Source organism: Pipistrellus hanaki, assembly GCF_964339955.1.
Source record: "Pipistrellus hanaki genome assembly, chromosome: 12".
Classification (NCBI taxonomy): domain Eukaryota; kingdom Metazoa; phylum Chordata; class Mammalia; order Chiroptera; family Vespertilionidae; genus Pipistrellus; species Pipistrellus hanaki.
In genome coordinates, this window is record NC_140514.1 from 42675664 (window position 1) to 42747752 (window position 72089).

General features: G+C 37.1%; 1 pseudogene across 1 annotated transcript; it reads right to left on the reverse strand.

Moving 5' to 3' along the window:
• Positions 1-15504: 15504 nt before the first annotated feature.
• On the reverse strand, positions 15505-38916 carry LOC311631152 (COP9 signalosome complex subunit 5-like; annotated as a pseudogene). Its single transcript has 3 exons — positions 38586-38916; positions 21026-21195; positions 15505-16329 (listed from the first exon to the last, which is right to left on the reverse strand). The product of its transcript is annotated as a COP9 signalosome complex subunit 5-like (transcript).
• Between the last annotated feature and the right edge of the window lie 33173 nt (positions 38917-72089).

Genomic DNA, 72089 nt, shown 5'->3' on the forward strand with positions numbered 1-72089 from the left:
GCTCATTTTAAGACAAACTTCATACAGTGGGCATTTCTGCTGGGCTACATCCCCCTTTTCTGCTCTCATGGCCCATAGGTAACTCCACATTCTAACCTATTAAGTAAGATAAGGGCAGGGCCCTATTCCATAGTATTTTCCCAATGGATGGTATCTAGAGACTGCTATCTATAATAATAAAAGTGTAATATGCTAATGAGACCCAAAGTCCCTCTGGATGAAGCCAGGGCTGCAAGGGAAGCCTGGGCCCGGGTGCCAGAAGGAAGCCATTGCTGGCAGCCAGGGGAAGGAAGGCCTACTCTTTCAAGAATTTCATGCATCAGGCCTCTAGTATATATATATATACCGGTAGTATTATAGCCTCAGCCTCTGCCTCACCCCAGGCCTTCACCACACTATTGACTGTGTCCATGGGATTTGCATATCATAGATTTTCTTAATACTAGAAAAAATATTTGTGATTTATTACACAGCTGGGAGATAGAGGTAAAACTGTAGTTGTGTGAGTGAGATAAGGCTTCATTACTTCTTCCTAGTAAGTATATTGAGATTGATTAAAATTGTAGCATAACCGAAACTAGTTTGGCGTAAAATATGGAGTTTTGTGAGTGAAAATTAATGTTGTCAAATAAACAATGTTAAAGAATTGGAAAATAAAAAGGCAACAAAGATCTTAGCATTGAATTACACTATTTGTTCTTCAAATTTTACCTTGTGTATTTGTGATACCTTCTCAATTCAAATATATAGTTCAAATCTTAAGAAACTATAAAATCATCATTTATTTTGTATCATATAGGTGTGTCTAATTACTTCCAATGATAGCAACTTAAATAATTGCCAGTAAAGATTAAACTAGTATAACAGTATTCACACACAAATGTTTAGCAAAGTTTCTATGTGCTTTATGATTTCAGATAAGAGCAAAATGTAGAGGGAAGAAGAAAATAAACTTCTACCAAGTGGCATATGGTCTGTATTTTTCTATTTAATAACTGTTATCAAAATCTGTTATCATCCCTTTTATTTTTGTAATGGTGAAATAAACATTCATCTTCATTAGATTATTTATTTCAAACACATCCCTAGCTACTAGCAGAACTGGAAACTAAATTAAGATCATATAACTTTATCTCTAGTATTTGTTTTCTTTACCACAATGTGTCAGAGAAAAATGTTTCATTTCATATCAAGACAGCAAGTGGATCATGTATGTTTGATTCTTTTCCTTTTCATATTCTCATAGACACAACAAAAGTTGTTGGAAAGCATGAGACTTGGTTGGAAAGCTTGTAAGGAGCACATTCTGATAAAAGGGAAGTGTGTAAAAGGCCACCTGCCCTGTTTATCAGAATTCCAATTTAGGGGAGATTAGGGGAGTGTCGAAGGTGGCACCCCATATTATTCTTTGACCTTTCCAAGTAAGTGTATGGATATGCAGACCTCTGGGTGTTTACTGGAATCCTTATGCTTATTCCTGGATGTCCTTGTCTAGAGGACAATGTAAACACAGTAATCCTAAGATTACTCACCCTGCTAATTGTATCTAAAGATCAAAATTCCAATAAAAGGCTAGTGAGGCAGGCAATGGAGACTGCTCTGGCTACTAAAGCCAGGGGCCCCTTAGCCCTCTCTTTCACGGTGAAACTGTGTCTGAGTAATCTGTTCATCCGTCCTTCAGGGGCTACTGGTCAGCTCCAGCAAAAGGTGACACTTTGGGGACTTAGAACCAAAATGTAAAGTCAAGAGAAAAAAGTGTTATCAAATAAGAAACAGGAATTTTCACTAGGTATATTAAAAATGGGACCCAAGTGAGAAAAGTGGTGATTATGGCCACAAGTTATAAAAGCTAGCATTTCTGTGTATGAGTGTATATCAAAACATTTATTTGTTTAGATGTCTTGAGTGGTAGATATGTTGTTTTATCATCATTCTCTATTTTCTGTTTTTGGGGGTTTGGGTTCATTTTCAACTTCAGGTGCCATGCACTATATATTGAATAACTTAATCAATTATTCAATTAATAAAGAGTTTCTGATATTTGGTGAAAAATTAATTAGTTATATTAGAATTCACCTAATTTCCAGAGCTATTAAGAATGCATACATTTGGCAAAACATGTTCATACAAGCTAAATATTTTAATTTAGCATTTAGAAGAACGACAAAAGCAAGCAATATTAGAAAAAAGGAGGGTTAATAAAAGCAATAGTTTTTGCTGATTGGTTTCACAAAATGTTGTAGTAACAAAAGCAGATGTAATGCATAAAGACAGTCTTATGTATGTCTTCAGACACTAACTACATGGAATTTATCTTATGAGTGGGCAGGAGAGTACATATTAATGGATACCAGTGTGACACTTTTCCTGCCCCACTTGTAACAACACTCAAGTGAGACCTGAATGGCTCCCTAGTGCTTGAATTTATATTCTTCTCAGAGGCATTCGATATTGTATTTCACTACAAAGAGCTAAAAACATTGCAATCATTATTTATAAATCTTTTAGAAAAATGCATTTTCTTAGCAGCAACTATGGCAACAAGGATCTCAAAATGACACTAAAAACGAATTGAGCTCAGTTGCAATGGGTAATGCATGCAGGATTTATATTTTACCACCATCTATATTTTAAAAGTGGAAAAATCAAAACAAACATTCACCAGATAAAATCACTTTCTACATTCAACCCCATGTTATGTTTAAATAACATTTAAATGTGGAAGTATAAAGTACAGTAACTTAATAGTCATAAAACCTTTATAAACATAAAATGACTCCAGGTGATCAATATCATCTTATTTCTAGGGTACAATCCACTTCACATCGTTTCAATAAAACAAATATTTCAGCCATAGTGCTTATATTACTGTCACTCGTTATAAATTTAATAAAGCATTTTCAGAATTGAAGAATGGTCATCCTTTCCAAGTGTTTAATTTAAAGCAAACATTATTTACTTTGACATTAGAGTACCCTCTTATATTACGTTAGACACAGACAGTTTATTTCTTAGCAATTATTTCCCCTTATATTAAGAAAAAACAGAAAAGTTTTGCTATTTATAGTTTTTCTTACTAAGATACATATTTTTTATAAAATGTAAAGCCTACATTATTTTAGGAGTTAAGAGTCCTTAGGTCGATCTAGTACTTACAGGCCCATGTTAGGAGATATAAGTAACTTCCTCCTCCCAGTAATAATACTGACAAAGTATTCTATCCAATTACAGGACTTGACCATCACTATATTAGTTTGGTAGGACTATCATAAAAAAAAAAAAAGTACCACAGCCTGCCTGCCTGCCTCAGTGGCTGAGCATCAGACTGTGAACCAGGGGTCACAGTTCAATTCCAGGTCAGGACACATGCCTAGTAGGGGGCATGCAGGAGGCAGCTGATCAATGATTGTCTCATCACAGATGTTTCTATCTCTCTCTCCCTCCCCCTTCTTCTCTGAAATCAATAAAAACATATTGAAAAAAGAAAGTACCACAGATTGTATAGCTTAAACCACGGAAACTTATTTTGCAGCAGTTCTGGAGGTAAGAGCAAGGTCTAGGCAGGGTTGCTTCCTTGGGAAGATTGGGAGGGAAGAAACCATTCCAGGCCTCCTTTTGTTTCATTAGTGTCCCAATAATTCCATAAGGGACATATGCACAGGTGACCTAGGGTGTCTCAACCAGAAATCTGACACGTACAACCCTAAGTACTTAATTAATAATCCACTGAGCATAAATTACACAGAAGACAAACATGCAATGCACGAATCACTCACGGTTTATTTACCAGAGTCCCGGTGGGTTCCAGAATCCTAGGCAGGCCACCCGGGGATCCATACTGACAGACACACACATGGTTTATGGAGGACTTTGCAGCTGCAGCCAGGTTTGAGTTGAGGCCTCTCATGATGGCTCACGGTCCGAGGCTCATGGTTTGGGGCTTGTAGCTCGGCCAGAGCTTTGACTGGTGCAGACAGGGAAAGTGCAGAGAGACCCTCTGTGGAGGAGCAGAAGGAATGTCTCTGATCTTCTGTGAAGCTTGCTCTTTTTATGTGTCTTCAGTGCTCAGAGGTGTCTTCAGTGTGTCTTATCAGTGGGTCCCAGGAGCCTTGCTATCTGGTCTTATATATGGGATACAGATCACTTTATCTATTTCCTACATACAGGCCACTCAAGGATGCTTATCAGTTTGTTTACATTACATTCCATACCTTCAGATATCACACTTCAATTCCACACTTTAATACTTATTCTATATTATATCAATATTTATCCTTATTACTATTACTATAACAATTAGATGCAACCTGGAATCAGCTCAGAAGAGTGAGTTCTCTATCCACCCCCAATCCTCACCACAGCTCCATTAGGTAATAAGTGGACATTCTCTGTTAGTATTCTAGCATTAGTTGTTTTCTAGTTTGTTTTTGCTACATGTCTCTTCTGCAACTATATGGTATTTATATTTTAATATTTTGGGTGGCATAAAGAGACAACAGAAGTTCCATTCTACCTTTGACTGTTAAGACAATCCTCTTTCATATGAATTTTACATCATCCTAATAAATCAAAGGAATAGACAGTTTGACTTACCAAGTTCTATAAAATGTTTGCTAAAGTGTAATAAAACTAATTATTTGACTTACAGAGATTTTTCTATAGTTTCCACAGTTTATTTTACAGCTGAGGTGAAGGCCTTCTGGTTAGGGACTTTGTCTCTGAAATGAGAATTGGGGTAAAGAGAAAAGTACAGGCAGACTTCAGAAGGTTGATCTTAGGGACACTCTTCATGTATGCAGTGGCCTATGTTTCTGTCTCCCTTTCTGCCCCTGGAAACTCAGGAAGTAAGCCTGCCTATTATTTGGTTTATTTAAACCCAGGGTCTCTTCTTCTACAAAGCCTGGCTGCGAATTTTTCAGAAGCCTCTAGATGCTCTCTCTGAAGTCAGTCATGCTATGGATTTTTGCCTTAATTAAAAAGTTCAAATAATATTAATTAAAAATAAATTAATGATAATATAATGAGAGAAGCTTTCTACTCAGTGTTTCTACTGCTCTTAGTTAATCAAGTTTAACTTCTCCAGATTATAGACAATTAGAGGCCAGGTGCACAAAATTCATCATGGGGGGGTGGGGGGGGTGGGGAGAGTAGTGTGTCCCTCAGCCCAGCCTTCACCTTCTCCAATCTGGGACCCCTCAAGGGATGTCCAACTGCCCATTTAGGCTCGATCTTCCCAGCGACCCAAGCAGAGGCCCTGGTATCTGGGATTTATTTATCTTCTATAATTGAAACATTGTATCCTTGAGCAGAGGCCAGGGCAGGCCAGGAAGCTTGGCTTCCTCCATTGCCAGGGAAAACCCAAGCCTCCTGCTCTCTCCAGCTTCATGGCTGCCACCATTTTTGTTGGGATTTATTTATCTTCTATAATTAAAATTTGGAGACTTTAGTGGAGGCTAGGGTCATGGGTTTGATTCCAGGACAAGGGCAAGTGCTTCCCACTCTGGTTCAGAGTGCATGGGGAAGGCAACCAATCAAGGTCTCTCTCCTTTCTCTCTCTCTCTCTGTCTCTCTCTCTCTCTTTCTATCTCTCCCTCTCTATCTCACTCTCGCTCTCATTCTAGCTCTCGCTCTCACTCTTTCTCTCTCTCTCTCCCTCTCCCTCCCTCCTCCCCTCCTCCCTTCTTTTCTATGAAAGTAATGGAAAAAACATCCTTAGGTGAGGATTAAAAAGAAAGAAAGAAATTAATCAGTCATTGACAATAATGTCAACTAGCATTCTGTGTGGATCTATTATCAAATAAAGGCAATCTAATTAATATAGATACCTGATTCTGAAATTATCTCATATGAAAACCTCTAAATGAACTTTTTAAATAAATTCCGCATCTAGTTTCAGACTTACTACATCACCACCTCAAATAGCAGAATCCACAACAGACATTTTCTTAATATTCTAGAAGCAATTTTTATGCAAAGCCAGAGTTGAAAACACTATGATAGTTGGTAAACCAAAATCATGAACTAATAATGCATAGGCCAATCGCCTCCACAAATTAATCTCATGACATTTACAACTGACTAATTAATTTTGTATTCATTAGAAAGTGTCCTACTGCTATTTTAACAAAAGGAAATAACTAGAATAAAAGCAATGCCAATTTTATATTCATTTTCCAACAACCAAAAATAAATTATGCCAGCACTTTAATTTATTACCCTGCCTTACTACTAATTGTAATTCTAATCTAATAATGATAAACAAGTTTATTGATTAATGTCTCTGAGAAGAACCACCTAACAATATAGAGGATGACATGTATAAATGTTTACATAAAACATTGTACAAAGAAATCTTCATGCAATGTACAAAAATGTTCTCCTTCTAGTGAGATAGAGATTTCCAATCTGGTTAAAGTGAAAATTGAGAAACAGATATAGGAATAACAATTAAAATTGAATATAACATTTTACATGGTTGTTTTTTTGTTTGTTTGGTTGTTTGTTTGTTTGTTTTTTGCAGCAATGCATACCAGTTTTGTTGAGAAGAAATTAAAATGCACAGGTTTTCCCTGGCCAGTGTGGCTCAGTTGACTGAGCATTGTCCTGGAAAATGCTAATACAATTCCTGGCCAGGGCACATGCCCAGGTTGCAGGCTGGGTCTCCTTTTGGGGTGTATGTAGGAGATAGCCCATATTTTTTTCTCTCTCTCCCTCTTTTCTCTCCCTCAAACACACACATACACACACACACACACACACACACACACACACAATATATATATATTAATAACAAAGAAAAATGCACAGGTTCTTCTTACTTGCCATTAGTGGCCTGGTGCATGAAATTCATGCAAATTAAAAGGGAATTAATTAGAGGAAATATTTTAATATTGCTATTTGTCCTTTCTCTATTATAGAAGTGTCAGAGTTGAGAGAAAATTAGTAAAATATATATATATGAAAATCTCCCTCCTGTAAGAGTCTGGGGCACACCATGGGACCCAGACTCAAGTCCACATCCACCTCTGCATCTCAAAAATCACGAAATACCCCAACCCTGATAGCCTTCCCCCTGTCAAGCCCCATAGGGCTGGGGACGCAGCCTCAGGTCTCCTCACCTGGTGCCGGGTAGGGGGCACAGCCTGAGGTCCCCGGTCAGGTCAAGCCCTGCAGGGTAAGGGGCACAGCAAGTCCCTTATCAGCCCTGCCCCCCGGGGGGGTGAGAGGGGAGAGGAGAGTGGTGAGGGCCATAGCCTAAGTCCCTCATCAAGCACCATTGGACTGTGGGGGGTGGGGGGTACGGCCTCAGTTCCCCCGGTGGGAAGGCACAAAAATCATGTGCATATTAGTTCTTTGTTATATAGGATATTATGTGTGTGTTTGTGTGTGTGTGTGTGTGTGTGTTTGTGTGTATGAATGCATATATGCATATTTCACTATGTTCACTTTGTGTGTTTGCTCTCACAATATTTTCTTCATTACCACAATATGAGTGGTGGAAGATAATCAACTTCAGCTTTAAGACAATTCACAGAGGATTCCTGAGGTAAACAATTTACTTCAAAATTCAGTCTCATGACTGTAAGAACTGGGAGATTATTTCATTTTCTTTGCCAGCAGAATATTTGGTACTTTTCACCTTCTATTTCTAAAATCAAGTGCAGAAAAAATAAATGCCTCTTTAAGCAAAACTAACACATTATCCATTGTAAAATACTCTAAGACTAAAAGGGGGTAAGAAATCTAGAGGAGTGTATCCATTATAACACTTTGAAAAGAAACAATTTGCCCTTTCAAAGAAAACATGTTGACAGATATATGGAAACATAGCAAGGCATTGTCACCAAGTGGGAGGAGTTGATGTGAGATGATTTTTTAAAGTTTATTTGAAGCCCATGTTGTCTAATAGAACACATATAAAAAGTCATCTAGAAAATGTGGAGTTACTTTACATCTAACTTTTAGAAAGCATTATTCATAAGTCATTTTCTCCCATCAGAACTGTTATCACAGCTAAGACAACTTACTAATCTTTTGCTGCTAATATTTAGGCAACAAATATATAAATATATATATTTTATTTGGTTTGATTCCTAAGATATTTTTATATGGAAAGCAAGGGGAAAACACTACTTAACTATTTAGCATTACAAACAAGGATTGTGGCTGAGTTCTATCAAAGATTAATTGAATAATGTCCATAATAAGTGGATCAATTCTTCATTTGTAAAATACAGTTGATAATAAATAGCATATAGGGTTGCAGCAAAGAATGAATTATAACAACTATCCATGCCACTTAATACAATGTCTAGCACAAAGGAAGCATTCAATATTTGGTAGGTTACTTCAGCTGCATGTCAATCAGATGCATACACTATGCATGCAGATCATTTATTGATTAGTTACAACTTTCTTTATAAATACATTTTTATTGATCTCAGAGAGGAAGGAAGAGAGAAAGAGAGAGAAAAATATCCACAATGAGAGAGAATCATGGATCGGCTGCCTCCTGCAAGTCCCCCACTGGGGATCGAGCCCACAATCCGGGCATATGCCCTTGACCAGAATCAAACTTGGAACCTTTCAGTTCAAAGGTTCTCTATCCTCTGAGCCAAACCAACTAGGGCTAGTTACTACTTTCTTATCTTCACCCAAAAACATGCTTCTATTGATGTTAGAGAGAGGAAGAGAGAGGGAAAGAGAAAGAGAAACATCTATGTGAGAGTGAAACATTCATCAGTTGCCTCCAGCAAGCACATTGACCTGGGAAAAACTGCAACCTAGAATTGTGCTTTGACTGGGAATTGAACCTGCAACCTTTTGGTGTACTGGGCCATGCTCCAACCAACTGAGTCACATCAGCCAGGGCTAGTTATGACTTCTTATAAAAGGACCCGAGGTGTGTATTTATATGCAGATTCACATGTTCATTTCATGCTTATTATCATTATCATCATCTATTTGATTAGGATATCAACTTGAATTTGACAGTACCCTGTGCCTTCATAATTAAAAACAGCAGCACAGACTAAATTAAGAGAATGAAAATCCAGTTGTAATAAGTGGAAAGGCACCTCCAATGATGCTAAACAAATAAGATGTTCCTGTCCCCCTCCCCCACCCTTTCAGTAGGTAACAAAGCCATACAGTGTTTCTTTTAAAGCTACTTATACTTTTCCGTGTGTCTAGGTTACTAGTATAAATATAAACCTACTACAAAAAAAACACACTTTGTACATTTTCAATATACTCTGAAACAGACACTTCACGACATTATAAGATTGCTTTTTTATTTAACTTTGTAATTTAATCTGGTTTGAAGAAAAAGTATCTTTTTTTATGCTTCCAAATTTTATGAACACTGAGTGTGGAGAATTTCTAATTTTTTAAAAAAATATGTTTTTATTGATTTTAGAGAGAAATCGAAATATCCGTGATGAAGAGAGAATCATGGAACAGCTGCCTTCTGCATGTCTCCTACTTGGGACTGAGCCCACAACCTGAGCAAGTGCCATGACTAGGAGTTGAACAGTGACTTTCTGGTTCTTGTGTTGACTTTAACCACTGAAAGACATCGGCCAGGCAAGAATTTCTGTGTGTGTTTTTTTTTAATTTTTATCATAAAGTAATTAAATTTGAAAACTGTAACACCATGGCTAAAGAAATAAATCACTTCTTGCTAAAATATTTTAAGGAAAGATTACCAATATAAAATATTATCAAAAATGTTTAATAAAAGAAAAGGCATTTCATAAAGTTTTACCTTGAATGGTGTATGTCCTATGTTATGTTTATGTCATGTCACAAGACTATATTAAATAGTAATTATTTCTAATAAAATGTAATATTGCACAAATTACCAGAGTCATTCTTTTTGTTAAACACAACTTTAGAAAAAATAAGAAAGCTATTGCTAGAACTATCACATTAATATCCTTCTGAGATTTGAAATATAATTGCAGTCACTTTTCTTCTGCCCCATGAGATATAAGAAGGATGCAGGAGGCAGCTGGCTATTCATTCATGTAATTATATTTCTCCCTATGTTTAAATTGTTGGGCAGAATTTTTGCTAAGAGAAATGAAAATGAATAGACCCCATTCTCTTCAGATTGAATGTGGTTATTCTTGGACCACAGGGAGCTTAAAATGCAGGGTAGGAATGGCATATTGTGTGTCTGTGACCTTTACTCAAAACTTATCTGCAACACGGATAAGCTAAGAAATCGCAAGAAATACAGTTAAGACATTGCTTAGCAACACACACACACACACACACACAAAAAAAAAAAAAAAAAAAAAAGAAAGAAAGAAAGAAAAAAAAAGAAAGAAAGAAAGAAAGAAAGAAAAAGAAAAGAAAAAGAAAGCAAGAAGCAAGCAATGGAAGGCTCACCTGAAATGAGATCAGGTAAAATCAGTTAAAAGCTCTTTGAGACATAGTTTCTCCACTTCTAAGTCATCTAGGCAGAAAAAGAGAGCTAAGCAGAAACGGGCTTATTCCCATACATCAAAGAAGCAACAGAGGAACAGATATAAATAACAAGATACTTTTCTAGTCATCACTGCAGACTCACATCGGGGCAGTAAAAGTTCCATCAGAAATACTCAAAAATGATTTCCGAATTTACAGCATGAAAATATAAATGTAATGCAAAAATAAAGAACTGTGTCCCAATACTATTCAGTTTGATTCAGTGGCATCATAAAAAAACTTTTCTAGTTCTCTTTATTTATTTCAAAAAATAGTAGCTAGACCTAATCTTTTTTTTTTTTTTTTAATATATTTTATTGATTTTGTACAGAGAGGAAGGGAGAGAGATAGAGAGTTAGAAACATCTATGAGAGAGAGTAATCGATCAGCTGCCTCTTGCACACCCCCTACCGGGGATGTGCCTGCAACCAAGGTACATGCCCTTGACCGGAATCGAACCTGGGACCTTTCAGTCCCCAAGCCGACGCTCTATCCATGGAGCCAAACCGGTTTCGGCTAGACCTAATCTTTATTTTAAATTTTAGGTTTACATTAAATATAAGCATATGTTTACATTTTAAATCACTGAATCTGATTATTCAAATGTTGATTTTTTTCAAAAATGGCTCTCAATAGCATTAAGAGTGGGACTCAAGCTGTCTTCTGAACCAGCTGTGATATAAGGGCTAGGATGTAAATGAATGCCTTTCTGACTCCAAATCTTCTTAAGATGGAACACTAAATCTTATTAAAATGATGTCTCTTAAGGTAACTATATAATATACCAAGAATTACACAGTCTAAATCAACCAGTCTTTTAATTAATTTACTGTGGATCAATTTTTCATATAAAAAACTCATGGCATGTACATATATGAAATGAGGTAGCATTTTAATGCACACCAAACTCTGAGAACATTGGACCATATTAAGTCAGGTTGGAAAGAAAAAGATAACAGTCAATTCTTTGAGATTACTACTTAATTATTAGTTTTGTTTTTGTTTTTGTGTGTGGAGGTAACATTGGCTAATAACATATAAGTTTCAGGTATACACCATCAATGTTGCTGAGCACAAAAAGTCTAGTTTCCATCAATTCCTGTTCTGGGTATTTATCCAAAGAATATGAAAATGTTACAGAATAGCGAGAAGCTAGAAACATTCCAAGGGACACGGAGACAAGAAAATTAAACAAGGCCAAACAGTTTGGCAGCTGACAGGCGGCTTGTAAATAGCAAGCCCTTATCTCTCCCCAAACAAAGACACTTGTGAGCAAATGGTTAATGTCTCTCCAAAGGCGGGGGAGGAAAGCCAGCAGTCTCTGGCCTTGGCAACATAAAATCGCCAGGTGCTTCTCCCAAATTCTGGGATAGCCACAACAAAGTAAAAGGGGGGACACTGAAAAGGAAATCTGTACCCAGTTGTTCAGCAGAGGAGTTTTAGCATCTATAGGCAGAAAAGTACATAAGGGAGACACCCCCTCCCGACTCCCTCCTCAGATCGGCCTAAAGAGCCCATCCTCTTTTAATGTTGGATGATAGATTTGCTTCCCTTGCGCCTTTAATAAATTTGCATGTTTTAATTTCTTAACAAATTACTTTATTAATAAATTTGCTTTCACACAATGCAGTTATCTGGAGTCACTCCTTTGAATTAATTCATAGGAGGAGAGAAGAACTGAGGAAGGACGGCCCTCTCCCTCTGACTCAGGAGGCTGTGTGATAAGGCTTTCCCTAAGGTTTTGTGTGCCTGTAAGCACAATACGAACTTGAGAAGTTATATGTGCCCATATAGTTATAGCAGCATTCTTCATAATAGCCACAATATGAAAATGACCTAAGTGTCTACTGATGGATAAATGGACTAACAAGATGTGGTATACATAAATAATGGAATACTATTCAGCCATAGAAAGGTGAAATATTGTCTTTTGTGACAACATGGGTGGATGTTAAGGCTGTCAATTATTGTTTTCAAACCCAACACTAGGTAAGTCAAGCCCAATGTAACACCAATTGTCTAGTTTTTATTTTGACTTACACATGACTTAGGCTGTTGTTTTTTTACCTCTTGTCAAATTTCTTATATTTTTACACTTCAAATGCAAACCTTGTATAGTGCATAACATTTAAATTGCAAATGATTTGAGACTCTTGAGCTCATTTAAAAGTGTGCTGCTACTTAATTTAAATTGTCAAAACATTCAAATACTAATCACACATACAGTTTTTCCAACTTTACGCATTTTAAAGACAAAGTTTCAATACAAGCAGTAGCTAAAATAATTGATTTTAAAACAAACTTTTTTTGTAGTAAACTTCCTTCTCAACCTTGCTCTTCGTTTATTAAAACTGGTGCCTGAGAATAGTTCCAAGGTTTATATACATTATGCTGAATGAAGTGCTTTAGGCACTAGCAATTTCAGTGTTTAATATTCAACAGGCAGTCCTAAAAGTCAATGCACACTTTAAAATTTTCATTTTCGGTGCTATTGCTGAGCTCTTAAAATCATTGCTTTGTTATGCTACTAAAAGTTGCCAGGATGGCTTTTTCGTATGATACCTTCCATTTAAAGTAAAATAAAAAAGACCAATGCTGTATTTTTCTGAAAATTGTACAAATTTACATGCTTAAATAGCCTGTACATTCTGTTTCTAAAAATATACCTATCAAATCATCGCCACTGTTTCAATGCAGCTTATTCTGAAAGATAAACCAAAATAATAACATGTGCATATATTTGTGCATATTAATGGATCACATTATTTTTAAGTCGATCTTTTCCTTAAACGTAACCATGTGTTAGGAGCATGGGTACACACCTACATCTTCCTACATCTTCTTCTTAATGAATGCATCATAACCTATTTATTCTATCCTAGATATATATATTCAATTATTCAATATCTGATTCTACATGTAAGATAAATTACTGTAGTTAAAATTGCTAAGATAAAGTAATGATTTTTCTAGAAGAATTTTTAACATTGATTGTCTTTGTGATATCTTAACTGACAACAGAATCAAATGCTCTAGCCTTTGGCATCCTGCAATGTCTGATGGGTCCCTCAGCAATGACCGGTTACAGAAACAAGACCTCCCCTCAGGATGGTGTGCAACCTGCTTGCAACAGTTCCACTGCCGTTTACTATGGCTTTCAGATATTGCTGATCACCCTGTGTTACAAAACCTTAAGCTGGATGGTTTCCATTAACTCACACCTGCGGCACTGGGAGACTACATATCCCCAAACGGTATGCAAATGTGGTATCACTAGGATTTAAATGACTATTCCGCTTTTGCAGCTGATAAATCCTTAATATCTCTTTCCTATCCTCCCCAAAGCCGTTAACCTGAGGCCAATTAGGGATAAATATACTGCAATTTTCTGTGATGCAGTTACCTTTCAAAGTTGAGAAACAACTTTACTTGGAGAAGAGTTCAGTACATGTGAAAAAATATCAAAATAAAGTCTTTTTTTTAATTCCTCCATTAGATTATAAAATGATGAAATTGAAAAAAAAGTGACATGAAAAAATCAAATATCAGCAATGAACTGCAACTGATGAAATGAAATTCATAATCATTTGTAAAGTAAAGAACTACCTGTCATTTCAAATACCTTTTCTAAAATAGAGGCTATATCTGCTTGTATATATTTTGGTAGTCTACTTTTAGTTCTATAATCTTATAAAAGCAAATATAAATTGGCTAGGGACAAAACTAGAAATTTGCTCTGAAATATTAATTACTGATTTTTTTCTTCTCAGCTCTGCTTCTTATTATATTTATCTATCTAGTATCCCAGATGTCATATATAAACATTTAAAAATATATTTTATTGATTTTGTACAGAGAGAAAGGGAGAGAGATAGAGAGTTAGAAACATCGATGAGAGAGAGTCATCGATCAGCTGCCTCCTACACACCCCCTACTGGGGATATGCCTGCAACCAAGGTACATGCCCTTGACCGGAATTGAACCCGGGACCTTTCAGTCCCCAAGCCGACGCTCTATCCATTGAGCCAACCCGGTCTCGCCATATATAAACATTTATTAAGAAATTTGAAATAGACTTTTCTGTTTATGACATAATGTTTATGATTTGTCTTTGCTTTTAAAATTCAATTATTCAATGTTATATACTTTGAGTGCCAGATTATTATGACTTCTGAACGCATAATAATCTGGCCACTCAGTACTTCTCTTGAGTACCTCATTTATTTGATATCAAAGATAGTATAAATCATGCACTTGATCAGTTTTACCCTTTGCACTGGCTAGCTGATAGAAAGCTCATGGCAAATAGATGGCTGATCTCCAGCAAAAGTCTAGAATACTTTTGCTACCCATTTGAGATACTGAGTGGCCAGATTATTATGCATTCAAGATCACAATAATCTGGACATTCAATCATTCAATATATATTGTAACAGAGTGCACAATATATTCTGTAACAGAGTGCACATGTTTTATATACATAAAACATGTGCACTCTGTTACAGACACACACACATGTAACTTGGCATTTTATTTTCTTCTTTATAGGGAAAATGTTAAAAAATAATATTGATAATGAAATTGTTCCTGTGAAATGGGATGTTGCTTTTATTGTTAATAAAATACAATACAAATTCATGTGTAAGAGGTCCATAGGTTAAAGTATTATACTAAATAAAAATGGAAAGACACCAGCATGCCCCTGTCTCATTTTTAGTCCCAGTATAGTAAGAACCATTTAAACTCCATATGTGTGCTTTTTGGTTTCTTGTTGTTTTTATTTTAAAGAGTTTTATTACAGGATGTTAATGTTCAGGACACTTCAGAGCACCTAATACCACTTCTAATCATATTTTTTGGTAGCTGGTTTAGAAGTGCTCCTTGAGATTGTTTTCATATTGGTTTTAAGGCAAAAGTACTACTTAGTGATTGTTTAAGAGGTGTTAACTTGATTAAATGGTTTATCCTTAAAAAGCTAAAACTCCAATCCATGGGTAGGTTCTAAGGTAACTGTACAGCGTCTCAGGTAGCTTATGCAAGTCTGTCTTCTGACTTTGGGTCCTGTGTTTCTAAACACAGTGTGAAACTCCCTCATCCCAGCTGGGCTTCTATTTTAACTTTTCAGACAAATGAAAGGCCTGGTGATGGGCTTGTTTGCATTAGGAAGCAAGTTAGAGGAGCTCAGCATGTTCACCCAGTATTTATTCCAGAAAAGCCCAAGCAATTTTCAAACCAAAGAGGACTCAAAATATGAGCCTTCTTAGTAAGGCATAATATTGCTGGCAGTGTACACCAAAGTCTTCTATTTTATTAAGTGAGATAGTCTGGGACTCAAAAGGTCCTTCATCGGAAAGTTGTAGCCTTTTGGGTGTGAATTAAAGGCTCCAAGATTCACTTTCCTTGCAGATTCTGTTCTTGTTGGGTCCATGGCCACTGTTAGGAATGGCTCCTGGAACTGCTGACTGAGCATCTGAGTATTGACATGGATCCCAGAAAGCCAGCAGCCATAGTAAGAGGCGGGGAGAGGGGGCGCATGAAACCAGCCGATTGCCTTTCCAAGGCAGCCAACCTCTTTGGTGGTTTCTACATACTTTGCCATGTACTCACATGCAGCTGCCTGAGCATTTACTCAGGTTTCAGCGCCCTCTACAGGCAAAGAAAAACAGTCCACAAAGATCATCATTTCACCATCCATCTTCCCCAGCATCTGCCATCATTTCCAAATTGCTTCCTGATCTGATGGGCATCACCATTTTCAGTCCAGTCAATGCTGAGATTTTGCTTTTTCTTGTTGTATTTGTAGATTTCATAGAGGTGCTTGGCTTCCTGCATGTTGTTGGTTAATTCCCATGTTTTCTAAGCAATACCACTTCAGATGCCACCATTGCTAGTAACTGGAGAAGCTTTGGCTTCCATGATCAAGATGCTACCTTACCTCACCAGGTGTTTGGGTGAGGGGAGCGTGGGCTTTGAAATGTCAGAACCACAGGTACAAACTCATAAAGCTTCATATTGATACGGAATTTTTGGATTGGAAAACAGATTCTTTGTCCCCTGGAATCTAAGAATGAATCCACGGACTGAAAGTGGTATAGCAAAGGTGGTTATTTATTGAAGAATAAGTATAGACTTGCACATGGGGAGAGGGAAAGAGTCCCACAGAATGGACTCCCAAGTAGGGAGGGGGAAAAGGGTCCCCCTGAGGTTTTTTTTTTGTTTTTTTTGTTTTTTCCCTATGTCTTATAAAGGCTGCCAATCCTGATGCCTTGATATCCCATCTGGTTGGTCACTATTCCCTTAGATTGGTTACCATAGTAACTCCTGAGCTCAAAGGTTGAATCTCCTTCCCAATTGTTCCCTATCCCCTCTGAGCTTTTTTCTCCTCCTTCTGAATGAAGGACTTTCTTCTCTTTATTTAGTAAATATAGACTTTTTGAGGTTCCCAGCTCCCTCATTCTATGGAAATGTACTGGTTGCAGCTTTTTCAGTTTCCCCATTCTATGTAAATGTGCCTTCTGCTGCTCTGCATCCCTGTGCTTCCTTGATGGTCCCCTTAATTTATAAAATTTCCTAAATCTGTCCTATTTTATCCCTAAAAATTCCTGTTTTAATATATATATTATTGATTTCAGAGAAGAAGGGAGAGGGAGAGACAGATAGAAACATCAATAATGAGAGCAAATCATTGATCATCTGCCTCTTGCACACCCCTTTCTGGGGATCCAGCCCGTAACCCAGGCATGTGCCCTGACTGGAAATCCAATCATGACCTCCTGGTTTATAAGTCAAAGCTCAATCACTGAACCACACCTGCCCAGCTTAATTCAGTTTTGATTATTAAATTGATTACTTTTCTAATACTACCTAATAAAGGAGTGATATTCAAATTAACCCATAAGCCACACCCACCAGCTAATCAGGAGTGAGTATGCAAATTAACCCCAACCAAGATGACTTTGGCTTTGGAATAAGCAGGAGGAAGGCTTGGGTTTCCCTGGTGATGGAGGAAGCCAAGCTTTCCACACTCCCTGGTGGGCCCAGGCCTCCACTCAAGGCCACAAAGTTTCAATTATAGAAGATAAATAAATCCCAACATAAATAGTGGCAGCCATGGAGCTGAAAAGAACAAGAGACTAGGGTTGCCTCCAGCAATGGAGGAAGCCAAGCTTTCCACCTGCCATGGCCTCTGCTTAAGGCTACAAAGTTTCAATTATAGAAGATAAATATATCCCAGACACCAGGGTCTCCATTTGGTTTGCTGGGCAGTGTGGCCAGCCTGCAAACCACCACAGTCCAAGCCACCCCACACCCCAAGGGAACCTCCACCCAGATCTGCAATACACTTCAGGGCAAACCAGATGGCCTCAACCCATGCACCAGTCCTCTACCCTACCTAATAAAAGAGTAATATAAAGATTGACCATCACTCCAACATACAAGATGGCTGCCCCATGTAGTTAAAGAACCTGCCCCTATGTGGACACAAGATGGCCAGCAGGCGAGGGCAGTTGGGAGGGACCAGGGCTGCAAGGGATGGTAGTTGGGGACAATTAAGCCTGCAGGGGAGGGCAGTTAAGGGTGACCAGGCCAGCAGAGGAGGAAAATTGGGGGTGATCAGGCCTGCAGGGCAGGACAGTTAGGGGTGACCAGTTGTGGAGACAAGTCCTGTAGGGGAGAGCAGTTGCAGGGGGTGGAGGGGGCGGGGACCAGGCCTGCAGGGGAGAACAGTTAGGGGTGACCAGGCTGGCAGGGGAATGGTTAGGGAATGATCAGGCTGGCAGGCAGAAGCATTTAGGGGCAATCAGGAAGGCTGGCAGGTGAGCAGTTGGGAGCCAGCAGTCTTGGACTGTGAGAGGAATGTCCCACTGCCCGTTTAGGCCTGGTGGGATTGGGCCTAAGTGGGCAGTGGGACATTCCTCGAGGGGTCCCAGATTGGAGAGGGTGCAGTCTGAGCTGAGGGGTACCCGTCACCCCATGCATAAATTTCATGCACCAGGCCTCTAGTTCTCAATAATACTTGGTTTTTAATGTCAGTCAGTTTCAACTACTAGCAATTTTTACTTTGAGGATTTTAGTTCAAATATTCATATGAGCTTTGTAGGTATGTATTTCTTTGTCATTTTAAATAACACACATTAGCCTATATTTATTGTGCTGTCATCATGGGATGCTGTCCTTTAAGCCACACTATGTAAGAGAAGGAATAAATGTCATTACATTTTCTGACATTTCTTATATCATCCACACATCTATCATCACAGCTATGCATGTACATTGATAAGGTTTGACATAAGACACATCTATTCTCTTCTAGACAGAACTATTTTATTTTATAGTAGTCTCTGTCTCTATCAAAGTATGCTATATTCAGGCATTTGGTGTGTTAGCTAAGCACATTCTGAATCTCTGTACCATGCATACATACTTTAACTCAAAAACAACAACAATAAAACACTAACCCCAAACTAAAAATCACAAAAGAATCTAACTTAAAATTCAGAATCTCCTTGGCATAGATCATACAAATTGCAAATCAAATAAAAGTATACCTAAAAGAAAGGAACACAACACCTAAACATTTCTATTCATTAACACATTCACAAAAAAAGAATGAGTTAGAAATGAGAGGGCAGACATAAACTGCTTAATGAAGATTCTTTGTTCATCATGTCCATTGCAGAAAGGCAGAAGCAAATAATGCTCTCTGAATGACATTAGAATATCAGCAGATCCTGAAAACATCAAAGGAACAGGTCTTGCAAGAAGGGCACAATGACAAAAGGCTGAGTTCCTCTGCCTCCCTTGCTTAGGGCTTAGGAAATGTGCAAACATGAGAAATAAATTTCGTGGGCCTTTTCAGTTATGTAAAATGACCATTCAAATGCTAAAAATGTTGCAGAATGTCTGCAATGTGGTGTGCCAATAGGACCATAATAAAACAGCGTGCCCATTAAAGCTGTCTTGTAATTAACTTCTCTCATGAGATGGGACACCCTAGAGACAAGGTTGTGTAGGAAATCCAAAGTCCACAGGGGCCCTCTGGCTAAGAAGGAGGCCTAGAAGTCCACTGAGGCTGGGAGAGGTGTTAACTGATAGAAAAGCTACCCCCCAGGGATGCTAGTTACTGCACTGGAGGAATCCCTGCCTGCCATAGAATCCTTGGCAGTGCACAAGTTTTTATAATCATGGAACGATGAAAGCACGTGGAATGTCCTATTGGAGCAAAAGGCTTAAAAAATCATAAATATATCCATTTCATGGAAACTTATGCTCATATTAAAATAATAGTTTACGGTAAGTCAAGGATGGTCAATGTTACTTGTCAGTCAGTCTGGCACACTTCCTGCTTTTATGAATAAAGTTTTTTTGGAACACACACATTAATTTAACGGTCTGCTTTTAGCTACAGTGGTGACATGGAGAGTTGTGGCCGTCGAAGTCTAAAATACTTATCTTGCCCTTTACAGAAAAAAAAAAAAAGTTTTCTTATTCATGGAGGAGCAGAATTTTCACTCAAAATATGATTATTTTAAGCTGGTTATTTTCAATAAGTCACATGACTCAGGAGGAAACTTTGACTCTCTAACTACCCACCTAAAATAATTTAGATAGAGGACCTGCCCAAGAAGGGAGATAGCATCATAGATAACCATAGTTTAAAATGAACTAAGTGTGAGAGAGATGAACCCAGCAAGCCCCTCTGATTGGTGATCTCTATGTCCCACTGTTAAAGATGGTCCAGCCAACATTTATTTACCAACATTCATTTTTCCGTTTCCCTGTGAATTTCCTTACCTGTCAAATGTGCTGTCATTTGAAGTCCCCAACCACAATCATCTTTCTTCTTAGCTCAGGATATATTAGCCTCAACTGTCTGATTTGTCCAGTATTCTTAAGGGAAACTTGTATGTACGTACATAATTAAATTTGTTTATTTTCTCCTGTTCATCTGTGCCATGTCAATTTGATTATTCTAGGAAAAGCAGGAGGAAAAAGAGGGAAAGTTTTCCTATCCTCCCATTAATTAACATAGAAACATTTTTGCTAGGTAATACTAAGTGAAAGGGGAAGTTAAAAAATCCTATGCTAAGCTTATGTTTTTATTTACCTAAAATGTGTGCATATGTTGTGTGTGTATATGTAGCATTTGTGAATGCCTGGAACATTAAGCACTATAATATTAGAAATGGTTATCTCTATTAGATAGGATTATTAATGGCTTCCATTTTGCCATTATTATCTATTTTTTTTAATTACCCATAAAGAAAATATATTACTGATGTAACAGAAAAGATACATTAAAATGCAAAACGAGCAAAATCACCAAGGTGGGTTTTAATACTGGTTTTGTGATCATTGGTTCCAAAAGCAGAGTTTTCAGAAGAGGAAAAGAAGCAGGCCTGTGTTTCAGTAGTGCAGAGCTTGCCAGCCTCTAGGACTGTGTGGGCCTCATTCTAGTGCAGGGCAGGCTGCAAATTATTTCAAGGTTCTATGAGTTTGATAGCAGTTGTCTGGAAGGGGGACAACTGCTCATTTTCAGCTGTGGACTCACAAGCATGGAGAGACTGTTATTTTCATCTGCACGCTTCCCATTGGCCACAGAACATCTGTCACAGGACTGCTGTCTGATGTGGCAGCAAGGGCTTCTCTCCATGTATGAAGGCCCAGCATCTGCTACAGGAAAGGAGATCAGACAACTGCAGCCAATATGTTGATACTTATCTGTACCAGACCACCAGGATTAATTAATTTTTAATAACAGTAAGCACTGCAGCAATGGATGTAATAATTTTGTTATTGTCACAGTGAGCTAGTGATTAATATTGATAATAGGAAGAGAGCCAAGTGGAGATCAGACATTGGTCATGGGGCAGCTTCGCCAGGAAACTGCAGTTTCCTGCTCCCCAGGGAATCACTAGCCCATTCCCCTCAGATCCCAGGGGGGGTGGGGGGGATAAAACAAAGGTATGCCTGCACAGAGAAGTCAGAGTGAGGGAGGATAGGTGCTTTTCTGTCAGTGTAGTCCAGGGAAGGATAATCATTGGCTGGAGGGTGGGGCCGATGCAAGTTGTGAAAAATTGGGAATACATAATCCCCTGACAAGTTCCCACTCGCTTGTGCTCTGGCTCTTGTGAGTCTCTGGCTCCATGACCTGCACTCACCAGTGAGCTATCCTGCCATGTGGACACAAGCTAAGCTAGCCAGATGCTGGACTGGCCTGTGCTTCAATATGGAGTAGAGACTCTGGGCACTGGCTTAATTCTAGCCCTATGAAGACAAGATTGGACATTTCCATGGTGGGAGGGAAGGAAATGAAACCCTGAAAACCCAGGGGTTTAATTCCATGGAAATAAATATCACTCATCTTCCCAGGTGAGTATCAGGAAATTCCTTTCCTTGAGATGTCTCAAGAATTCCACTTCAAAAGTAACAGGTGGGCCTGCAGAAGGCACCCCACTGATAACAATTACCACATAATATATACCTTCTAGAAGCCCCATGCAGGAAAATCATGCAAGAGGCTCAGCCTTCACAGACCTGGCTTCCTCTGGAAGGTCACCTGGATGGTTGTGCCCCTGTTTTGCTGCCTGGTCTAATTAGCATATTATGCTTTTATTATTATAGATAACAAGTATATGTGGTAGGTATATATTATACATATGTGTATATTTAAATGATTTGTGTTTAGCCCATCATTTGAACTAAAACAAATTCTTATTCTTAAAGAAAGAGTGTGATAATATATTTGAAATATTTAAATCTCTCTCATAATTCTTGTGTTTTCATTTTCAGTATGACCTTTCATTTTTAGTAGACTGCCAAGTTAGGTTCTCATTGTTAAGTAGAGCTTTGCAAATATTGCTGCAAAATATCCCCAAGTTATTTGAGGGTACTGAGTACTTTTTGCAAAAAAAAAAAAAAAAAAAATCAATGGAATTCAAATGTAACTGTAAAACAGTGCCTCAGGTTCATTTTAAATGCCTGGGCCTTTAAAAAACAACAAAACAACCAGTTTTCTTTATATCATTTTTGAATGGATTAAAACTCTTCTATTTCTGCTGGTTCTAAGGATATGGGTGAAATCTGAAACTCAGAAGGAATTAATTTGGGGCACCTAAGGGATAGGTGTTGATATGGAAGAAAACAGAGCATCTAGGGTAAGAGCATAATCTCTGGATCTCTGGAGAGAATATTTTGGATTTAACTCCGTTTACTGGCTGTAAGAAACTGTGCAAGCATCAAGTCCTCCACTTCCTCAATGTTGAAGTGCAAGTGATTGCACTACTACATGTCTCCTTCATCAGGTTTTTCTGAAAATCACAAGGTTAATACTTATAAAGTGGTTAGCACAGCAGATGGCATATATCAAAGATTGTAAGTACATGTATTGGTTAAGTAAATGGTAGTGAAACAGGAATTTTAAGGGGACATAGGCAGGCTTAGGAATTTTTTTAGAATTGGGGTCCATGGCAAAAGTGTGGGGCTGTAGACTAGGAGAAGGTACATTTCCATAACATAAGGAAGCCAGGTGCAATTACATTTCCATAAGACAAGGAGGCAGCAACAAGTATATTTACATAAGACAAGGGAACTGGAAGTAGCCAAGAAAGGTCACATTTACAAAATAAAGAGAAGAAAGCAGTTTATTCAGTAGGAGGAGAAGAAAGCCCAAAGGGAATGGGAAAACAATAAGGAAGGAGGGGGGGGGGGGGAACCTCATGTGTCCCATTTGAGATCCAATCTTTGAGCCCAGGAGTTACTATAGTAACCAATTTGAAGGGGAATATTGACCAGTCTAAAGGGATATCAAGGCACCTTGATCTGCAGTCCTTATAAGCCATTGGAAAGAGGAACTTAGTAGGACTTTTTTCCATTCCTACATGGGAGACTGTACTCGTTCTTCAATAAATTTCCACCTCTGCTATACCACCTTCTGTCTGTGTATTTGAGAGGGCAGGGTAGGGCGAGGATGAGCTCCTGACTCCACTGTGGGGCAGGGCGGAGTTATCCAGCCCAATCAGAGTTAGCCGAGCCAGTGACATCACCACCGACCAGAGTAAAACCCCTGGACTGGGCAAAATTTGCTCTCTTCCGCCATGCTGCCGGCATGAGTGGGACAGAGCCCATGCTAGCATGGAAAAGGCTCTTTTGTTTATTGCATCGGACTCGGCTCCCTGATGGTCCTTGGGGATCACAAAGTCTGGGTGTAACATATTCAGTTTTCGGTTCCAGCAGACAAAGAATCTAGGTTCCAGTCCAAAAATTCAGAATCAGTAGTACGAGTGATGTTTATTGAAGGATCATGATGGGCCACCAAAGTAATCATGAGGAAGAGTTAGCATGAATAAAGAAGCACTTACAAAGGGAAGACAGGGTGTCAGCTGAGGTATAGGCTAGATATGTCTTAAAAATAAATTTCAAAAGGACAAGACATTTGTGAATCCCAGCTAGCCTTGTTAGAAAATGAGGACAGGCTAATATTGAACTGAAAATTCTGAGTTGTCAGGAGAAATGTAAGTAACTTTTTTTTTATTTACTCTTACCTTGACATTCTAAATGTGTATAAGGCAATCTATGTAGAGGGCACTGGACTCTGATAGTTTTCTGTTTATTATTCCACAAATGACTAGAAAGCACAGTCCATTATGCCTTTTCTTTCTTTCTTTTTTTAAAAATATATATTTTATTGATTTTTTACAGAGAGGAAGGGAGAGGGATAGAAAGTCAGAAACATCAATGAGAGAGAAACATCAATCAGCTGCCTCTTGCACACCCTGTACCAGGGATGTGCCCACAACCAAGGTACATGCCCTTGACTGGAATCAAACCTAGGACCCTTGAGTCTGCAGGCCAGCACTCTATCCACTGAGCCAAACAGGTTTTGGCATTATGCCTTTTAATAATCCATTAATATTAAAGTGTTAGTGAGTGCCCATAACCTCTACTCATACCCCAAAACCCCACCTTGGACACCTAAGCTACTGAAACATGTGATGCTTCTTTTAAAACTTGTCTTACTTTAATCTATTTAAGTACCTAAATGTCACTGTTATTAATCTGAATTTCTCGAATTTATTACTCAATAGTGTTTGCTATTCTATAAAACTATATAATCCCTTAGTGCTAATTAGATGTCACTTAAACCTTTCTAATGATATAAAACTGACCTGCTTATTCATGTTGTATTTCAACCCCTTCTGGACTGTGATTGCTTCAATCAGTGAAAAATGCTTTTATTGAATCCCATTCAGTTACATCGTAAGTTATTAAGATAATTATGTAAATTCAGTGTACAGTGCTGACATTACTAGATAATTTTAGATAAGTACACATAGCTTCAATTATCTACTTTGAATCTCAACTTAAAAATTTCATGTTTAGAGCAAAAAAAAATTATCAAATTATATAGTTTTTTAAAATTTATATAAAAATTCTCATATATTTCACTATGGTTTATAACACTCATATTTCCATCATTTCAGTTTTGCATAATGATCTATATGTTCTTAAATACACACACACACACACACACACACACTTACTTCTATTTTGTGATTTAAACCTTAAGTCCTTTTTAAAATTTCATCTAAGTAAATGAAAATTCATCATCTAATAATCTTGACCTACTCTAAAGAAAAGAAAAATGTAAACAAATACCAACTCCAATAATGCTAAAACCAAAATCAGTATTTGATATGGTTGATAGATCATGCAATGTTAAGGAGAATATTAAGATATTGACTGAGTACATATCTCAATATTCCAATGAATACATATCTAATATTGACATGTTAGTGCCCTGCCTGGCTAGTGTGGCTCAGTGGTTGAGTGTTGATCTATGAACCAGGAGGTCTAGTTTGTTTCCAGGTCAGGGTACATGCCCAGGTTGCAGGCTCTATCCCCAGCAGAGGGTGTGCAGGAGGGAGCCAATCAATGACGCTTTCTCATCATAGGTGTTTCTAGCTTTCTCTCCCTCTTCTTGCTTCTCTGAAGTCAATAAAAATATATATATTTAAAAACAAAATAGATATATAAATGTTTTAGTACTAAAATCTCTTATTTGATCACTGTGATGAAAACAAAAATAGTAATTGAAAAAAAAATGGTGTTCTAGTATGCTTACAGCTACAGTAAACACATTTTAGAGTAAATAAAATTGTAGGAAAAAAAAACACATCATACTTTTAGGTTATTTTATTTTATTCCATCATTTAGGAAAATTTAACCCATATCATAGAGGTAGAATATCAGACTGTTTTAATCAAAACCTACCTTCACTAACAAAATAGCCTCCTGTGAAGTATTGCTATGATATCCCTATCTACCTTTTCCCCTCATCCTGACATCCCTGAGCATCATTCCTAATGTTCATTTGTCCCATATAATCTTCCATTTTCCTTATAGGCCTAGCACATATTATCTGCTGTTTAACTATTGCTATCCTAATGACTTGCATGATATCCTTTTAAAAAAATATATTTTGATATTGATTTCAGAGAAGAAGGGAGAAGAAGAAAGAAATAAAAAGACAATCAATGATAAAAAAAAGAATCATTGATTGGCTGCCTCCTTCACACCTCCTACTGGGGACTGAGCTTGCAACTGCAACCCAGGCATGTGCCGCTGACTAGAACTGAACCGGGGACCCTTCAGTCCACAGGCCAACGCTTTATCCAATGGGCTAAACCAGCTGGGGCTCTGCGTGGCATTCTCGCGCCCTACTTCTCCTCCACTTTAGTTTGTCCCACATATTGTTGACCAAGTAGTTATCGGGAAATAAATAATGCCGATGTATTACCTGTATAATAATAATAACAATAATGAAAGTAATAAAATAAACTTCAATGACTTCCCAAATGCCACCCAATAACAACGAAATTCCTTAGGAAACCATACTCTACTCAAAATCAAAATATGTTAATACATTGTTACATGCTACTTTGAATAAATATCTATTATTTACTACAAAGGTCTATGGTCGACGAAACCAGTTTGGCTCAGTGGATAGAGTGTCGGCTTGGGCACTGAAGGGTCCTGGGTTCAATTCCAGTCAAGGGCATGCACCTTGGTTGCGGGCATATCCTCAGTAGAGAGTGTGCAAGAGGCAGCTGATCGATGACTCTCTCTCATTGATGTTTCTAACTCTCTATTTCTCTCCCTTCCTCTCTGTACAAAATCAGTAAAATATATTAAAATAAAAAAGTCTATGGTGAAATTAAAGAGAGAGAAGAAGAAGAAGAAGAAAAAGAAGAAGAAGAAAGAGGAGGAGGAAGAGGAGGAGGAGGAGGAGGAAGAGGAGGAGGAGGAGGAAGCATTGCAGTGGTTAAATGCTAGCCTCAGTTTTGAACCAAAGTTCATTTTCTATCTCTAAATTATTGATAATGTAATTTATACTCTGTGGCTAAAGAATTACTTTTTGGATCATTGTCTAGATTTCAGATGACTGTATAACACAAATTTGCATGCACATATATTTTAAATCAAGATTTAATAATATATAAAGCATCTATGTTTTATCTATTTGGTTTTCTTGCTATTCAAATATTGGAAAAGAGTAATAAAGGATCTCTATACTATAATAATTCTCATAATCTAGGTACATTTTGTTGGTTTGTTTTCTATTTTGCTATACTTTAATATTCAGTGAACAAAGGTACATTAATCATAACTTTTAAAAATTAATATTTATTACATAGTATTAAAATATAATCCATGCTCAAATAATAACAAAAATAAAATTATCTCTAGTCAATGTAAACATTGCTCAGATCATTTATAGACACACACACACACACACACATATATATATATATATATATATATATATATATATATATATATGTTTTCTAAAAACAAGATCCTAACATACTTATTTTTCAAACAGCTTTTTCACTTAAAATTATATGCTCTATGCTTGGCAGGATTACTAATTAAAAGTTATTCTGCAAGATAATTTACTAAGTGTGTGAACCTAGGGAAGAAACTTAATACCACTGTGATTAAATTTGTTATCAGATATATTTAGAAATAAAAATAATACCTTCTATTTGGGCTCTTGAAAGGATTATATGCAAACTACCTAGAAAATATAGAATTTGCTACAAAATAATAACAATATACTGCTATTTTATGCAAAAATAAATTTTTTCTAGGATAGTAAATAGCATGTATACATTGTTATTATTAGGATGAAAATAATCTATGGGAAATAGTAGGGGTCCATATTAATTATAAAACACTGATGAGGTGTCAAATAGAAATTTAGAATGATATAGTAGAGTGCTGTTAGTTACAAGGAACAATGTTAAAAACATACTGTTAATTACAAAAGTTCAAACTAAACATTTATGAACTTGCACCAGTGGAAAACAAACTCATTTGTATAACATATAAATAACTAGTCTAGTTAAATGTCTTCCTCCACTCAGTTGTTTCACATTTTTCTATAACAAATACAGATTATTTGCCATAAGTATGACAAACAGAGAGTTAATATCTTTGACTTTCAAAAATTACTGTGAGGAAACTAAGATTGTGGAATAGGTAAACACCTAAATTGCTGTCTCACACAACAATTTCAAAACTACAACTAAAAGACAAAATGGACATCATCCAGAACCACAGGACCTGGCTGAGTGGAAATTCTACAACTAGAAGGAAAGAGAAAAGCACACTGAGACACAGAGGAGCTGCAGGAGGCAGAGGTACTGAGAAGCATGCACACGCATGCACTCAGAGAGGACTGGTAACTGAGTATGAGGTTGGCTTTCTCAAGGAGAAGGGAGACAAAAATTCCCAACTGCACTGAACATCAGTTCTGGGTGAGACTCTGGGGACCCAGACTCATACAAGGTGAAACTGGACTGTCAAGAAAGAAAAAAGCATACTGAGACTCAGAGTTGCTGTGGAAGGCAAAGGTACTGAGATGCACTTGAGGAGAGGGCGGGCAACTGAGTACATGCCTGGCTTTCTCAAGTGGAAGGGAGACAAAAGTTTCCAACTGCACTGAACTCCAGTTCTGGGTGAGACTCTGAGGACCCAGACTCATTTGGGGAGAAACTGGACAATCTGGCAATGAGCAGAATTTGAGGGTGACTTTCTCAGAAGTGCTTGCAGTGATTACCCCTGGACACTGATACACAGATACACAGGGCTCATGGGAAACCAATGCTGTTTGCTCTGCCCTGAGACTCTGCCCCATCCAAGGTGAGCACAGAGGATTTTGCAAGTCATCTACATAAGGGTGTCTCCAGCACAGTTCTCCCAGCAGATGATCCTAGGAGCCATTTGGCCTGGAGGTCAATTCCTCCCAGTGATACCAAAACAATCAAGGCTTAACTACAACAAGAATGTGCACACAGCCCAAAAAGGGGTGCAACAAGAGTGTCCACCTCAGCTAACTGGGAGGGCAGAACCACTGGGCCATGCTAGGACACCTAGCACACAAAGCCACTCTATCACTCAGGGAAGCAGCCAAAATGCAGACACAAAGAAACAGATCACAAATGAAAGAAATGGAGGAAAGCAAATGATTGAATATAGAGTTCAAAACCACAGTTATAAGATTTTTCAAGAATTTTCTAGAAAAGGCCAATGAATTTAGTGAGATCCTCAGGGATGTGAAAAAGAACCAACTAGAAATTAAGCATACACTGACTGAAAAAAAAAAAAAAATCAGAGATCTATTGATAACAGCAGACTAAAGGATCACTAGAATCAAGTCAAATATTTGAAATGCAAAGAAGTAAAAAACACTCAATCAGAGAAGCAAAAAGAAAAAATAACCCAAAAATATGAAGATAGTGTAAGGAGCCTCTGGGACAACTTCAAGCATACCAACATTCAAATTATGGGGGTGCCAGAAGAAGAGAGATAGCAAGATACTGAAAACTTAGTTGAAGAAATAATGATCAAAAACTTCCCCCACCTGGTAAAAGAAATAGACTTATAAGTCCAGGAAGTGCAGAAAACCCAAACAAAAGGAATCCAAAGAGGACCACACTAAGACACATCATAATTAAAATGCCAAGAGCAAAAGACAAAGAGAGAATATTAAAATCAGCAAGTGCCAAAACTGGTTTGGCTCAGTGGATAGAACGTCAGTCTGCGTGAGCCCAACTGCTTCTCTCGAGTCATCCACATGGAGGGCCAGAAGCACATCGTCATCTTTGCCCTGCGCCGCATCCTGCGTGGTGAGGAATTCACCTATGACTACAAGTTCCCCATTGAGGATGCCAGCAACAAGCTGCCCTGCAACTGTGGCGCCAAGCGCTGCCGTCAGTTCCTTAACTGAAGCTGTGGTTGCCCACACCTCCCGCTGCCATCTTCCCCCTGGTCTGGGGGCTCCCTAGTCCCTCCAGAGCATCTCACCCCCACCCTCATGTCCAAGGTGAATGTGGGCATGCAGGTGGCAAGGGCCCTGCCCCTACCCCTCCAGGCCACTCAGCAATTGCCCCCTTCTTGCCCTGGGGGCCCAGAATGTAGATATTGTACAAAGGTTTCTAAATCCCTTCTTTTCTGTGCACTTTTTTATTTAAGAGGTGGGATGCCAGGTGGGAACCTCCCCAATAAAGTCTGTCAATGTTTGGGGAAAAAAAAAAAAAAGAACGTCAGTCTGCGGACTGAAAGGTCCCAGGTTCGATTCCAGTCAAGGGCATGTACATTGGTTGCAGGCACATCCCCAGTAGGGGTGTGCAGGAGGCAACTGGTCGATGATTCTCTCTTATGGATGTTTCTAACTATCGATCCTTCTCCCTTCTTCTCTGTGAAAAATCAATAAAATATATTTAAAAAATAAAAAGTAAAAGCAGCAAGAGAAAAATTGTTAGTTACCTACAAGAGAGCACCCATATGACTGTCAGCTGATTTCTCAACAGAAGCTATGCAAGCCTGATGGAAGTGGCTAGAAATATTCAAAGAGATGAATAGCAAGAACCTACAACCAAGATTACCCAGCAAAGATATCATTCAGAATTAAAGATCAGCTAAAGAGCTTCACAGATAAGAAAAAGCTAAAGGAGTTCATCACCACCAAATCAGGATTATATGAAATGCTGAAAGGTATTCTTTAAGAAGAGGAGGAAGGAGAAGAAAAAGGTAAAGATAAAAATTATGATCAACAAATACATATATATCAACAAGTGAATCTAAAGATCAAGCGAATTAAAAATCTGTGGAACAGAATAAACTGGTGACTATAATAGAATCAGGGGCATAGAAAGGGAGTGGACTGATAATTTTCAGGGGGGAAGGGGTGTGGGGGTGCGGGAAGAGATTGGATAAAAATTGTACACCTATGGATGAGGACAATGGTGGGGGGGGGTAAGGGCAGATGGGGTGGGAATTAGGTGGAGGGGAGCTATGGTAGAAAAAAGAGGAACAATTATAATAATCTGAACAATAAAGCTTTATTAATTAAAAAAATCTTATTGTGAATGACTAAGAAGGTCTGAAAGTTTTCAGCTTTACTAAACTTTTTATAGGTTTCTTCCTGACTTTAGACTCCTAACTTCCTTTTCCTTAGAACAAATTAATCCAAAGGGCAATGTGATTTTAAATTATTTCTCTACCCGAAGTCTCTTTCCAGTGTTACAAGCCAGAAGTGCCATTTACAAGGATCTGAGAATTATGTCCTTGAAATGTAATCATCAAGGAAGAGAGTACCCCTCTTTGATAGTTTCTGTAGGATGGTGCCATGGTAAAAGCCTAGCTTTGTTGAGAGTTTTACTTCAAATTGTAAATAAAATCAATTGTGTCTTCTCATCTTCTTGTAAGTTTTCTCTTTTTTAAACAGAGACTAAGTGGTTCTGAATTTGAACCGCTTGATCCTTAGTATAACTTGGGACAAATTACATGATTAAACTTTAATTTCCTATTAGTAAAAAGAAATGTATAGTCCCTCCCAAACAGGGCGGTTGTAAGGATCAAATGAGATATGTAAAGTGTTTTAAAGAATAATACATAGCAAAAGCTCAGTAAAGGATAGAAATAGCATAGCCCTAAGGACCTGAATAAACAATTACAATAATCTGTTATTCAGCAGGTGATCCATGTCAGTTGTAAATTGTTTCAAAAAATTCAAGTTGAAACAGTGAATTGATAGTTTTCAATCCAAGTAGTGTAGATTTTTTTTTTCCAAATGTTTCAACACAGTTGAAAACTGGCAAAGCAAAAATATTCTCATATACCAGGGTGGAAGTAGAAATTGTGACTATCTTTATAGAGGATAATTAAAAATAAGTATCAAAAAAGTTTCAACATTGGTAAATATTAATCAACACTGATGTTAGCAAAACATTGGAAGCAACTGAAGAAGATAAATAATATTGTATAACTATTCTTTCTTATATTAACACACACACACACACACACACACACACACACACTGAGTGGCCAGATTATTATGATCTCTGAACGCATAATAATCTGGCCACTCAGTGTATATCCTATATAATAAAAGGCTAATATGCAAATCGTTACCTCCACCAGGAGTTTGACTAGCAGGCAGGCCAGCCAACCACCATGTCCCTCCCCCTGGCTAGGCTGGCTGGACCCCACCCATGCACAAATTTATGCACTGGGCCTCCAATATATATATTGAGTGGCCCAATTATTATGTGTTCAGAGATCATAATTTGTATATATACTCAGTGTATATATACTGTGTATGTGTGTGTATATCTATCTATCTATCTATATCTATCTATCTATCTATCTATCTATCATCTTTCTATCTATATATCTCACACAATGGCAAGTTTTTTCCCATTATTATTTATCTCCTCTTTACTCTCTTCTACTTCTTTCCACCCACCTTTCCTCTGGTAATTTTCACACTGTCATCTGTGTCTGTATTTTGTTTGTTTGGTTGTTGTTGTTTTTTGTTTGTTTGTTTGTTTGGTTTGCTTAATCCCTTCACCTTTTTCACTCAGTCCACCAACCTCCTTTCCCCTTAACAGTTGTTGGTCTGTTTTTTGTATTTGTAAGTATGTTTCTATTTTGTTTTTGTTTTTTTTTCATTAAATTCCACATATATGTGAAATCATATGGTACTTGTCTCTCTCTGACTGCGTTTTTCACTCCACTTAATAATCTCCAGTTCCATCTAGGCTGTCACAAAGGATAAGGTTTTCTTTATTTAGAGCCTAGTAGTATTCCATTGTGTACTAAATGTACCACTGCTTTTTTTATCTACTCATCTACTGTTGGGCATGAGGGCTTTGGCAGGACATATGCTAAAATTAGAATTGTACAGTGAAGATTAGAATGGCCCCTGTAAAAGGATGACATGCAAATTCCCACTGTATTTTATATTTATAAATCTATCCCTAAATAGACATTAAGATATCAAGTGGGATTCATAAAATTAGATGATGCTACTTAATGATCCCACAGAATCAGTGAAACATTAGTTCAGTCAAGACAAGTTTGCTAATGAAAGTCTGAAGGGCAATTAAAAAAAAATATATATATATATATTATTGATTTTTTTACAGAGAGGAAGGGAGAGGGATAGAGTTAGAAATATCGATGAGAGAGAAACATCAATCAGCTGCCTCTTGCACACCCCCTAACAGGGATGTGCTCACAACCAAGGTACATGCCCTTGACTAGAATCAAATCCGGGACCTTTCAGTCCACAGGCTGACGCTCTATCCACTGAGCCAAACTGGTTTTGGCATGAAGGGCAATCTTTTTTATTTGACTTTTTATTTTTATTTATTTATTAAATATATTTTATTGATTTTTTACAGATAGGAAGAGAGAGGGATAGAGAGTCAGAAACACCGATGAAAGAGAGTCATCGATAAGCTGCCTCTTGCACACCCCCTACTGGGGATGTGCCCGCAACCAAGGTACATGCCCTTGACCGGAATCGAACCCGGGACCTTTCAGTCCACAGGCCGACGCTCTATCCACTGAGCCAAACCGGTCCCGGCTATTTGACTTTTTAAATAAATATTTTTGATGAACTAGTTTCTGTTCTCCACAGAGATAAAACTTAAAACCATTGACTATGTATTGACTATTGAAAACAGCCTCTCATCTAAGAACTTTCAAAGTAAATGGACTCATTCTATATTGGAGATGATGTTAATAAAGACAAATATGAAGGATTTTATTTGCTCAGAAGATATAAACCTAGTGTATTTTTGTTTTACTCTCCAAATCAACATTTTCCTTTTCATTTCTAGCACTCAATTTTATTTAAAGCATGTTTTATGGTAAATGGGTATGCTTAAATGACACATCATGAAACTGCTACATGTGGCTCACATGAAGATACACAGAAGTTCAAATGAAACATTTATGGACTTAAAAGCACCACAGGAAAATAAACTCAGATCCAAAACTTCCAAAGAACTGCTGCAGAGTACATTACTTTTGGCTAAAAATTAAAATGACACCTGGAAAATATTTCAAGGGACAGAGCCCAAATCTAATCATTTTCTTACTTAATATCATTTAGGCTTGAAATAGGATAGTTTATTTAATTTGGGTAAAGGAACAGCCAGTGTCAATTTATTTATGCAGTATGTTTACTGTTTTCCTTGATATTACAGCGATAATTACAATTTTAGAATGGGTAATTTTTAAAGAATAACACTTCTTTCACAGTTTCTCATTTTTGTAAAACTTCCCTCTACTTGACCCAGAAACCAATGAAAGTTCTTGAATGCTTTCAGCTTGTTCACATTTCTCCTCCTCCTATGTCTTGTAGGAACAAGGTCAAAGTGATTGGGAATTATGGAAGATTAAACATACCTAATTTTGTAGTGAGAAGTCCTCAAATATGAGTATAAATTGAATGAGTGCAACACTTTGGGCACAATTCAAATAAGCACAACAGCTTATCAGCTTTAAAATTAAGGACAAATGCCCTTCTGATGTGGCTCAGTGGTTGAGCATCGACTTATGAACCAGGAGGCCACAGTCCAAATCCTGGTCAGGGCACATCCCCAGGTTGTGCATTCGATACCCTTTGTGGGGTGTGCAAGAGGCAGCTGATCATTGATTCTGTCTCATCGTTGATGCTTCCATCTTTCTTTCCCTCTCCCTTTCTCTTTGAAATCAACAAAAACATATTTAAAAAGAAAAACAACTAAGGACACCTCATTTTCTAAGGTCACTGTCATGTGCAGATTTTGTTTACTAAAGTCAAGATTTGTTGTTTCTGGAGGACACCCTACTCACCCCTAAAGGTAAAAACTCATGTGTGCTTTTTAATCAGGGATTCAAAACCAGGCGGAACTACATTGCTGACGTTTATGAAAACTATCATCAAGTATCCCATCCAGCACTGCCCACTTATAAGGCAAGTTCCCTTTTCATTGACTTTTAAGGAAGTACAAAAAGTGAAACATAAAAATATAATCCCCTACCTCTTAGGTCTTTCAGGTGAAAGTGTCCCAGTAGCTTGAGGCTCACCATTTACCCTCCATCACTCCTAGTTTGCTATTTTCTAAGGTTTCCACGCACCCTAGTGCCCGTGCCCTCCCTTTTCTTTATCAATGTCAGATTAGCTGGGTTTATTCACACTCAAGGCAAAAATGAGAGATCCAATTGAGCACAACACACAGGCTTAAGACACTCTAACAAGGGACAAAATGGTAAAAACAATTATAAAAAAGTATTGAATAATTGCAGTTTCCTAAATTTTAGGTGATAAAAGAGTTGTAACAGTCTTATCAACATCCTTAAATTTCCATCTACTAAACACTGGCTATGGTCAGAGAATGAATTTTTTTTAATTTAATTTAATTTTTTTTATTTTTAAATATATTTTATTGATTTTTTACAGAGAGGAAGGGAGAGGGAGAGAGAGTTAGAAACATCGATGAGAGAGAAACATCAACCAGCTGCCTCTTGCACACCCCCTACCGGGGATGAGCCGCAACCAATGTACATGCCCTTGACCGGAATCGAACCTGGGACCTTTCAGTCCGCAGACCGATGCTCTACCACTGAGCCAAACCAGTTTCGGCCAGAGAATGAAATTGTTCATGCTTTTAAAATGCACTTAGTCTTCACAATATGATGAATTCAAATGGTTCTGTACAATTCTTCTACAAAAATCAAATTGATATGTTTTCCTTGTGAATCTCTTCAAACAACTCATGTGTAATTACTATTATGCTGTTAAACACTGCATATTGCCTAGTATTGTATATTTGTTTAAAGTCAATTTCTGATTAAAAAGAATTTGAGATGGCCAACTAGAAGAGCATGATACAAATAAGTTGATTTAAGAGAAATGGAGGTCAGGACTGAAAGAGACCAAATAAAACATGCCAAGAGCAAATGCTAATATAGTTGTTCTATTAGAGATCAAGAATTTACCTTCATTGTGATTGTACCATGAGTCATTTAACATTTTAATGATTATTTTACAAACAAAGAAGATATAAAATCAAAGTAGCATGAGTTCAAGCAATACATGTGAGTTTATCTGTAATTAAAATTATGCTGGCAGTTAAATTAACTCCACCTACATACAGATACAGCACCTAATTAAATATAATACTTATATTAATTTCAACTTTTAACATATTTCATTTCATTATCTGGAAGGTGTCTAATAGGAGTGTTGTAAAATTATGCTGAATTTTGTAAGTATATACATTATTAACAATAAAAATATAGAATTTGCTTCATGCCATGGCAAAATATTGCCATCTCTTATTTATAGTTAGTTTTATCAAAACAAACAAATAAAAACTCTACAGACAGGATATTCAAGTAACCTTTTGTAAACATATTACTAAAAGCACCATCTGCTGGTTACTAGAAACTGATGCATTTCAATCTGTCTTAATACATCCTTTGATAAAATAATATAAAGCATCAAACAGACTGTCAAATTACAGCAGGAAGATTAGGGAGAGGTGGGGGAGACAAGAGATCAATGGAAGGACTTGAATGCATGCATATAAGCATTATCAAAGGATGAAAAACATTGGGAGGTGAGGACATATATTGGAGAGGGGTGGGAGGGGTAATGGTAAGATATGTATACATATAATGTCTTAATTAAAAAAATAAAATAGCCGAAACCGGTTTGGCTCAGTGGATAGAGGGTCGGTCTGCGGACTGAAAGGTCCCAGGTTCGATTCCGGTCAAGGGCATGTGCATTGGTTGCGGGTACATCCCCAGTAGGGGGTGTGCAAGAGGCAGCTGGTCGATGTTTCTCTCTCATGGATGTTTCTAGCTCTCTATCCCTCACCCTTCCTCTCTGTAAAAAAAAAAAGAAAAAAAAATCAATAAAATATATTAAAAAAATAATAAAATAAAATAAAATAACCAGAAAAATAAAATAATAGAAAAGTATTTCTCTCTTGCATGCCTGCATGGATTTCCCCTCTGAAAAGTTACCAGTCTAGAGAAAGAGAAAGTAGATTTTATTGGTAAAATGTTTTAATCTATGTGTGTGTGCTTGCAATGGAAATTAATTTTTCAGCTTGCCTTTTATAAGCTAATGGATGTATTTTCTCTTCTAAATCGTCTTACATAACCAAAAGGCAATTGTAGTTCAGTAAGTGCAGAGGCCTAACTCACAAGAGACATTATAAAATCTAAATAAAGGGTTTTAACTAGCCCAGCCTGCAGCCCGATTCTAGCACACAGTAGGTTCGAAATCAGTTTTGGCTCAAAGAAGAAAGAAAAAATAAATAAATTCAGTGCTCTGACTTGGTGTGAGATAAGATCAAACTGAGGGGGGAAACCCTCACATTTCAGTCATTAGATATTTTTAACCATGCCAAAATTTTATGTGTGAATTTAACTGAACAAGGAAGGGAGTGATGCTTTATTTTTAAAGAATGATCATCACAGAAAGTAAATTTAGAATTTTTTGAGATTTCAAAAATGTGGCAAAGTATAATGGATCTTTAGTATGAGCATATGACCCAGTGGAATATAAAGATAGGGCAGATAAATCTTCTATTGCTAAATAGCTTTATTGTAAACTCAATAAAAATAATTTTCCACATTCTCTTGAGAGTATTGAATTAGATTATTTTAAATTAAAACTTAAAATATGAAATTCTGACCTGTAGGAGGAAAAGGTTTTTTTTTTGGTTTCTTTCTTTCTTTTTTAAATTTCTCCCTATTACAGATGGAAAAGTTGATTCAAGGGTAATCAGGATGAAGTCTTACAGAATTGGTAGAGTTGGCATTTTAAATTGGGCCTTTTGTTTAAGAAAGCAATGTTTTTCAAATTGATGAAGAAGACCCTCAATTATACCCGCACATTTTCCTGGGATTTGGAAGGATGAATACAACTCCCCCAAGCTTCACTATGATGTGACTTTAGCACCTTTCTTACATGATCCAAATATACCTCTTTAAGTAAAATATATTGACATTAAAAACTATGCATCTGGAGACTGTAACCCACTTTGAGAATAAACTCTTAGCATTTCAGTGTGTGATTCCACATGACAGTTGAACTGCAAAATGACTCTTCTTTCACTAAATAATTGGACAAATGTAACAGTTTATACAACAGACACTTTCTAAGTGTTTTTGGAACATTTATGAATTCAATAGGAAGAAAAAAGGCTTTCATACAAACTCTGTAGGTGATGATAAAAAATGTTTAGCATAGCTTTAGGGGAAAAATGCTTCTGCCAGGAATGCTTTCCTAGTTTTACAGTAAAAATAAGCCTTCATAAATGCCAATATTAATAGAACTCTTCATCCAACAGGCATCAATATTAGATTTAAAAAGTGAAATGTCTAGAGTCCACACACAATTCTTAAAAAAAATCTATCTGATTTTGGTATATACTATATTCCCGAGAAGGTCCAAGACTGAGAGTTGGAACTTAGGGATTTGGAACTATATGAACTAGTATTTCCTTCCTTCCTTCCTTCCTTCCTTCCTTCCTTCCTTCCTTCCTTCCTTCCTTCCTTCCTCTCTCTCTCTCTCTCCCTCTCTCTCTCTCTCTCTCTCTCTCTCTCTCTCTCTCTCTCTCTCTCTCTCTCTCTCTCTCATGGTTTGTTACATAGAACCAGTTTTGTAATAGAAATGTCAGCTTCCAGTATGTTACATAGATATTTATATTAATAACAAAAACACTATAAGAGTGTTTTTAGTAAAAATGCATTACGTGTCAGCCTAACACCATTTCTCTCCATAGCATCCAGAAGTTCTTTGTGAGAGCCACCCTTCTTTCCGTCGTGTTGAAACACAGGTTTGGGTGGCACTGGCTTCCGAGGAGAGCTCTGAGGACCACACACTACCCTCTGGGCTGCCATTCCTCTTGCCCCAATGAGTAGTAGCCCAGATGATCTAATGCCAATCTCCTCTGTCCTTTGCTTCCTGACCAAAGTGATTTCAAACAGAGTAAATCGCAGGATTTCCATGCCCAGAATTTGTTTGGTGGTTGGAGGAAGAATACTTTCATTCAAACAAGGAGAAAGCACCCTTACAGGCGCCATCATGAGATCCTGAAGGGATCTAACTTTTAGATTTGGCTGCTACTGCAGAAGAACAGAGTTGGAAAAATTCAGAGTCCTGGGGAGCATTGTTCTAACCCTTGCCTGGATTTCAGTTTACATTGGGTTTATCAGTTGAATGAGCCAGGCATTTCTCTTTATTGCTGATCCCAGCTTAATTTAGGCTTCCTGTTACTCACAAACAAACACCTAATAATTAAAAGGCATTGTGTTAAATACTGGCTTGGGAGGCAGATGATTTTATTGCCTCCATTTCACTGACAAGAAAACAGATTTGTTGAGGTTAAATGGTTTCCTTAAGATCACACATCTAATAAATTATCAGAGCTGCAAATCAAATATGTACTTTTTATTACAAAGTTCACGCTGTTAAACCTTACACTACGGGTATTCTAGATGAAAGTGTGGTTGTTTAGAAAAGCTGTCCAGGGCTGGAATATTGGCTTCACCATTATTAGCTGTGTGACCTTGAGTGAGTTGTTTAAACTCATTGGGTCTCAATTTCTTCAATGGGAAAATAATAGTTTCTAACTTAAATGAGGATTACAGGAGTTAATATATATTAAGTGCTTAGGAATGTACCTATATAATATTAATCACTTAAAACATTAGCTCTTAATATAATTACGAGTGATAGAGTTAGTTTGTACATTGAGATGCACAACCTGGAGGGAGACAACCCCAGTATTCTAGCTCCGTGGTAGGCAAACTGCAGCTCACGAGCCACATGCGGCTCTTTGGCCTCTTGAGTGTAGGTAAACCAATTAGAGTTTACCACAAAATACCACGGCCTGGGTGAGCCTATTTTGAAGAAGTGGTGTTAGAAGAAGTTTAAGTTTAAAAAATTTAGCTCTCAAAAGAAATTTTAATTGTTGTAATGTTGATATTTGGCTCTGCTGACTAATGAGTTTGCTGACCTCTGTCCCCGCCCACATCACAAATCCAAACAAGGAAGTAAGCCAGCTCCTAGGGGAAACACTGTCTAGAGAACGCTCCCTCTGGCTTGCTCACCCGCCCTGTAGAGCAGGACCTGCCAGCCTCCTAAGCCAATCCCTGCCCTCCAGCCAGCCCTGCCCTGCCTCCTTGTGGCCTGTCCCAGTTCTGTGACCATCTCCTCCCTAAACCCCTCATCATCCCCCAAAAGGAAGCTGAGATAACCCGCCCCTACCTTCCCTAAGGGAAAATAATTTTGCATAAAACTGATCTTTCTTTCCTTCTTTCCTTCTTTCCTTCTTTCCTTCTTTCCTTCTTTCCTTCTTTCCTTCTTTCCTTCTTTCTTTCTTTCTTTCTTTCTTTCTTTCTCTCTCTCTCTCTCCCTCCCTCCCTCCCTCCCTCCCTCCCTCCCTCCCTCCCTCCCTCCCTCCCTCCCTCTCTCTCTCTCTCTCTCTCTCTCTCTCTCTCTCTTTCTCTTTGTGTGTGTGGGGGGAGAGAAAGGGGTGGCTAATAACTTTCTTGCCCTGCCCAGTTTCTTCCTATAAAAGCCTTCCATGTTGTACAGCTTCTGAGTATCTCTCTACTTGCTAGATAGGATGCTGCTTGATTCACGAATCCATGAATAAATCCAATTAGATAATCAAATTTATTCAACTGAATTTTTGTTTTTAACAAGGGTCAAGGCCTCCCTCAGAGATGTGGTATTTTTTTTATTTTTATTTTTTTAAATATATTTTATTGATTTTTTACAGAGAGGAAGGGAGAGAGATAGAGAGCTAGAAATGTCGATGAGAGAGAAACATCGACCAGCCGCCTCTGCACACCCACTACGGGGATGTGCGTGCAACCAAGGCACACCCACTACAGGGATGTGCCTGCAACCAACCTTGACCGGAATCGAACCCAGGACCCTTCAGTCCGCAGACCGACGCTCTACCACTGAGCCAAACCGGTTTCGGCCAGAGATGTGGTGTTACCGATGAAGCATTTGCTAACAGAATTCTCTCCACTTCTCTGAGGGCACCTGTCCTGCTGAGTTTTGGGAAATTCACCTTTTTGGTTTATTTTGGTGAGGGCACTCTTTCTAAAGAGTTGCCAGCTGTTTCTGCAGGTTTCAGCTCTCAGCTTTATCTGGGGTCGACTCTGGCAGCAGAAATATTAGTGGGCCTGTTTAAACCAGTTAAGAGTTTACCTTTCTATCCTGAAAACAGATGGCTCCTCTCTCCTTCTTTACCATGAATTAGATCCAGGAATCTAACCTTATTTCCTGCCAGTGAAGTAAAAGAGTCAGCATTTTATCCCACTGGATTAGTCTCCCCTCCTCTGCTGCCATCTTGCCATGCTTACTTCATGCAGGCTGGAGACTTATCATTTAACAAGAATGTTTTTCACTGACTTACTTGTGAGCTTCCATTTATCTTTCCTGGCTGCTAAAATTTCTGAACGTAAAATATTTCCTCAGCCTGGGCCTGAGCTGTCTTTGCTGCAGGACATGTTTTAGAAAAAGGGAAGATTTGTTTCGTTCTGTTTTCTAATCTGTAGTTCTCTAAAAGGAAGGAAAAGGTTTCCTTCCCAAATTAAACGTGGAGGACATCTCATCACCCGGAGGCAAGGATCCCAACCTAGCTAATTATTTATATGAAGCTATTTATAGATACTGTCGAACTCAAGGGTAACACTGTGTGGACCAAACAAATTCTGGGCCTAATCACACTGTACAGGATATAAAAAGGTCATAAAAGATTCATTAACAAGATGGAGCAACCCGAGAATGTGATGTAAAGTGTACTTTTATATAACTTCAAGGCTCTCAGCTCCTGCAGCTCCCAATATTACTCACTGCTTAGGTGGGTGTAGAGCTCCTTTTCCCAGCTTAATTAGTAACATATCGATAACAATGAAGAGCTATTTGCCTATGTATTAAAAGACTGTTATATAAAACTGTTCCTTAGTCATGGTACATTTCATATTTGAAAAAAGCCATTTAAATTCTCTATAGGTAAGGGAAAGAAAGGAAGAATTATAGGTTTTAAATTAGGGGGTGAAGAGGAAGAAAGGAGAGAGGGGTGGAGGGATCCCTTATGCTTCTATGTAATTACCGCCTTTTGGATTGATGCCATTGTCTCTTGCCTTCTATTTTTTCCTCCTCCTAATTATAGTCAGGCCTATGTTCGCTATGAAGTATGCTTGGGGAAACAGGGAGCCAGCAATATTCACCTGGTTATCCCCCTCAAAACGTATCTCAATAGCTGGTACGTAAAAGAAAAAAAAAATGCAAGTGAAATGTAAGTGTGTGTCAGTAAAAAGGAACAAAAACAGAATGAAGGGAAATCAGCACGCAGCGCCCATGGAAAGGGTAAAGGCAGGGGGAAGTGGGGAGGAGAGGAAAGGAGACAGTCACAGGAAAGAAAGAGAGCGAAGAAGCGAGGTGAAAACATACAGGGTGAAAAGAAAAGCTACCTGGTGGATTTGTCATGCCAGATTTTATGTCTGGAATCTGCCTTTTATCGAAATGCATGTGCTAAGAGACATGCCATTGCATTTCTTATCATACACCCTGCTGAACCCTTGGTAACCTCTTATTTTTTAGAAACAAAAGTTATAATTTCAGCCACTAGGTTTTACCCATTAACTCCATAGCCTGCTTGATATAACCTGAGATTAAGTTACATTTAAAGTCTAAGCGAGCTCACAGGTGTTAGGAGTAGGTTGGAGCTATTAGGTCTGACAATAATAGTTTTCTGCAAGATCCCAGTTACATGGCAACCCCGCAGCTTGCTGTTTGGGTTGACATTTTTACAGCTGTGTGGCTGAAAAAAGAGAGATTTCCAGCATTTGGGGTTAAGTGTCATCTTTCTTTCTCCTCTCCCTCTCTTCCTTCTTTCATTTCTTTCTTCTCCCTCATCTTCTCATTCTCTTTTTTTTCAGTGAACTCAAAGACTGCATTAGAACATTTCCAGCCCACAGTTTGAGGGATATAAGAATTGGAGCTTTACAATGACAGCTTCTAAAACTATAACTTCCCAAATATATTATTCACTAGTGAAGTGCGAAGCCCTGAGAGAGAGTGAGGTGAGCTATGATCTATGGATTCCAAGTGCTGTCATTGGGAGAAGTTACACAGGACTCTCCACATAACTTGGCAGGTGATTTATTCCTATTTAGGGATTTTAAGTTGCACTATTGACGCATAAATTGAAATAAGCTGACACATGGCTTCTCTACTACAGCAGTGATGTCTCAAAAGGCACAGTACATGCTCCAGGTAGAGAGTTGCTTGGAGCAGAGATCTCTTGAGGGCTCAGTGAGACAGTAACAGGCCAAATGGCCCAATAGCCACCTGAGAACCGTGTGACCTGGTAACCTCAGAGTTCCTGAGTTTTCTCACTTGAAAAATTTGGAGAATAGCCAGGGTTTTGAGATGGCTGCTAAATGTGAATCACCAGTTTGTCTTCTCCTGAGTTTAGAGCAGTTAGGAAGCTATATAACTACGCAGAAATGTCATCTCTTTATTTCCTTTTATTTTTTACAAGAGTTTATTGATTTCTAGAAAGATAAGAAGGTTGAGAAAGAGACAGATGTTGATGTTAGAGCACTACATTGATCAGCTGCCTCCTGCATGTCCCCCACCAGAGACTGAGCCTGCAACTTGGTCATGTGCCCTGACCTGGAATCAAACCATCAACCTCTTGGTGAATGGGATGATACCCAACAAACTGAGCCACTTTGGCCAGGGCAAAACTTTGTTTCTTTAATCTGACCTTTTCTCTTTCTTTCCTTTTGATTCAAACTGGAATTTTGAATCCAGCACCATGATTAATCCTTGCATGCCCAACCCCTTAATTACTAAGCCCACAGGACAATGAGGTTCTGTGTTAGCATCAAATAATCTTAAGTACAAAGTTTCAGGTCTGTTGACCAAGGAGATAGAACTTGAGTCAAAGTTGAGACAACATCTGGGCCTCAGTTGAGTTTCAGCTCCAGAAAAACAAGACAATCAGACCAGACACGCCCTTGTGTATCTTGACAGAGCAACAACATGGCTCATATCAGGACCAAATGCGATGATCAACTACCCTGTACCGTAGCAATAACCAATTAACAGAGGCCATGACCCTAACCCTTCCATGATTAATGACTTTCCCTTATATAACTAACCACCACCCCCCAGAAGCCGTCAGAGAGCCAGGTCTTAGCAAAAGCACTCCCCTGTTTTGTGCCCTTTCTTAAATAAACCTTTACTTTCTTTGCTACAGACCCCTTTTTTGAATGTGATTGGGCTTTGATGTGTGCAGGCCAAGGAACCCAATCAATTCGATAACACTTGTCCAAGATAAGATTAACCCTAGGATCGCCACTTGCTCATCACAGACGTTCTGTGGTGCTCCACAGACTGGTTCTAAGATATTTGGCTTTGTGTTACTTTACAAAATTCAGCCCAACTTACCAGAAAATTGCTCACATACAATTGCATCTATTACTTCCTTGTCCTCTGAATTTCTTATCAAACACAGCTTTTCATTCAATAAATATTTAAGCGAGGCCCTAATACGTGCCAGGCTGAGAGTTTCTCCAGATGAAAACTGGTGTGAACACAATGAAAACAAAGTCTTATTCTCAGCAAGTTGACATTCTACAAGAAAATGCAAGCACATTGAAACAACAGCTAGGAAAAAAACAATAAAAAAAACTATGCTATGCTTAACAGTGCCAAGTGCTAAGAAAAAAGCATAGCCAGAGAGGCTCCCTGGGCTGTTCATGCACTGATGTTCTAAAGCTGCATATAGCACAGCCCCTGGCTGTAGGTGTTCAGGTTAGTAAGGGTGTGGAGGCATTCCAACAACAGGGTGCATTGAGCCATGAGGTCCTCACAGTATGTAGGAGAGGAGTGCAGGAGATACTTACCTTTGATGTAATGTGTGTGAGATAGAGAGAAAAAAATAGAGAAATCTTTCAGGGAAGGGGTGAGCAAAGGTTTGGGGTTTTGAGGGATGCACAGGATTTTTTCAGATAGCTTGATTAGCCTGGGTAAAGGTGTTAGAGGAGTAGATAATACTTCATTGTTATAAGAAGAAATTGACTAATCCTTGTCAGCCAGAAGTTGTGAATTATTAAAGCAAAGAATAATCAGGAAACTGAAAGAAATGAGACAGAGCCTGACCTGAGTTTCACTGAAATATGGAGGGAAGACAAGAGATGCAGAGAAGGCAGGGTCAGATCACACCATCTGCCCTTCCCCCTCTAAGCAACAGTCTGGATTTGGGTTGGACCCAGAATGAGAGAGTGACTGACTCAGATTTATATTTTTGAAATGTCACTTGCAGGGGGCGTGATCTGGAGGGGTAGAACTGTAGGTGGACAGACCACTTGTTCAGTGTGAACTGAGCATTAAGCACAAGTTTTGGAGGTGTTTTGTGATTTAATTGTTTGCTTCCCTAAACTTGATTACTGATGTGCTAGCTTGGTTGGAATGACTTGCTAACTACCCACAGAATGAGCTGACATGCATCCAATTAATAGTGTTTTATTCAATAGAGCTGACTGCAATCAAAATAGTGATATTTAAAATATTACTAATTGTTTATATTCTGTTAAGTGGCAAGAGAAGTACTTCTTCAAAGGGTTTCATCCTACACTAAGTGAAGACAAATAAGCTGATAAGCTGCCATACAAAAGTATGTTTATAAAAAATTTTAATGATGTAAAAGAAATCTTATAGAATGGGAAGTAAAATGAAAATTTAAATATTTTAAGCTGGTTTCTATTTTTATATGCATGTGTATAAATGTGTGTAGGTATATTATATTAATGTGAATAAAATATGATAATTTAATAGTTGCTATATTTAGGTAATTAGATAATGGTGGTTTTCTTTTTTCTTTTTTTTTTTTTACACTAATCTGTTTTGTCAACAAAACCTGTTTTAAATTTTCTATGAGTGAATATTTTCATTTGAACGAATAAAATATAGATGCTTTCCTGTATTTAATTCTTCTCAATGGTGGAATCAGTTTCAAAGCCCAGAATTTCATAATTCATTTTTATGTTATGGGAAATGGAAATGATTAAGTTGTCAAAATATCAAATTGGTACTTTTTTCATTATAGAAATTAAGTGGTATGACTCAAGGCAAGTCTTCTCTATATGTTTATGTTCATGAAGACTCTGGAAATCGGGAATAATTCATTTTTTAAACAACAGTTTATGTTATTTTAAAGACAAAAGTTGCAACTGGTAGGTTGATCTAAGGAGGCAAAGAAACACAACTTTAGAGATCTAATTTAGGACTCAAACAATATTTTTTAAATTATTTTCTCTTATTTTCTTTACTGTTCTCTCTTGAGTTTGCTTTCTTCTTCACGTTGGGATTAATTTCTCTTACTTCAGACATACATTTTTACCATGATACAGGTTTAGAAGTGCCAGAAGGAAAAAAAACAAAATCAATCTCCCAGGATTTATATATCAATTCCAGGAAAGATCCATTGGCCTTCTTTGGTTTACATCCCATACATTGAGCCAATCATTATTACTAGGGCAGTGTGGGGTAGGGGACAATGGTTGTCTAGGCCTACTCTTAAAGTTTGGAACTCTATAATCCCTGTCACAACTACTCTGCTCCACAGATGGAGCACAGTAACAGCTTTAGACAATACATAAATTGATGGATATGGTAGAGTTCCAATAAAATTTCACTATAAGAACAGGCATTGGGTGGATTTGGTCTGCAGGTCATAATTTGCTGACCTCTACTCTAGTGATTTTACTCTTTTGTGAAATTATTTCTAAGAAGAAAAAAAAGAGACTCCTTTAGTATGCCCTATGGCAGCCTTAAACCTTCAACTGTTGGCTCGTAAATGAATTTTGATCAAAATTATAATATTCTCTTATAATTCCTTTAATATATTGAGATATTCTCAAGAGTTTCTTCAAAGTACTTTCCACAACATACTTTAAACATTATTTTATGTAATCTTTCCTAAAATTAATAGTTCTATGATATATTATATTTTTCTACTATCAGTATATTGAAAGTCATTGAAGGTTACCGATTCTTAAACCTTCTATAGTCATGTGTTTCTCATGACCAGTTCCTACTATAGCTATTGAAAAGGCTAGTACAGTTACCCTCTTTGCTTTAAAAGTTCAAATTGTTTTAAAGCTAGTTGACCAGACTAAATAAATCCTTTTCTATGGAAGCTGCTTTTATATCTAAGTAAAACAAGGATGCCATATATCAATGTGGACTTAACCTATGTTTATACAAGGTGAGAAAAAAGTAGGCTTACAGTTGTGAGTACACAAAACAGAGTTATTCTTGTATTATTATTTATTAATTATTATATTTCATATGAATAATTATAAACCTACTCTTGCCCCATTCTTTATTATTGGAATCCTGTCTAAGTTTTTAAAGTCACTCATCTTCTAAAGGGAAGAATAAAGAAAGTTTTTGTGACAGAAAGGGCATTTCTTATTCCTATTAAAGTATAGCCACTTAAGGGATAGTTAACATATAACTAATAATCACCAACTTAAAATGGTTTTGTGGAATAATTCGGCATGCCAAAATTTAATTGTGCCATTGACTTACAAACATTTGATTATTCACATATCCACACAGACATATTTACCGCTACTCTTCCAGGGCATAAGAAAGCCCTGTGTAGCCGAAACCGGTTTGGCCCAGTGGTAGAGCGTCGGTCTGCGGACTGAAAGGTCCCGGGTTCCATTCCGGTCAAGGGCATGTACCTTGGTTGCGGGCACATCCCTGGTAGGGGGTGTGCAAGAGGCAGCTGGTCGATGTTTCTCTCTCATCGACATTTCTAGCTCTCTATCTCTCTCTTTTCCTCTCTGTAAAAAAACCAATAAAAATATATTTTAAAAAAATTCTTTAAAAAAAAAAAAAAAGAAAAGAAAAGAAAAGAAAGTCCTGTGCACATGCCTGGATGAGCTAGATGTTTCCGACAGTCATTGCTCACTTATCATCGCTCTCTGCCTTACCTAGCTACAGTTCCAGGAAATTGGCCTATTTCCCACCTGTGTGACCCTCTGAATACTTTTGAAGAGAATTAAATTATTAAAAAAAGGAAAAAAATTAGCATAGTGCTTCACAATTCAGAAAGCCACAGCTTGGCCCATCATTTCATTTATGCCTAATTCAAATGCCAACTTCTCAGGAAAAATTTCTTTGTCAGCCCTACCCAAAATAACTTCCCCTGCCTCCCCATCAATCTCCATTCTCCTTTTTTTCTTTTCTCTTATTGAAAGCAATTATCACTGCTTGATAGTGCCATAAATTTATTTATTTGTTTAATATATTCCTTCCTATGTAATTCCATAGGGGCAGCATGGACATGTAGCAGGTGTTCAATAAATATTTAAGAAAATAACTAAATAAACTGTGTCTATTGGCAATGCATATATTAGTGCCTTAATTTAGAAATGAGCAAAATGAGACTCTTGAGATATAAATCAAGTGTTCCAGACCAAATAGCTCATTACTAAGGTTTCCAGACACTTTTTTAAAATTCCTGTGGCATATTGCATTGCCTCCATCTCCCCAAAGTAATGGGTCAGAGGCAGATATACTATCGAGACTAGAAGGAAAGTAAGAGGACAAAGTCTTCTCTCTCCGAGGCTGGGGATGGTGTGACAAGTGAAAAAGAAGACTCATCTCCTGAGCAGAGGGAAGGTCATCAGGGAAACTTGTGTCCTCTTAACCCTCACGCTTGATTTTATTCCCACCAATGAATGTTGCTTCATTTCTTAACTAGAATAATACACATTGACAACTGTGTCTGAAGTGGGAAAACCCTTTAAAACCTAAATCTATATTCTGAGTATGAATTTAAATGGATTTAAAGGAAGGTTAGTGTAAAATAAATTCCATATTAAATGTGATACAGTATATGTTGATAGATTTTTAAGAAATTAATAACATTTTCAGTGTATACACAAGATGAAAGATCATTAATTACCTCCATTTGGTTTCACAAAAATATATATTCACTAAATGTACATTTTAAATACACCCTCAGCCATGCACTGTTGGTAGCAAAGAGTAGTTTAGACTATGGCTTTGGAGTCATTAAGTGTAAAAATCTACAATTTATGAGCTCACATATCTTAGTATCTTCCGTTATAAAATTAGGATCATAAAAGAATCTACTATATGATAGTACTGTTACATAACTTGATACATCTAATGAGTTCAATATAAAAGCTGGAGTGTTGTCACTCCTTACTAGGTGGTAGGTATTCACATTAAAGGAATCATACATATACTTAACTGCTGAAGTAACACTAAATTAATCATAATAAAGTTCTAGTGCTTACACTTGGGGAATTATTGGTAGGAATAAAATTATGAGCCAGGAATCCAAATTACTGTAGAAATAAAAGAATTGATAGTACTGCTATGTTTATATTCTCTTATATTGAGGATCAGAAATTATTTTAATTTAGCCTCCATAACTCATGACTTCAATATTCTTTTCAAGTATTTAATACTACAAGTTGCTTAATAAAATAAAAATATGGCCCTTGCTCAAGGAGCATGATCAACATTTCAAAGTAAAAAAATATTTGTAAAAAGTTATTTGGTGAGAGCATAGAGAGGAAATTTAACTTGTATATCATACACAACCTCATAAAATACCTCTGAGCCAGAGAACATCCAAGTAGTATAAAACCCTGATATTAAAAAAGGATTTTTCAATTTCAATTTCAGATGTTCTGCCAGTTAAATGAAATCCTCTGTGAGCAAAGTGACATACAGTGCATATCTGCTACTATCCAATGGATTATCGGGAACATGAGGGTCCATTCACTCAAAAATACTTGAATAACTAACACGAGTCAGGCATTCTGCTAGCCACATGGAGGGGCAGATATGACGATTAAGACATAATCCTTAATATCTAGCTGAACATATGTAGGTGGAGAAAATCCCCATTTGAACTACTTTTCTTCTTAAGTTCAAAATCAATGATCAAATCATCCTAGTACTTCTGTTGCTGTAGCAGCTCCATTAAGGAAACTAACTTGTTCTCTTTGCTTGTGAGCCATTGTTCATGCTCTCACTCTTCCTGGGATGCTCCTCTTCAGTTCCACTCTTTTTCTTTGTGGTGGACCCTGCTTAGCTTTGAAGTTCCTGCCAAAATATTGCTCCACTATGGAAGACTTTTCTGTATCCTATCACAGGTTTATTTCAGCTGCTATGGCTATATAGAATAATTCATACTTCTTCTAAAACAGTGATTATCACATTTTTGTTTATAATCACAGGTTAAATGTTTTCTCCCCTGCTAGCTAATATGCCCATTGAGTCTAAGAACCAAATATGCCGTCATTCATCACAAGAGGATGTACTCAATAAATATCTGTTGAATAAATGGAAAAAAAAATGACACCCGACAATTTGGGCTAAATGCTGAGAGGCCACTAGGATAAAATAATTTAGTTGGGGGGAAGGCTAGGGAGTTTACATTGTGTAGTGACTCTTTCTGGTGGGCCTTTTAGGCATGAGTAGGAGTGCAGCCGAGTGAAGAAGGGCATTTGTGGACAGAGAAAAAGTGATAGTATAGACCAGAGGACTTTTTTCTAAGTTTGAGTTGGAAAAGTTCTCTATAAAGAATAATAGCTTGTCAAAGGCTATGAAGAGCTTATCAGAATATGCAAAGGCATTGAGATCAAGATGGATGAAGCATCACTATATCACCAACGGTCTATGTCAGTTAATGGGTGTATACGAAAACAACAACATATAAGCTGAATCATTTTGAGACAGGTTTTATAACTGCAGGGTTCCTTAGCACTATTTACTATACCAATGACCTATGCAATGTACTTCACCAGGAAGTTATAGTCTATAGAGAATCTTTTAAATATGTTTTAGGTTATGAAGCTCTCCCCTTTTCCATGGAACATCTTAAAGGATTTATGTGCACAAGACACATGCTAGGAATCAGCTGTGTAGTGCAATGGTTCTCAACTGGGTAATTTATTATTATTATTATTATTATTATTATTATTTTTTAAATATATCTTATTGATTTTTTACAGAGGAAGGGAGAAGGATAGAAAGCCAGAAACATCGATGAGAAAGTACAATAACATCGATCAGCTGCCTCTTGCACACCCCCTACCTACTGGGGACTTGCCCTCAACTCAGGTACATGTCCTTGACTGGAATCGAACCCGGGACCCTGGAGTCCACAGGCCGACGCTCTATCCATTGAGCCAAACCGGTTTGGGCTATTATTATTATTATTATTATTATTATTATTATTATTTTGCCCCAGAGTCATTTAGCAATGCTAAATGGAGATATTTTGGATTGTCACAACTGTACATTTAGGTGTTGCTACTGATTTCTGGCAGACAGAGGCCAGGGATGCTGCTAAGTATCTTATAATGATCAGGCTATAAGGCCCCCTGACAAAAAAAAAATTCATCCGAGAATATTAGTAGTGACAGAGTTGAGCAACCTTCCTGTAGTGGAAAGTGCAACACATGTAGATTCAACTAGAAATCCAAATCTCTATTCTGCTGCTCATAACAATTGGATCTTAAATTATTTAATCTGAGTAGGTCAGATTTTTTTTCATTGGAATGATAAAAAAAAATGAAATTAAACTAATTTGAAGGGAAAGGTTGATTAAAAGTAATATATACAGAATTGTATGGTGGATTATCTGCTGCAGAATCTTTAATTACTAAATGAAAGCAGAACAGTCACTTAGCTAGATGTTTGTTTTCCACACCCATGAATCCTATTCTCTGTCATCCTGTTTACAAGCTGTTCTCCATGAACGCAGAAGTGGGATGTGCCCCAGGCCAATTTAAACTTAGGATCCTATGCCAGGATCCACATTAAGAATCTTGAGAATGGGCAGCTGATCCAAACTGGCCATTAGTGCCATTCCCAAGGATGACAAAATTGGTCAAAGATAACACTCTTGCTTACTACCCAGAGACTGTGACTCTGTTACAGTGGATATGACTAAATCTTCTGTAAGGTATCTGCTCATTGCTGAAGCCTATTCATCCCCCTGTCATTTTAGGTAACAAAAGCCAATATATCTTCCAATTTCCGTTAGCTGCATCATTGGTTTTCTGTTACTTGTAAATGAAAATTATAGAACCAAAAATAACCTAATGGGCTTCATAGAAAAATAGGAATTACATAGGAAAGTGAAGTGAACTTAAAGATATATTATAAGAAAGCATTCAACCTGAACAAGAAGGTGAAAAATGATTGAGGAAAAAAGTGAACATGAGCCTTAGGGATCTATAGGGCAATAGCAAAAGTTTAATATTTGTGTTATTATAGCACCAGAAGAAAATTGAGTGTGGAGCAGACAAATATTTAAACACAGTGGCTGAAATTTCCAAACTTTGTGAAAGTAATGAATTCACAGACTTAAGAAGCTCAGAGAATAACAGATATGGGTAAATCAAAGAAATCCTTGCCAAGGTATGAATAAAACTTCTGATTAAACGAAAGACAAAACACTCTAGAACAAACACTAAAGTAATTATACAAATAGTGAAGCATTAAACAAAATAACCCAAATAAAATAATAAAAATATTCAGACTTAAAGAAAAAGTAATTGAAAAATAAAGAAAAAACAAGCAAAAGAAAATAAAAATTCACACATATCAATGACCATATTAAGTATAAACAATGTAATCATACTATTATAAAGGAAAACAGAGACTATAAAATGCCCCAATAGAAAATAAAAGGGCAAAGGTTGTGAACAGATCTCCTTGAGGAAGAGATATGATAGCTAATAAGGACATTAAAGGATGTTCAATACAAATTAAAATATCATAGATGACCTGATACAAACACCATAAAGAAACAGTAACAGCAAAACTCTGACCATACCATTTGCTGGTGAGGCTGTGCAGCAGCTGGAGAGTTCAAGCGTTGCCGGTGAGAATGCCGAGGGATAAAGTTCACCTAGAAAACAGTTTGGCAGTTTCTTTTACAGCTAAATATGCATTTGCCATATAGATTTGTGATTTAATTTCTAGGTATATACCCTAAAAAAATGAAAGCTTACATCCACACAGAAGTTGTACGGTAGGTCCTGGGGTTACGCAGGAGATCTGTTCCTGCAGCGCCTACGAGGTGACGTATCTCGGTTTCCGCCGGAAGTCGGGACCCACCTCCATGAGCACCTACGTCACTCATGTGGAGCATACACACAGCAGTAATGAAGTGACACAGTAAAAAAAAAAAAAATTGAAAGATAACAATGCCTGACCTTTACTTGTGGTAAATAAATAATAAAAAACATAAGCACATATATATGTACATATGTCGAAATGACGGAACTTTTTTTAAAATAAATAAATGGGAGATGGTGACATAACCACGAAATGACATATGTCGAGTATGATGCGGGCCTCCCTTACACTTCGGCTTTCAGTTGATTTGGCCAACATAAGGCACTCAAAGTTGGAAGGGAAGGAGACTGAAAGTGTTTTTTCCTCAGCTCTCTCGTTGTAGGCTGTGATGTCAGAGTGGTCACAGGCCTCGACCAGAGGTCATGATTCCAATCAAGTGGTTACACCATAAAGCTATAGTTTCCATAGATTTTCAGTAACCAGTGCCTCCTTTTCGGACTAGGAAATAGGGTAGTTTCACACCGATCCAAACTGAGCAATTTTCAGCATTTTTTGTCAGTGTGTCTTTAATGCTTAATAAGTAGTATATTTGTTAAATTTTCTCTTTTATCACCTCCTTTTCATTATCAGGATCCTAACCAATACTTTCACCAAAATACTAGAAGTTATTCCTTGCTATGAATCATTATTTCCTTACTTATATTACTTTTATGTGGCTTCACTTTTATGTATGCTTTGTGTGCTGTTTACATTTATGTAGATTTTTATAACTACAAGGGGAAAATATATAATTTACTAAAATAATGTTTATCAAACTGTGGTGAAAGATTAGTCACACATATACAGTTTCATAAAATATAAAAATGAATTGCAAAAATGTAAATTTAAAATATAGATACAATACCACATTTTTGTATTTAAATTTAGCATACACATAAAATTACTGTTAAATTGCTTTAAAATGTTCTAGTTGATCAACTTTATATAGTGTTCATGAACTGCATCAGTTTAGAGATCACAATTTTGGTAGCAATGAACTAAAATATGATCAAGTAAGTCATCAAATAAAATAATAACTGTAGCTATCTATCTAATAAAGAAGGAATATGATAATTGGTCCTCATGCCATCACAAAGATGGCTGCACCCACAGCCAATGAGGAGGGTATATGCTAATTGACTGCCACACCCTCAAAGATGGCAGGACCCACAGCCACAAGATGGCAGCACCCAGTCCCTCAGCCTGACTCTGGAGACCCCAGTCCCTTGAGCCCCCCTGCTGCCCATGGCTAGCCTGAGCCACAGGGAAGCCTTGGATGGCAACTTCCTAGCCACCCAGGGCCACCTGAGGCTCAGGTAACCAGGCCCAGCAAAGGCTTGCGCTGCCAGCAGTGGCAGCAGCAGAGGTGTGATGGGGCATTGCCTTCCCCTGATCACCAGGTTGCCTTCCACCCCTGAGGACTCCCACACTGTGAGAAGGGGCAGGCCAGGTTGAGGACTTTTCATGCACTGGGCCTCTAGTAGCTACATAATTATAAATATTAATATCTACATCTATCTCTTACTACACATAAATTATTAGTGATGGCTATAAGATTAGTACCTTATCTATTTGGAACTCAATAGATATTTTTTAAATACATAAATAAACACATGTTCAAGAAAATTGGATAGGTAATAAAATGCAGAATATACACAAACACATATACAATCTCTTTTACTGGTAAAGTTGCAGAGAATATGTTTTTCTCTTATACTACCTGGGCAGTAAAGATAGACACAACCTACCTAAATGTTTCAATGAGCTGACAATGAAACTTAAAAGTATTATACACAAGCTCAGAGAATTTAGGATAATCCAAATAAACATCCAAGCAAAAGGAGGAGTTTAAAATGCTTTCAAAAATCATAATGAAACCAAATGCAAATTCTAAAATAAAGTTGTAGAGGCATATGTAATATCATGGAGAGATACAAATATTTTATTAATTGAAATATAAAAAAATTATTTAAAAAAAGTGTTACAAAATATACAAAAATAATAGCAAATGGAATACATTAATATAAAAAGATTATGTTTAAGTAGAACTCATTAAGTAGAATATGAATGCAGAGATGGTCAGATAAAATTTATAAATATAATCTTACATTCAAAAGTTAATAAGAAAATTAAATGAAAAGGCATTTGATAAAATACAGCAGCCACTTAAAATAAAAACTCTAAAGGAAACAAAAATAAAAAAAAACCATTAAAACTGACAGCAAATATGATTATAAATGTCAAGCCACTAAAAGCATTTCCAGTAATATAGTAAGTAATATGAGGAGGTGGACAGGATACTACTCCATTTTTTTGAATGAACAGTTCTTTGGAGGATCTGGTGAATGAAATGAGAAAATGAAAGAGCATCATAAAAGTTGAGATAATACCCTACTTATTTTGATGCAATCAGAGACTAGTGAAAAGCCATTAAAATTAATGGTTATATTTCATTTGTTGGTTGGATACAAGGTAAATACTATTCTAGCAATATTTTCATGTAAAAGAAGTTAGAAACTTGAGGGGGAAAAAAATCTCCCATTCACAACTGCAGAAACACCTAGATAGTACTTATGAGTGAATGTTAAAGCAATGATCAGAGGAAATGGTAAAGAAACTAGCCCCTTTTCTGAAGCATATAAATAATATGAAAACAAATGGAAAGTGAAAATTATGCTCTTACCCAGAGGTTTATTTTCCTCAAATTTACTATACATTAAAATAATTATGAAAGCACCCACTTGTGACATTTTTGTTGATTTTGTGTGTGAGTGTGTGTGTATGTGTGTGGGTGTGTGTGTGTGTTTTGTGTGTGTTCTGGGGGTAAAGATAAGATGACAAATTTAGAAGACAGAATAAATACATCAAAACCAAATACATTTTTGCTAAAGAACATAGAAAGAAGGGATAGTCTTTACCAGATATTAGAAAACCTATAAACTTACTGTAATAGAATCTATTTGGAAATTTACTAACAATTAGAGCAGTTGAATAGAAAATTCATAAAAATAAAATCCAAAGCATATGGGAAAAATCATGAAAGTTGTGTTATCCCAATTCAGTAATAAGTGAATAACAGATGATAAATTATTGTCAATGAGAAAGCTATCTATCTTAAGAGAATGTATAATTATATCTCCTATCTTAAACCATATTCTATATAATAAAAGGCTAAGATGCAAATTTCCCCCTCTATTGGGAGTTCAACCAGGGGGTGGGGCTGGCTGGCCAACCACCTGTAGCCCCTCCCCCCAGCTGGCTCCACCCCAATCAGGGGTGGGGTGGGGAATGCCAGCCAATTGCCTGTGGCCCTTCCCCCTGGCTGGCCTGGCCCCAATCAGCCCCCGCCCTCACCCTGATTGGGGGCAGGGCCTGCCAGCCAAACACCTGTGTCCCCTCCCACTGGCCAGGCTAGCCTGATTGGTCCCAATTAAGGCGAGCCACCTGGACCCCACCTATGCACAAATTTGTGTACCAGGCCTCTAGTATAATAATAAATTATAATTATTCCCCTAGAACTTGGTTCATCTTCTTTAATGACAAGGACTGTAACTTTAAGAACAGCAATTTTGTTCTTTATAAATTTTTACCCACAGAGAATTTCATAATGCTGAAATGTCAGAGAATTAAGTTGGAATAATTTTAGAAAATGTAATGAATTGAAGTAAATAATTATTTAAATGTTCTTAAATTTTTTTAGTTCTCTGAAATCATATGTATAACCCATTATTAAAGAAAAATCGATACTTGAAATCTAAATTTATGAAAGAAATGGAGATATATTTGAGTATAAAAGTAATTTAATGTGCTGGCTCAGTAGCCCAGTTAGTTAAGAGCATTGTCCTGATATGCCAAGGTTGTGAGTTCTATTTTCAGTTAGGGCACATACAAGAATCAACCAATGAATGCATAAATAGGTGGAAATCGATCTCTCTCTCTCTCTCTCTCTCTCTCTCTCTCTCTCTCTTTCTCTCTCTCTCATTCTCTCCTACTCTCTCTCTTTTTCTCCCCATCTCAAATCAATAAATTTAATAAAAAATAACTTAAAAGCAGTTTTTAGAAATACCATAGACAAGTTAAAGGTATAATCAATATAACTGAAAAAATTTGTTCCTACCAGCAAGCAGAAAATTAATAATTACAAAATTTCTAAAATCACATAAAAATTGTGTTTTTAACCAGTACTTAAGAATATGCTGTTTATAAAATTGTTTCACCATAGTGAAATATCATTTAAGCTTATCAACTGAAAAATTTTTAAAAGGCAAACAAACTAATAAATATTAAACAATATTTAATGATATAGGTAGAATGCTGTTTACTGAAGCATTTTTATAGTGTAATGGTAAAAGACATGAAACAAATTGAGTTATTGAATTCCAATTAGTAAGTAGTAGGCTGGCTCATGACCTTATGGTACATCTGTACCATGAAATATTAAAAAATAAACTGAAAAAAAAAACACCAATAATTTGGAAGTATTTTTATGAGCTATATTTGAATGATAAAAGCAAAATGAAAAAAAAATTAAAACACTTTTGTGAAGAAATTATAAATCCTTATATTTGTATGTTTATGAGTATAAACAGACATATATACATAGATATACATACACATACATACATAGTGAGAAACATAGAAGGCATAGTTAATCATTAAGTTGGTGGTTCATGGGTGTCATGAGGATGCAGGAATGAAGCAAATTGGAAACAAAAAAATCACATCACCACAAACAGCAGCAGGAAAAAAAAATGATAAGAAATTGTATATAGGAAAATAGAATTCCTTCATGACTGTGTGGGTGTATAAAATTTGTATTTGTATATTTTAAAACAAAATACAGTCATTCACTGCTTAACAACAAGGTACATTCTGAGAAATATGTCATTAGGTAATTTTGGCATGGTGTGAATATCACTGAGTGTACTTACAAACCCCTAGATAGTTTTGCCTACTACACACCTATATGGTACAGCCTATTGCTTGCCTATTGTTCCAAGGCTACAAGTCAGTACAGCAGGTTACTGTACAAAGCAACAACAGATAAATCAAGCATAAGAGAAAATTATGCAATCAACTGACATTGTAAACATCAGATCACTAGATGTGCGTGGTTGCTGCTGGCGTAACAGGCCATATCATCTTGTGAAACACACACACACACACACACACACACACACACACACACACACAAATACACACACACTAGTTGCCCAGTGCACGAAATTTATACACATAAAAAGGGAATTAGAGGAAATATTTTAATACTGCTATTTTTCCTTTCTCTATAATAGAAGTGTCAGAGACTGAAGAAAATTAGTAAAACGTATATGGAAATCTCCCTCCTATCAGAGTCTCCTGTGTACTGCAGGACCCAGAGTCAAGTCTCCACCCACCTATGAGTGCCTGGAAATTGCATGAGACCCAGACCCAGCCGGCCCCACCCCCATTGGGCTAGACCCAGACTTGGCTTGGCCTGCCCCCTTCAAGCCCCACTAGGCTGGGGGTGCAGGACACAGTCTCACATCTCCGGTCAAGCCTAGCTGGGTGGAGGATGAAGCCTCCTGCTAATCACATGTAACGACCATTTGCATATTAGCCTTTTATTATTAAGATATGCATTACCTGTGGACACAGACAATAGGGTGGTAAAGACTTGGGGCCGAGAAGGAACAGGGTGGAAGTGGTAATGGAGGGGAAAAAAGGAGACATTATAATATTCTCAACAGTAAGGATTAAAACAAAATTGGTGTAGCTGTGTTCCAATAAAACTTTATTTCAAAAGCAGATGGAGCTGGATTAGGCCTGCAGGCTGTATTTTGCTGATTTATTATTTTATTTTATTTTATTTTATTTTATTTTATTTTATTTTATAGAAGAGTTTATTGATTTTAATTATTTAAAATATATTTTATTGATTTTTAAAGAGAGGAAGGGAGAGGGATAGAGAGTTAGAAACACCAATGAGAGAGAAGTATTGATCAGCTGCCTCCTGCACTTCACCTCCCCCTCCCCCCCACAATGGGTATGTGGTTGCAATCAAGATACATGCCCTTGATCAGAATCGAACCTGGGATCCTTCAGTCCCCAGATCGATGTTCTATCCAGTGAGCCAAACTGGCTAGGGCTAGTTATTGATTTTTAAAGAGAGAGAAAGGGAATGAGAGAGAAAGAGAAACATCAATAGGCCCACAACTGGGGAATGTGCCTTGACAGGGAATCCAGCAACCTCCTGGTGCAGAAAATGATGCCTAAGCAAGGAGCCACACCAGGCAGGGCTGCTGACCCTTTTAAGGAAGTTTACATTTCGGCTAGGATATTATCTAAGTCTAAGAACTTAATGTTTTCTTTTCTTCATTCTCAGAGTGTTCCCCAAAAAAACAAAACAAAACAAAAAAAGCATCTAATTTTTATTTCCCATATGCCATATATTTTCTTAAGTCTGAATATAGTAATTATAGTTTTGTTTTGAAGTTTTTCCCCCCTGCATATTGTTTCCTCAAAATTCTGTTTTTGTTATATTAGAGGTTTTTATCAAATATTAATGACCCCAGGTTATCTGCTCATGTCTAAGAGACTGAATAGCATAGTGGTTGCCTCTGTGGTGGGGGAGGTGTTGACTGGGGCCTGATGAAACTTTCTGGGGAGATGGAAATGTGCTATATCTTGAGTGAGGTATGGGTTGCACAGGTGTATACAATAGCCACGAGTTATTATACTGACCCTTTAAGACCTTTGCATTTTCCTGTAATTACTTAAAGAATATATTTTTTTTAAAAAAAAAAAAAACAGTTTATGAAAGCAAGCTGCTGAGTAGCCCAATGCGGGTTACTTTTTGTTGAGTTAATTTGCATACTCACTTCTAATTGGCTGGTGGGCATCTTGAAGGTATGGTCAATTTGCATCTTACTCTTTTATTAGTGTAGATGATATGTGCTACACTTTTATTAGATTGAATATGCAGGTTTGTTTGCACTGGCATCATCACAAATACATGAGTGATGCATGGCCCTATGACATTATGACAGCTACATCAGTAGGTGATGGGGATTTTTCAGCACCATTATAATCTTATAGAACCACAGTCCTTTATGGTATCTGTGACTGAAAAGTTGTTAAGGGGTTCATGACTGTAATAATTACTAAAATATATGTAAAAGGACAGTTGCTATTTCTCATCTATATTTCTCTGGCTAAACTCCTTGTTTCATTTTGTATTATTGCATTAATGCAGTCACCTTCATTATATATTTGAAATATGTAACATTGTATGTTAAAATGATAAATGAAGTATCCAGGTGCATAAACATGTCATAATCCCTAGTCAATCGGATGAACATCAATTGGTACTGAGAGGAGATTCATTATATAGGACAACTTTTCTTTGCCTCTGTTTAGCATTCATGAGAAGACAATCACCCTCTCTTGATGTGGAGCCTGACCTTCCATTTTAGGGAATAACAGTTTAAAGCTATTTGTTCAGTTTTTCCTTCCAATGTTTGAATAATAGATAGATTTTAGAAGTGAAGTCATATTACTGATTTGATGTACAACTCACCAGATGGTCAGAAGAAAATGTGTTAGTTGCCTATGTTTGATTGCAATGAAGAATAAATTCAAGCTCTCCCTCAGTGACCCAACACAGGGAAGACAGATTACTCTGGCAATTATGAAGTGATCTGCAGCAGCCTTGGATCATTCTGTGCACTACAGGGATGGCAATTAATTTTATGCATGACCCACCTTATTTCAAATCCTCACTATCCCAGGAAATTGCTCGGAACTAAGTTGTAATCAGCTGTTCTCAATGTTCTAGGTGTTCACATTTGAGAAGAGGCAGGCTTGTTTCTGCTTGATAAAGCTATATTTTACCATGAGTTACTGGACAAAATGTGACAACACAGGGATCCATAAGCCTCACAACAATTTATCTTCCAAACCAAGATAAGATTTTATTGCAACCTGGCTTGCAAACTCCAGGATGTTAAGGAGACCAAGAAGAGTTATTTTTGTTGTTCCTTACTAAAGCTATTATACATTCCTTTTCAGTGAAAGTTGATGTATAAACAAGAACAGACGAGGAGCCCTAATTGTAAGACTTTTAGCAAAAAGCTTAATTGGTAACAATAAACCCATCAAAACAAGATCTAATTAATGTTACACATATGTCCTTATAAATAGTTTTAAGTAATTAAAATTTATGACTAATTTTATTTATGAATTTTATTTGCACAAGAGTTAAGCATTATTAAATGTAGATTTATAAACTTTAAGTACCAGATTACCACATATGCAAAACAAAATCAGATTCAAACTTTTATTTTAAAAATGCTTTTACTTATATCATATAAGTTACATAGTGGCATTAGAAAATGCACAGAGTAAGCTCTCAAGATACTATGCCTAGTATACTGTACATGAGTGCCAAATAGCTAAATATTACCACTATAATACTAAGTAACAGTAACTTAAATCATTCATCACTTGGTGTGATGATATTTTTCATTAAGTTGTAACAATATAACACTTTTTGAAAATGACTTCATCTTCTTATTTGAATTATTTTAATTCTTAGGATAAAACATAAAAGAAACATAAAAAGATGAATAATTACTAAGCAATGACCATTTATGATCTAAATTATCCATTTGTTTAGGAGTAGAGGGATAAAAATCTGATTAATCTTTCTCCCCCGGCATGAGGGAAAAAACTCTTTGAGGTCATTGGCAAGCCTATAAAAGGGGTAAGGGAAAATGCAAATAAATGATGCTAGGTTCATTTATTTATCTTGCTAGGGAGATGTGGTAAATAATATGTGATAGCTAGGTTGACATTTAGATGAAAGGGAGGAAGGGAAGCAGGGAGGGAGGCAAAGAAAATGAGTGAATGGTAGAAGAGATCCAGAGATGTTCAAGAGCTCTAGACTAGGAGCTAAGGGATATGTTGACGTGCGGTTCTTCAACTTTAGCATCTGTACACATATTTTGGAGAACTTCTTAAGACATACAATCTTTGGAGATGTCTCCTGGAAGTTATATTCATTGGAGCTGAGGTGAGGCCACACACACACACACACACACACACACACACACACACACACAGAATTCTTAATCACTTCTTAGATGCTGCTACTGTTGTCAGTTTGAGGACTCCATTTTAACTAGCTGTTCCATACTTGGCTCTCACCAAACCCCCGCGTGACTAGGAGAGTTTCCCAGAAGCAAACCTTAACATCAGGAAACATTCAGGGGCGAGTCTTTTATTAAAGGATGTGCTTCCAGGGGACACTGGGAAAGGAATTGAAGGCACAGGATGAGAAAAGGGGAAAAGGGCAAGCAACAGTGTGATTCCTTACCACTCAAAATATCAATGTTGAAAAAGTTAGCTGATATATTAAAATGATTCATTGTTAACAATTGCCAGTTTTCTATCTGTGAATGGCTATGAATTTCTATAGCAATAAGGCTATAATTGTAGGACGCATATTTTAAGGAAAGGCACAAAAAAAATCACAGACTCTATTTGCTTTTTTTTTTCAGTATCAAAGTGCTTAACCAAGAGGTATAAACTTATATTGTGTGTCTATCTACATCTCTGTCATCTATCTATATCTATATCTATATCTATATCTATATCTATATCTAATCACACTCCAGTAGAGAAAAAGAAGTCTGATAGAGCAAACACACAGAGCCCATTCCTTAGAATTCATATTGGAACTAAATTATATGTGGTCTTTAAATACTACTGTACTATAATGTTGTTTTTTAATTTTGATCACAAATTAATTGAAACATTAAATGTCTATTCAGAGCTGTATCACAACCATAGCAAAAATGTAAGACTATTTAATGAATCCTAGCCGTAATGGTAGTTAGAAAAATACTCTAAAGGACATTAGACCAAATCTGGAGGCTCCTTAAGTTTCTAGCCTTGAGCTTATAAGAATCTCTACTAGTCCGACAGCAGTGAGAGGAATTTCAGCAAAAATGAAAAATGGACAATGCAAAGGAAAATATTAACTGAAAACGTACGAAGATGGAAGAACCTAAGAGAAGGAAGCGACAAAGATCACGCTGAGGTTCTGACCCTCAGACACTGGAAGAAATTCATCTCTATCAACTAGCGTAGGATCACAATCCACATGAAAGGCAAAAAAGTGGTTATTGGCAAGCCTATAAAAGGGGTAAAGGAAAAGAGAAATAAACCAAGCTAATTGTATTTGTCTTGCTAGGGAGATAATGGTAATGATAGATGATGGCTAGCTTAGCAGATAGATGAAAGAGAGAGGAAAGAAAAGAGAGAGGGAAGGAGGCAAAAACAAAAGTGTGAATGGAAGAAGAGACACACAAAAAGGCTTAAAATAAGAGCCAGGATCAGTTTGATTTGAGAAATGCCTATTCAAAAGTCAGTAAAACAATGTGTTCATATGTTTGCTGGCCCTTGACGCTAGACTTTCATTTCAGCAGAAAGTCTGGTGAACATATATAATGAACACAAGGGCTAATGGGCAAGGCTAAGTGCAAATGTCCACAGGAAGTAATTATAGAACCCAAACCTGGAATCCTGTCTCAGCACTAGGCTAATTGAATATGGGATTTTAGATTCGATGTATCAGTTTCTCTCTCTGTAGAACAAAGGTAATATGCTATATTCTAAGTACCATAACTGCTATGATAGTCAAATTAATACAGTTAAACATTTTGAAATAGGGTAATGTGCCATTAGACTATCATAATTATGAAGCATTGATAACTAGTAATTCACCATGTCTTCTTCCTATCAGTCTGAAGAAGTTTACAGTGACATAATAGCTAGAATCGGTACTTTATAATCTCTTGTGTTTCATGAGTCTGACTTAGAATCAGATTAAATTGTTTTGCCTGAGATATTTTATTTTATGTGGGCATGGCATTCATAATCCTTTTCCCTAATTTAAAAAAAAAATTTTAATTGATTTAATTTTTTGGTTAGCCAGTAAAATGAAGGCTAATTTCAAGTCTTTGAAGAAGAAAAACAAAATAAAAACAAGCTTTGATAAGAAGTGTCATCATAATGTTGCAAAATGAGCAGGGATGATACTAACCTTTTCCTGTTTCTCAGAAAACACAATAAGCTCCAGAGCTGGAATAGTCTGTACAAGATCAAGGACCACGGCCACATATTCTATCCCACATTGCTTAGGACAATCCTCCTCCAATATTTCAGATCCTGCTGATTACTCATCAAACGGAAAACTCTGGTAAGGCTAAATGTCTGCTTCAAAGTTTCCCAAGAGTTATGTATATACAGGCTCAGCAAAAGTAGGTTTACAGTTGTGAGTATACAAAACACAATTTATTCTTGTAGTATTATTTATTAGTCATTGTACTATTTATTTGTAATACAACTATAAACATGCTTTTGCCCACCCCTGTAAATATAAACTTCATTCATTTGCCAAACCAAATTTGATAGTTTGCTGGAGATGTGGGAGATATTATGAAAATAAAGAGTGAACTTAAGATAAAGACGATAACATAATTTATTACATTCAACAGCATTAATCCAATATTTTAAAAACCCTAATTTTCAATGTATATAATATTAGTTCTCTCCCTCTCTCTCTCTCTCTCTCTCTCTCTCTCTCTCTCTCTCTCTCTCATACACACACACACACACATCCACACACACACACACACTCATACATACACACACATGCATGCATCATTTTAAAAGTAATGAATGGCCATTATAGGGACTTAAGAAACACAACCAGGGATAAAAATAAAGAAAAAAAGTAACTCATCACACAGAGACACTGTAATTATTTTAATATATTTCCTTCCTACATTTTTCTATAGTTATGAATACTATGTTTGAATATATAATATTTTAAATAAAATGAGGATCATACTTTGTAGTCTGTTTTAGACTAAGATATTTTCTCATTTAATATATGTATGTTGAAATAATTTTCTTAATCATTTTCCTAAAACATGTTTATGTCAGGGAAAACCTCTATGTTGTGCTTGTTTTCAGTTTTTAATACCATTCATTTCTGCATATCATTTTTCTACATCTTTAACATTTGTAAATAATTCTGCAATTTTTTTTCAAATTGTATTTAAAAGTAGTTTATTACTAATGAGATCCAAATATTTCATATATACTTTGGCTAACACATAATTTATTTTTTTGTTTGAATTACTTCTCATGATACTTTGTCTCTCCTGTTAGGTAGTTCAACTTCCTCTTTTTGATTAAACAAAAGCATTTCATAACTTATGTAATAAATTTTAGACTTTATATAATAAGCATATCAAAGTTTTATTATTTTGCATTTGGGCTTGGTCATAACTCCTTTGCTTAAAACTAGATAACTATTCTCCCTGGGTTCTAATTATTTTCTGTTCTTGTTTCTCAACTTTAATATTCTAATCTAAATAAAATTCATTTTTATTGTCTGTTGGGAATCAGGGTTCCTCCAATTTTATTTCTCCCCCTTCAAATCCAATTGAATTATTTAAATGAGATGTTTGATATAAGGAATCCTCTCTATCATTTAAAATAGCATATGTAAAATTCTGACAGATTTTGGGCTCTCAATTCCAGTTTTCCATTCTATTTTTTGTCAATACCACATTGTTAATTATTGCAATAAAAATACCATTTCATATTCCTCTTCTCCATTTCCTATTATTTGGAGAATTTTTCTAATTAGAAAAAATAGCAAGGTTTTACCATATTGTATCCTTAGGTCTTATGAAATATATGGCTATAAATTATATTGTCATTTAAAAGGTGTTTCACCTATCTGAAAACTAATAGCAATATAATAGTAAGAAGCTGAGGTTGTGAATACTAATACAAGAGTAGTATGCTAATTAGTGCTAATTAGACCAGATAGACTGGATGTCCTTCCGGACAAGACCACAGTGGCTGTGAGGGCCAAGGAGGGCCTGCAGCCGTGGCAGCTGCGAGGGCCAGCAGTGGCCGCAACAGTGGGGTGATGGGGGTGGTGCCTTCTCCTGCTCCGCCCAGTCGCCTCCCCCATCACCCTGAGGGTTCCTGGGGGTTCCCCCCTCGTGCACGGATTTTTCTGCACAAGTCCTCTAGTCTTTAATAAACCAAGAATTGAATCCTGGATGCACCACTATAGATAATCTGTTGTCTTATTTTTCAAGGTAAATTAATTTACTTAATATTTTATGGCCGATTTAAGTTAAAGGATACATTGTTGATAGTGAAGTTTTATAAATGTTAACTTAGTTGCTATAATATAATACAACATGAATTCTTCTAACTCATATTCTAAAAAAACACACACCAGGATACATGTTTAAATATATGATCATTGAAAATGTGGGGTCATATAAATAAACAAATATTGTTATAATAGCTCTTTTCAATTTTATCCTTAAACTTCAATGACTCCATTTACTAATTTATTCACCTGATAGAAGTTGATTGCCTACCAAAAAATATATATATACACAAAAGGCTATTATGCAAAATTGTTCCCTCAGGAGTTTGATCAGGAGACTGGGAGTTTGATAGCTCACTATGATGTGCACTGGCCACCAGGGGGTGGCATGGAATGAAGAAGGCCCAGGCTGGCAGCTGGCAGCTGGGGAAAGGAGGCCCTGGCAGGCAGCAGAAAGAAAGACCCCAGCCAGCAGCAGGAAGGCCCTGATCAGTCCTGATCACCAGCCTAGCATAGGGACCCTACCCTGTGCATGAAGTTTGTGCACCAGGCCTCTAGTTATGATATAACTGAATAGAATTGAAAAATAAATTCAACTAAGAAATTTGGACTGTTAGCTTTTAATCAATAGTCATTCCTCTCTCCAGGGTAATATTATTCTATTACCTACTTTTTAAAGTTTTATTGTAGCATCCCATATCATTATTCTCCCAAACCATTCATTATTTTTCCTCTACATTTTATTCAGAATGCATCACATGTGCCACCAATTTAATAAATATATCACCAGTGAGCTTTTCTTTGCTTTTTAGTTACCCATCTTTTGTCCCAGGCTGGGGGTGAATCCAACCATTTAGCTTCTCTGTTCCTAGTCTTGGACCACAGACTGCATGCATAAGAAAAATCTCACAGTCCTGTTACCCTCTCACAAAATATCCAGTTTCATTCAGGTTCTAAACTCTGCCAGTTTCTCCTCAATAGGCTCCTAGTTAGTTCTTTAAGAACTCCTTCAGGAGCTCTTCATACTGATGTCTCTCCTCAAAGTCCATATGCTTCATGCCTTCCCTCCTCTCAGCAAATGCTCTTTTCTTCTTTATTGAAACGTGCATGCACACGCACACACACACACACACACACACACACACACACACACCAAAACAGGCAATAATGAAAGAACTTCTTAAATTCTTCTCCTCCCCCCCCCCCCCCCCGCCCCACTGGCAAATGAGTCAAGGTCTGTGCATTCCTCCATCCCTCCCTCCATTTTAGTCAAAGAGGTTTCCATTCTGATGTAAAATATAACCCTTTCTCCAGAATTCTTTTCCTGTTACTCTGAGATATTGTACTATTTAAATCATCTTCATTTCATTTTATCCATTCTTACTCTTTACTTTTTCTTGACTTATTACCTTAGCCGTGGGCCCTAAAGGGCCCAAGAAATCATTTGGTCTGGCCCTGCCAAGGCATTAGGGGTGAGTTAATTAAATGTTTGACTAATTTTTAACTTGATAATTTTGTATGGCCCTTGAATGATGTTATAAATATCCAAATGGCCCTGGCAGAGAAAAGGTTCCCATCCCACTAATGATTTTCAACTGGTATGCTGCAAGAATTTTTAAAACATGCACTGTCTTCTTTTCCCTTAAATTGTCAAATTAAAAAAAAAATGACAATGGCCAACACAACAATAGCCATTCACTGAATGAATCACAATTATACCTATTTTTTGTCAGATTGGCAAAAAGTGTATATTTTGGTGTGTGGAAGAATTTTAGTAATTACTTTATGTGTGCCATGAGATGATAAAAGTTGAAAATCATTGCCTTAGTCAAATTATAATGCTCATTTTTTTCCTCATTTAAAAAATATTTTTTCAAATTTACTTCTCTAACTAAGGTTCTATATATTCTCTTCACAGCTAAACTACTTAAAAGAATAAAAGACATACCACTTATATTTGCAGTGGATAATTATGCCTAATATACCTTTAAAATATCTATTAAAAATCCATAAAAGACAAACAAAACTGGCAATCCTTTGTACACTTAAGATCAGTGACAAAAATAAAAATCTGGGTACCATTTTAGGATCATTTTACCCCAACATCACATCTTTTACCTCTTTAATATTTCTTAAACCAATCTCCTTTCCCCATTCCTCTCACTGCAGCCATTGATATTTTACAAATAAGAAAACCGAGTCCCAGAAAGATTACTTAAAGTGCTAACAGTGGTATTTTCTGGCTTTCCATCCAGCCAGTCCACATTCTGGCTCCAGAGACCAGAGCATTAGCCATCATGCTTATCTGAATCTTACCTATGTTCCATATTTCCTGGTCATGAGAATATCTAGCATATTTGGCTGGTTTCCTTAAATAGGTGAGAAAACATAGAATTAGATTCACATCACTCTGACGGGGAAAACATAAACCAATCAGAGATCAATTCAACATTTCTAATATAATAGCTTTGAGGGAGAAACTGCTTGTTTTGAAAGACCAGAGTTAGGGACAAACTATTAGCAAAAGCTGAGCTTTAATCAGATACTTGTATAATTATGGTCCAAGTTATCTCAATCTGTTCAGAAGCTACCTTAAAACTAAACCAATTCCTCCTTCTTCCTTGTGAACAGTAATAATATGGAGACTGGCCTAATTTAGTTGTCATCCCAAAAGTGAGAAGGATAATCACACTGGGTCTGCTGTACTATTAGGGTCAGAAAAAAATATATTGCTACTACTCCATCCCCCCCACCCCTTTTTTTTTTTTTAGAACTTTTATTCCATAACAACCAAATAAATGAGTACTATTTTTAAGTGTCTGATTTACAGATTTATTAAGGCAAAACAGGTCAATAGCATTAGGAGCATGAGAACAGTCTGTAAACAGCTCAAGCTGGCCCAGAGTTACAATAATATTAGCATATTTCTTAATTTATATGGTAAGAACTATTGTAGTGTATAACTTTATGTATTGAACAAATAATTTTTGTAAAAATCCGTATGGCCTCTATTATTGGCCAGCATTTCACAGATGAGAACACTGAGGCACTAAGAAGGTAAGTAACCTGTGAAAGGTAAGCAGTAGGAGGTAAAAAGAGGGCGTGAACCTAGACAGTTTATCCCCAGAGGCCATGCTCTTAGTCAAAATATATGTTGTCCCATTAGAATTTACACTTCACCCATAATTAAAATCTATAGTAAGATTCACAATGCTTTATAATACAAAGTTAGTCTACATCTCCAAATTTTTACATTATGCATTTGTCCTGGGATACCCAGATATTTTTTAGTCTTCGGAACTGATTATTGAATATAAAAATAATTAGGAGGCAAGGAAGAAAAATAATAAAACTGAAGCCTAGGAATGCAAAAGAAAATAAAAATACGTTTCTGAGAATATAGCAAATATGTTTCTGAGAACATAGCGTATCATCCTGAGCTGATAAAGACGCCATCCAGGATTGTCCCTAATGACAGCAGTGAGATGGATCTAACAAAGCCAGGTATTACTACTGTCATCTCACTGGATGGGAGCAGCAGAGATCATTTCCCAGTAAGTCCCTGAAGGAATCAGGGCCACAGACTACTTCATGCACTCCATGTTTTGTCCCCTTGATCTGGTTTGCTGAGCTTTGCATCCAACCCGAAATTTTATTCTGACTCAGAATTTTGACACAAATAGTAAATGACTAATGAATGAGCTCTTCAAAACATGGTCTCATTAACATTGTCCTCAAAAGGTATGTATGTGTAGGGGCAGGTGGGGGGAGATTTGCCATAAATAATTGCATCCCTTATATGTAGGCCACAGTTCTAACTGACTTAGAGCAGATATATAAGATTTATCTCCTCATTTAAAGAAGGTATTAAGAGTAATGCTTTGGAATTTTAGTAAACATCTATACTAATAATAGAGAAATATGCAAATTGGCTGGGACATTGTACTATAATGACGGAACAGCAGGGACCTGAGGCTGCATGGTGCCTAGCCGGGGTGGGGGACCTCAGGCTGCCCCCTCCCCCCCCCCCCCCCCCCCCCCCCCCCCCCCCCCGCCTGGCAGGGCTTGAATGGGACCTCAGGCCATGTTCCCCGCCTGCCCGGGTTTGATAGGGGACCTCAGGCCATGCCCCCTGCCTCTGTGCCAGGCTGGGGGACATCCAGCTGTGCTCCCTGCCCCAGCGCTGGGCTGGAGGACCTCAAGCTGCGCCCCCAGCCTGGCAGGGCTTGACAGGGGACCTGTGGTCGCACCCTCTGCCCCAGTGCCAGGCCAGGGAACCTGAGGCTGCACCCCCTGCCCAGAGGAGCTTGATGGGGGTGGGACCAACCAGGTCTGAGTCTCAACCAATGGAGTGGGGCCAGCCAGGTCAGAGTCTCCTGAATTTTCAAAGCACATGTGGGTGGTGGGCACACCCCAGACTCTTAACAGGAGGGGGCTTTTCATATACATTTTACTAATTTTCTTTCATCTCTGACACTTCTATTATAGAGGAAGGGAAAATAACAATGTTAAAATATTTCCTCTAATTAATTCCTTTTTAATGTGCACAAATTTCATGCACTGGGCCACTAGTATTATATATATATATATATATATATATATATATATATATATATAAATATAAAACACTTAGAATTTGCAAATGAAAGGAATTCATTTACAATAATTGAACTAGAGTTCTCTGTATAATGGAAAAATTTAATTATCGGTGATGTATAATTCCACATGTGACTGAAATATTTACCAGTTACAAAATTACTAAAGAAAAGTGATTTAAATGTGTTCCCTCTACTAGTTAAATACACCAAAATTTGAATCTCAAAAGAGAAATTTCAGTTGGTAAAGGTTCTCTCATAAGCCATACCTTTAGAAGCAGAGAATGCCAAGACTAAGTAGCGGGCGCGCGCGCGCACACACACACACACACACACACACACACACACACATTTTTTACCTCTATATGTTTTCACAAACATTTGCATTCCACATTCAACATCAGCACACCTGCCAGACTGTGCCAGGATGGGTGGCTTTGAGCACAAGAACGATTACTTTCTGCTCTTCAGGACACATTTATTTAAAATCCCTTTATAAATTGAGTCTTCAAACTAACTGCTGTATATAAGGGCTGCACTGGGAGAAAGCTACAAAATTGATTCCACTTTAAAGGACCTAAAGAATTATAGAAAATTGTAGATTTAAATCCAAACACGAAAGGAGGAGTTATGAGCAGAGGACTAAATGTTCACTTACAGACAAAAACCTCTCTACCTAGACATATTTTAAAGGAGCAACTCTCTAACAGCCTCCTTGCCATAATGAAAATCAGAGACACCTCTCTGAATTTATAGAACCACCTAAATTCCTACTGAGCCTCTGTAAGCCTCATCCTGCCCTTCCACTCCCTCCTTTTGCTACATCCTCCACCTCCTGGCAGTTCACCTCACCCTCAGTGAGTCAATAGCCTCTAATGCAGCATCTATCCCCAGAAGGAAGATAGCAGTCAAAATAAATCCATTTCAATAAATAGCTGTCTTAACAGTAAGGCAGCATATGAAATGAGCCCAGAGATCATAGACTCACCATCATAACCAGTATCGAGTCTATTATTTTTGTTATTATCATTGTTGTAGTAATTTCTGTGTGGGGAAAATCACTGCTTTTAGATTCACCAGAGTAAAACAAATCCCCAATAATCACATAATCCTACCTCTTAGCAGATAAACAAACAACATTTATTTAAATTATACTTCTAAACCAACACTGATCCTTTCAGTGAGAAGGATTTTACCTTTATGGATTCTGTCAGATCTTTCAGGGACCAAAACTTTACCTCTATTTTCAGGACAGAAG